Below are 72,089 nucleotides of genomic sequence, written 5' to 3'. Positions count from 1 at the left end.
AAGGCAAAACACCTAAATTGATAAGAGAAATAATAGGTTTGTAGGAAAAAAAATATTGTTATAAGCCTTAAACTATACTAATGACGAAGCTTGTATGGCAAGCAAAATGGTTCAAAATAAGGTATAGCATTGTGTGGTTAAATCTATATTTTAGATATTCGGTGAGTAGTAAGCACAATAACAATTAGTTAAATGAGATATGATCTTCGCACTTAGCTGGACAATTTAAGCAATCGTCTCAGGACCTGAAAAAATCAGGTGACTCAACGGGATGACGTTGGTGTTTGAATTTAAATGAGATATGATCTTCGCTAAGTGCTAAGTGCGAAGATCATATCTCATTTAATTTCAAACACCGCACTGCATAAAAACATTCATATAACAATTAGTGCCAGCAAACAATGAGGCAGCACCAGCATAACAAAATAAAATGAGAACAGTTGACAAAAATTTTGTTCAATATGCTACACAATGATAGTTTTGAAAATTAAAATATTTGTTGACATTTCGTATTACAAGATCCTGTTTAAAGTCACTAGCTCTCTGCAAATGAAAAGCTTGGCTTTGTCAAAACTGTCATTGAATTGTGCTTGCCGCAAAAAACGTATAGATTAAAATGTATTGTCTTGACTGATACAATATCAAAGAAGGACCAGGCCTACTTCATTAAAATTAACAGTTATTGCCACTAGTCTCTTGTGACTCCGCGGTTACGAAAAAGATCACGAAGTAGCTATTGAATTATTGTTGATAACTGGCATGTTTATGATCGTAAAGGAAAGTCCTTTGTTCGTGCTTGTTTTGAATGACGTTTTAAAATTCTTGCAGTAATCATCGCCAAAGTCAACTCAGTCAAGAAAGGAAAAATCACAGTATTTTGTCGGATTCATACATCACATGGTTGTTTGAGAAGGAAAAATGTTGGTGTCTACGTGTTTATAATTTGTTTTGTTGTCATTATAGTTCGTGACTCGTCAATGTGATATTAGGCTATTAATAGATATTATGAGTATATTATTATTCAAAACAAAACCTCCTATGCCGATCAAAAATAAGCAGCATGTATCCAGCGAGCTATTGCTATCGGTAAAACCACACTAAACTATAATGATAATAGAAGCCCTAACTAAATTGCCGAAAGTCCTGTTTACGAAAGCTTTATGACATTTGCATCAGTATGAGGTGGTTATAAGGCAAAACACCTAAATTGATAAGAGAAATAATAGGTTTGTAGGAAAAAAAATATTGTTATAAGCCTTAAACTATACTAATGACGAAGCTTGTATGGCAAGGAAAATGGTTCAAAATAAGGTATAGCATTGTGTGGTTAAAACTATATTTTAGATATTCGGTGAGTTGTAAGCACAATAACAATTAGTGCCAGCAAACAATGAGGCAGCACCAGCATAACAAAATAAAATGAGAACAGTTGACAAAAATTTTGTTCAATATGCTACACAATGATAGTTTTGAAAATTAAAATATTTGTTGACATTTCGTATTACAAGATCCTGTTTAAAGTCACTAACTCTCTGCAAATGCTTGGCTTTTGTCAAAACTGTCATTGAATTGTGCTTGCCGCAACAAACGTATAGATTAAAATGTATTGTCTTGACTGTTACAATATCAAAGAAGGACCAGGCCTACTTAATTAAAATTAACAGTTATTGCCACTAGTCCCTTGTGACTCCGTGGTTACGAAAAAAGATCACGAAGTAGCTATAGAATTATTGTTGAGAACTGGCATGTTTATGATGGTCAAGGTAAGTCCTTTGTTCGTGCTGGTTTTGAATGACGTTTTAAAATTCTTACAGTAATCATCGCCAAAGTCAACTCAGTCAAGAAATGAAAAATCTCAGTATTTTGTCGGGTTCATACATCACATGGTTGTTTGAGAAGGAAAAATGTTGGTGTCTAAGTGTTTATAATTTGTTTTGTTGTCATTATAGTTTGTGACTCGTCAATGTGATATTAGGTTATTAATAGATATTATGAGTATATTATTATTCAAAACAAAACCTCCTATGCCGATCAAAATAAGCAGCATGTATCCAACGAGCTATTGCTATCGGTAAAACCACACTAAACTATAATGATAATAGAAGCCCTAACTAAATTGCCGAAAGTCCTGTTTACGAAAGCTTTATGACATTTGCATCAGTATGAGGTGGTTATAAGGCAAAACACCTAAATTGATAAGATAAATAATAGGTTTGTAGGAAAAAAATAGTTATAAGCCTTAAACTATACTAATGACGAAGCTTGTATGGCAAGGAAAATGGTTCAAAATAAGGTATAGCATTGTGTGGTTAAATATATTTTAGATATTCGGTGAGTAGTAAGCACAATAACAATTAGTTAAATGAGATATGAGCAAGCTGGACAATTTAAGCAATGTTCAGGAAAAAATCAGGTATAACATGACGTTGGTAGATATGATCTTAAGTGCAAGATCATATCATTTAATTCAAACATATAAACATTCATATAACAATTAGTGCCAGCAAACAATGAGGCAGCACCAGCATAACAAAATAAAATGAGAACAGTTGACAAAAATTTTGTTCAATATGCTACACAATGATAGTTTTGAAAATTAAAATATTTGTTGACATTTCGTATTACAAGATCCTGTTTAAAGTCACTAACTCTCTGCAAATGCAAAGCTTGGCTTTGTCAAAACTGTCATTGAATTGTGCTTGCCGCAAAAACGTATAGATTAAAATGTATTGTCTTGACTGTTACAATATCAAAGAAGGACCAGGCCTACTTAATTAAAATTAACAGTTATTGCCACTAGTCTCATGTGACTCCGTGGTTACGAAAAGATCACGAAGTAGCTATAGAATTATTGTTGATAACTGGCATGTTTATGATCGTCAAAGTCCTTTGTTCGTGCTTGTTTTGAATGACGTTTTAAAATTCTTACAGTAATCATCGCCAAAGTCAACTCAGTCAAGAAAGGAAAAATCACAGTATTTTGTCGGATTCATACATCACATGGTTGTTTGAGAAGGAAAAATGTTGGTGTCTACGTGTTTATAATTTGTTTTGTTGTCATTATAGTTTGTGACTCGTCAATGTGATATTAGGTTATTAATAGATATTATGAGTATACTATTATTCAAAACAAAACCTCCTATGCCGATCAAAAATAAGCAGCATGTATCCAACGAGCTATTGCTATCGGTAAAACCACACTAAACTTTAATGATAGTAGAAGCCCTAACTAAATTGCCGAAAGTCCTGTTTACGAAAGCTTTACGACATTTTTATCAGTATGAGGTCGTTATAAGGCAAAACACTTAAATTGATAAGATAAATAGTAGGTTTGTATGAAAATGAAATAGAGTTATAAGCCTTGAACTATACTAATGACGAAGCTTGTATGGCAAGGAAAATGGTTCAAAATAAGGTATAGCATTTTATGATTAAAACTATATTTTAGATAATCGGTGAGTTGTAAGCAGAATAACAATTAGTGCCAGCAAACAATTAGGCAGCACCAGAATAACAAAATAAAATGAGAACAGTTGACAAAAATTTTGTTCAATATGCTACACAATAATACTATTTTGAAAATTAAAATATTTGTTGACATTTCGTTTTACAATATTCTGTTTAAAGTCACTAACTCTCTCCAAATGCAAATCTTGGCTTTCGTCAAAACTGTCATTGAATTGTGCTAGCCGCAACAAACGTATAGATTAATATGTATTGTCTTATCTCTTACAATATTAAAGAAGAACCAGGCTAAATAAATTAAAACTAAGTGTTATTGCCACTAGTCTCATGTGACTCCGTAGTGACTAAAAAAGATCACGAAGTAGCTATAGAATTATTGTTGATAGCTGGCATGTTTATGATCGTCAAGGTAAGTGCTTTGTTCGTGCTGGTTTTGAATGACGTTTTAAAATTCTTACAGTAATCATCGCCAAAGTCAACTCAGTCAAGAAATGAAAAATCTTAGTATTTTGTCGGGTTCATACATAATATGGTTGTTTGAAAAGGAAAAATGTTGGTGTCTAAGTGTTTATAATTTGTTTTGTTGTCTTTATAGTTTGTGACTCGTCAATGTGATATTAGGTTATTAATAGATATTATGAGAATACTATTATTTAAAACAAACCTCCTATGCCGATCAAATATAAGCAGCATGTATCCAACGAGCTAATGCTATCGGTAAAACCACACTAAACTATAATGATAATTGAAGTTCCAACTATATTGTCGAAAGTCCTGTTTGCGAAAGCTTTACGACATTTGCATCATTATGAGGTCATGAGGCCAAACACTTAAAGTGATGAGATTATAAGCCTTAAACTATACTTATGACCAAGCTTGTTTAGCAAGGAAATTGGTTCAAATTAAGGAATAGCATTGTGTGGTTAAGCAGTCAAGAGAAGTTATTTATGGTTTGGAAGATGGTTAATTAAACCTTTTAGAAACTATCAATTATACAGTTGGAATACAGCATGCTTTCCTATAAGTCAGATGCACTTTAGCATTGTTTTTGAAAATACCGTCTTGATTGAATATCAAAATACTAAGTATTGATTAAAAATTATGGTTTATAACCTTTGAAATCCAACCCTGACTTATTTTATTTTAAAACAGTCAGCTTTAGGTAACGAAAATTTTAAACTTGAAAATGGATCATTTTGCTGCCACTTCATTGCCATTCTCTGAAGACAATGTTTTGCAACATCGACGTCGAAGCGACGCACCTATGTTTGATATTCTTTATTTGGAAGCAATTATATTTTGTTTTTAATTAATATTTTGCGTTGCCCGTGTTATAGCCATTATAGGAAGGTACGAACAGTACCGTGGGCCAAATTTTAATTTACAATTTGAACTTTCAAAGTGTAAAGGCATTTTGGAATCGATTAATGCATGAATAATTTAAAATTGACAAGTACGCTGCATTATTCAAAGGAATACAACATACGGTTGACTATTGCACGCCAAGCATAACAAAAGTGTATCCAGAATTCCAACCACTAGTCGAGAATCTTAAGTGACATATGAGAAAAGCAAGTATGTTTGAGAAAATCGATCATACGTCGAGATTTCTTACTGGCAAACTGGACAGCGGTTGCAAAACGTATATTATAAATACTTCGTGTAACGGATACGTTAGAATAATATTTAACTTGAGAGTTTTTTAATGAATTCGAAGACTTTATATGAAAAAATTGCCCAAGCATTATTGAATAAAGATACAATAGTTGCAGAACATTGCAAGAGTAAACTAGAAGACTTTTTTTCCATAGTTCTGGCGATTTCGGGGCGGTGAATGAGAGTGAAAATACTGCTGAACTTGATAATAATAGTTGACCAACTGCTCACGAACATATAGAATGATCATATACCTGCACTGTTACACCAACAACAAAGCTAACACTGTTCTACAATATTTTAAGAGTGGAGTCCAAACATTTAGTCTCCCATCTCGTGTAAGAGGGGATCAAGGACTTCAAAATGTCGACGTGGCACGTTTTATGGTTAATCAAAAGGGTACAAACAGAGGGAGTTTTATAACTGGCAGGAGCGTACACAATCAACGAATTGAGTGATTGTGGGCTGAAGTTAATAGAGTGTTGTCACCAGGGGCGGATCTAGAGTATGTCAAATCCGTCGCGCGACTAATGTTTGAAATTCAAAATTTACCTATTCATATTAATTAAAAATTCATTAAGTATTTTTACTTTATTATCGCATTTGCTTCGTGATAAAAATCCGGCTTTATTTATTTTTTAAAACTAATTACTAATCCAAATATTATTAAATATAAAATTACAAATATAGCTAATACTGAACCATAATTGACTAATTATAGAATATGACCGTAACGAGATCACGTTGTGTTCATACCAAGTTGCGCACTGGCCACGAACTTTGACTGTATGATGAAATACAACATTTCCACAAGTTTTTTGCCGTAATTTTTATAAGATTTTCAAATCCTCCATTTTTTACAGCTTATTTATCAGAACTGGGTGCAAAAAAATCAAATTTGTACTTCACCTTTTAGTTTATAAGACTGTATTTGAAGCTTGCCTTAGAAACACTTGCTTACATTTTTAATAAGTTGAAGAATTGTGGCAAATTTGGTTGATATCTGAGCTTCGTATAAACTTTATAGGTCAAACAAATTATTATTTGGTCATGACATACATTATTTTTTTTTGTCAAAACTAGGTATTTATGGGAGCCTATGGGAAACGTTAATTTCGTTTGTGAAGGAATTTCCTTTACACGAAAGTGGATACAAGGAGCTTTAGAAAGTGGTTTAAAAGCTGCATATCAAGTTTATGAACGACATATGGACAGAAACGGTCACCATGTTTAAATAGACACAAGAATGTGACAATTCCTTCAATACTATTCTATTTTTTTCAAATATATGCATAAACTTTTAAACCACTTTAATAATTGTTCCTCTGGTAGGAATAAATTACTTTTGACTTTAACCTCTCGCGAGAACTTAAGCCATCATGGTATCACCTACTTCCAACGAATGGAGAGAAAAAGAATTATTACAAATAGACCTACTTACGCTTGTTTAATTCTGAAGCTTAGGCCATTTAGTAGCTATCGCTAAAATAAATTTTTTTGTTTTAACGATGAGAAATGTACTCTGCGTGTGCAATTCCTTTTTTTATAATCATATTAGATGTAATGTGTCATATGATGGAAATAGCGTTAATTATTTATCATAAATATATGAAATACTTTTGTTAAGCGATGGTCATAAGGGATGGTTGAAATACATTTGCAATTAATTTTTAACACCAACAGCCCGTTTTTTTCTTCATGAAGTCAAACAACATGCTAGTACAATTTTTTTTTAATTGAAACTGGTCTAGGGTAAGATTATCTTTAAATCACGATCTCCTGCTTCTTTTCCCATTTTTTTTGAGAGGGAGAGGGGGGGTTGTAACATAGATAGTTGATCACAACCCATATTTCAACCAGACGTATTGAACTTGTAATACAAGTAGAGCTTCCATATCGTAAGTATTAAGGAGAAACGCATGGAGGTAAAGCTATATCCATGCATGCAATAACATAATTAGTGAGAAAATATTTACCGTTTTTTTCTGTTATAGTTTAAACACAAAGACCGAATTCGAAATCGATGTGACACGAATTTAATTAATAAAAGGAAAGTTGATTTATGCCTTTTAGCCTTATTATACTCAGCTGTTTATTTGTATCTAACAATCTAACAATCTAACAATCTCTATTCTCATAAATGTAGAGGCCAGTACCTGAGTTATTATACAACATTTCTTTCAACATCGAATGTTGAATCACGTTTTAAATATTTGTTAGCTAAGTATGTTAACTTGAAACATATAATGTGCTAAGCATTTATGAATTTTAAATCCGTTTAGCAAAGTTCAGTTATGAAATTATACGATTTTATGATATAAAATAAATACAATGAGTTAATAAAACTGTATTCAATTTACAAAGATACCAGGCAGAAAAGTAAAGTTCTGCAAAAAGGTGGAAGGACAACTTTTGATACAAGAGACTGACTCGGTTCTCAAACGTACGTTTAAATATCAACTTTTTTCATCATTACTTCATGGCAAACATCGTTCAATCAAGAAAAACGAGTTTGCGTAATTCCATCAGTAAAGTTACAATCTTTTTCAATTAAGTAATGTTAACAATGTAGCATCATTACATCAACAGCAGATAAATATGACATGTATTTCAAGTAAAGCTATGCCATTAAATGTATAAGCCCTTAACTGATTTCATACGAAAATGAAAGCAGCAAAATATAACATGATAATATCCTTTTCAACCAGGGATGTATTGCTATCGCTAATTGGAGGGGCTTTTATTCATAAATACATGTTCTAAAACCGTAGATAACAATACATTTCAAAAGATATTTATACAGCAAATCATGAATATAAGAATAAGAGCACCCCAATGAGCGATAGCAAAACATCCTGTTTTCAATCAATTGGAATTTACTGTTATATATAAAATACAGAACAGAAGCTGAATCATTTAAGACACTGGCTACTTGCATGAGAAGTGCAAACATGGTATATATATATAATTTTTATGCACATTATCGTTATATGCATTATCTTTTAATATATGTCTTTTAAATATTAGCTATCATGAAAAGTTATGACTGCATTTTAACCCGTAATATAAAAATCAAACATGTTGTGTATATAGTTTAAGACCAGTGACGTTTAAGCTGTAGGCTATCAACCTATAAACATGCAGCAATTGCACAGCACGACACTATAACGACGATTATGCCTACATTTATTCCGCCGATGATCTCACCTATTTCTGTACAAATTAGAACAAAAAATTAAATTTTGAAAAAGTTTAAAATAAACAGCGAGGTGTGGGACTCTTATTGCATTGATGAGAAGATAGTTAAATGTCGTTTATTATGTATATATTTGCAAATTATTTGTAAATCAGTTGAAGGACTTAATCGATTCTGCAACAACGTAGGTAGATTGAAGAATTTGGAGGGTTAAGATGCATTGTATATTTTATATAACAGACAAAATTTTTCAATTTATGTCAATTATTTGTCAACGATATGTCATTATACATAGGGTTTTCGATTAGGAATAAGCCTCTAAATCTCAAGAGCATTTATTAACTTACTTGTCGCTGTACTGCATTCCTTTTTTTTTCATTAATTGTACATGTTTGTTCTATAATAGCAAGTTGTTATGCCTCTTAAATTCAGCAATTAGAAAGCAGGCTAATTTCTATACAAAGGATTATTCTTTGCTCTGCTCTTTAACTTATTCAATTGCTTTATTTTGTTATACGAATAAACTCTTGCTAGCAAACGACTATTATAATTGAATTAATTGAAGTACACACTAGCTCTGTTTTTTTATTCTTGTGCGGCAGAAGTAGTTAAAGTCGACCGTTTTTTCTCCCATGTAAAGATAATTCCAAACGCATCCCCCCTCTTTGACTTATCTGAGGTAAACTTTATAAAAATGTAAATATTAATATTAGAGCCCAACAAATAATTTTAAACATAGTCATAAACAATTTTGTTATAATTTATGGAATTGCATAATAAAATTTACAAAATAATTCATCTGTGATCACGGAAGATTGATAATTCAGATGGGCCCCATTCATATATTCACATGTTATAATCGATGATCACAAATGATCATAACATGAACCAGTAAATCAAAAATGCATATATAATTATTCAGCTCACCCACCCACCCCAACTCTCCCCAATTATCGATAACGAAAATTCCCTGCTGACTTAAAGAAAGTTAATGGGCGTTGTACATTGAATATAGAGAACAAACTTTTTTAATACAAACATGTTTCGGCAAACTTACGTGTATAAATAAATAGTGATAAGTTACTTACAGGTAATTGACATTTGTATAGGGTTACAATTATTTTCAGCTAATTAGCATATAGATGTTGGACGATATAAAAACGGAAGAAAAAATCAGCATAAAATTATATTTACAAACCTGGAAGAGGCAAGGTCAGATCCTCAAATCTGGCAAACATTGTGGAATGAGATCGTAAAAAAGTGCAATGATAATGGCATATTATTAAAACCCGAGTACAGCATTAAAAAAAGATCTGTTTCAGGGCGCCTTGCATACAGTGTGATTACAACTACCATGGGAAGTCGAAATACCGTCTCAGACTCAGATGAGCATCGAGTGCATTTCTTCATTGCTGTTATCGATACTATGCTTGGTAAACTACATCGAGGATCTTCCACTTCAACATGTGGCATCATAAAATGAGTTAGTTCACTTTCGCCCAAAAATAATTTATTTTATCAAGATGATGCGTTGCAGGAATTGTCAGCTTATTATAGGGTGTTGATGAAGATCTTTAAATGTGAGCTTCACCAAGCAAGAAAACTCCTTGCCAGAAAAGGAGCTCGAGGCATCATTGTTACATCGCTAATAGAATTAGCACAAGTCCTATTATCTTACAAGGAAGCATTCTTTGAACTATACAAACTGGTTTGTATAGCACTTACGCTTTCTGTCTATTCTGCTTGGTGCGAAAGACGTTTTTCTTGCTTGAAAATGTAGAAAAATTATTTAAGAAATTGAACCGTTATAAAAAAAATTTAACCAAAAAAAATTTGCTTGCAACTAGCGTAGAGCAAATTATGTCATATGCCCCTCCAGAAAAATTGTGCTTTAGCTTGTGCCCCTCCCTACTTACAATTTTCTTGTGACGCCACTGTTAAAAGATGTGTATACTGAATTATGCATGTGCAGTGATATGATAATGGCTAGTAAATAAAGTTTACTTTTGTAATTGATACGTATAGTGTAAAATTGTGTTTAAAGTAAAGTACAATGCTGAATTTATTAAGTTGTCACTTGTGAAGTCATGACAAAAATGCTCAGCGCAAATGAAAAAATATGAAAGTATATGTTAAGTATCTGTTAAGTATATGTTAAGTATATGAAAGTATATGAAAGTATATGAAAATATATGAAAGTATGTGTAAGTTTCATTTTTCGTTTGCTGTTTTTTTCCAGAACTCCATTTCTTTGAAAAAAAGTTGCATAATTATTCGCATGAAATAGCTACAGAGAACGCAGTCCGTGTGTTTAAGGGCTGTTTACATGAGCCCGGTTAGCCGTGATTCAGAAAAGCGTTAAATGATTTTGGCAGATGGAAACGATTTAACTCATCATCAGATAAATCTTCTAGAGCGATTTCAGAATATTCTGATTTATAAATTACGCAAAACCTTTAAAATGATAACATCTAATTTGGCGTTATTTGGCCTCCTTATCAATCCAGAAAAAACAAAATTTCTTTTGCTTGGCACGCGACAACTTATAAACAGACTGCCGGCGCAGCCATCCCTGTCCTTCCTGGGTAGAATCCTGACTCCTGTGAGCTCAGCAAAAGACTTAGGTTTGACGTTGGATTCTCATCTATCGTATGATGATCACATCTCTAAGGTAGCGTCTTCATGTCTGTCCAAGTTAATGCAAATAAACCGTGTAAGACAAAGTTTTGACCAAACCACACTTCTGAAAATCATGTCTGCCTTAGTTTTCAGCAAAATGTTTTATTGCTCGTCCGTGTGGTCGAATACCACCAACAAAAATATAACAAAACTTCAACTGCTGCAGAACTTTGCCTGTAAAATTGTTACGGGCACCAGGAAATATGGCCATGTTTCGCCACTCTTGCGCCAATTAAACTGGAAGCCTGTTCAACAGTGTCTAGACTATCGGGAATTAGTCTTGACATACAAGTGCGTAAATAACCTTGCCCCCGAATATCTCTGCAAAAAGTTCCATAAGAGTCCTCACGATCGGGCCTCCCGTAATAGAGACCTATTTCAAATTCCGAGGTTCAAAACATCAACGGGCCAACGCACATTTTCATATAGGGCAGTCAAATTGTGGAACAATTTAGACAAAGATGTGAAAAATTCCAAGTCTCTTGATTCTTTTAAGAAAGCTTTAAAAGATCTTTTGTAGTTCCATCTTGTAATGTTACTTTTATCTTTAAAATCCTTTTAATAATAATCTTTTTTACATACATTTATAAGACAAATATGTATATGTATTCAATTTCGTAAATAGCTACTTAAAAGCCCTATAGGGAGTACCTATTGTTAGTCATTAAAGTTCATTAAAGTTCATTTGAGAAGTACAACACGAATGACTAGTAGCGCCTAACAAACAATTGTAATTTTTACGATGATGTTTTGCCCCCATTTAATGCCTCGAAGTCATTTCACGCCTCACCGAATTCCAGTTAGCCAGGATTTTGCAAACAACCCCTAATTCTGCTATGCAAACTTTTCAGCTTTCTCTGACTGTTAAAACAAAAGATTTCTTAAAAAACAAATAATGATATTTCTCTGAAATTTAAATAACATGACCAAATTTTGCCGATAGGTAAACTACAAGAAGAAATGAACGTATTATTGTTTCAGAGGCCGCCATGTTTTCTTATTTTCTATTTTTTCAGATGGGCAAAGAATTTCCAAGCAGCGTATTTCCTTTCTAAAAAGATGTACTTACATTATACAGTATAAGTATTCACAAGGACACCACAGATTTAAATGTTGTAATGAATCTTAAGTTTCTTCAAATTTAGTTGAAGTGTGTATTAGCCATGGTGAATGAAAATAAAAATCTTGGTAATTCTATAAAAGAACTGTTGAAAATTACAATTAAACAGCTCGTTGCAATTCGCAGACTTCTTATCAGGTATAATTAAAAATAAAAATCGACTAATATTTCTCGTCAGTGTTATAGGTATAAGTATGACTCACACATTGTAAAAACAATACAGATTTGTAAGGAAATAAATTATGATGTCATCTAAAATTTACATTGAGGGCTGGCTTTGCTAATGTTTGTAATGACGGCAAGAAAAAATGATATCACCAAAGCACAACCGAGGAGGCGATATATAAAGCAAGGATGAGTAAAGACATAATACTTTATTCAGCAAAACACAGGATTAGTTAACAATGGGCGGATATAGGGTACGTTAAATCAGTCACGCAACTGTCGTTTACAGTTCAAAAATTACATGTTCAAAGTGATTTCAAACTCATCGATAAAAGCAAATTTGTTATTATTAAATTCTTGAATATATAATCACTCGGATCAGTTTTCACAATTCAGCTTTATGGCAGAAAATTCTAATATCTCATTGGTTACCAGAACAATGTATTTTGACTGATCTGGAAAGATATTAACTGACAGACTGATAAGCGGTGGATGGATTGACTAGTTTGATGGATTAGGAAGTCCAAAAACGATCAGATGAATCATTTTATTGGTAAATAGACAGGTTAGTGAACGATTTTGACTTATCTGGAATGGTGTTGACTTAAGCCTGTTTTTCACTAGCCATGTATCGTAACGTATCGTAGCAAAATGTAATATGGCGCATGCGTGCTTGTGCCTATTGACCATAAAATTCATAAGCACGCATGCGCCATATTACGCATTGCTACGATATGTTATACGTGGCTAGTAGAAAACAGGCTTTGTTTAGAATAGACATGTTTCGGCGTCTCATGATGCCATCTTCAGAACATCAAGTACATAAGTAATACAAAGATTATATAACAGTAATATGATACATATATTATAACAATAATAAGGTAATGAGATGAATTAATGTCAATATCTTTACAAAAGCCTTTCATAATGTTCGTAAGTCTGCGCTGTGTGTGTCGTGAGTAATGTCCGATGTATGGTAGTTTGAAGTATAGAGTTCTTATTTTGGAACATTTATTTGTGTTGGTCGTCACGGTCGTGTCAGGAGTTTCGGTGTCCAGTTTGAGGTTATTGCCTTGTTTGTTGTCGAGATATCGTTTTACGGTTCGGTTAATAAAATGTAGTGGGAAAGAGTTTCGTAAAAGAGTGGTGTGATGTTTTTTATGTCTCTTTAAAAGCAATTGTTCGTATTGCCCAGTTTGTATTCTCTGTCGATTAGTGTGCGTATAAGTCCGCTTTTGTATGAAAGCGGTGCAAAACTAAAATAGTTCATCACAAGTCGTTTAAAATAGACGACAAATTTCTTTATAGCAAACATGTTTCGGCATACTATATGCCATCTTCAGTGCGAATTGAATAAATATAGTAGAGAAAGGTTTCCTTAGCTGATAAAATTTCATAGCCTCAGTCGCATTAGTAAAAACACGAAAAATATCGTCAACGTGACTGCGGTAAAATAGTGGTTTAGTGTCGTTGTAATTGTTTAGCCAGTTTCGTTCATGTGAGCCCATGAAAATGTTAGCAAGTTTGGAAGCTAAGGGAGAACCTATCGCAACACTGTCCGTCTGGTCATAAAATTTTCCATTGACTAAAAAATGCGTCTTTGCTGTCGCTATCAAAAACAGTTGCGCGATGTCCGTCCTGTTTATAGTGATACTGGGGTTGTGGTATTGCGTCAATTCCTAGGTTGATGTTTACAGTCGGTGGTATATTTGTGAATAGGCTTTCAAAGGAGATAAAGAATTTGTGACAAGAGGTGGATGAGTTGAAAGATGAGAAGTCATCGAGGAAAGTGAAACAAACTTTAGTGGAGTGGCCGTCTGGTGCGAGTGGTGTTGGTAGAGAACTAAGATACTTAGCTAAATTATACTTGTATGCGTTGCACTGTTAATTTCAAGGAGTTATTTCAACTCCGAATAGGGAATTAACATAACTCCTTTTGGTGGACTAAAAAATTAAGAGTTATATCAACCTCTTAAATGGAGTTAAATAACCACAGGTAATGATTAAATGCTGATTTTACTCCACATGAAGCAATTTTAACTTCGCCAAGAGAGTTAAACTAACCCTTATCAGAGTATAATAAATGGAGTTATTTTAACCCATAACATTTTACTCCGGTTGTAATTATGACTCCTAACTGTAATTGTTTTAACTCCTTATGATATAATTGCTATAAATTGTTAAAATTGATACAATTGCTATAAATATAAGGAGACTTATGAAATAATATATTAATAAACAAATAACCCTTTCATATTATTCAATCAACCATATCGTTAGCCCACGGCAGTTGAAGCGGATGACATAATTTATTCTTTGGATATTACAGTCAACAGGGCGGAATGAGAACTCAACCTTCATTAATTCAAATCATTCGAGGGAATAATACTGGAAATACAAAATACACTCACAACCAAGCTGAACGTAGATTGATGGATTGATACTTTTCCCTTCAGGAGAGAAAATATCTTGTTGGAACCATCAGCTCTGGAACAGGTTCTAGAACAATATCCTGCTCTAAGATTGGTGTCAGAAGTGAGTCATATTTCTACAATTGTGCTTATGACTATGAACCGGCTTGGCCTCATTTTTTAGGTACTTGTTTAATAAATTTTATTTCATGCTAACTTTAGATTATGTCTTTTTTCCTTAGTTCATTATTTTTTCTGATCATTTCGTTAAAAGCAGAATTTGGTCGAGTTATGCGTGATCAAAGTATTATCAGAAAAATGGTTGACTCGTTCAAAGAACAATGGAAATCCAAGCTTTTTAAGTTGGCTTCCAACAGGCCTTCAGTCAAACCACATCTTACTGACATGGAAGAAAGCATTTTGGATAATCCAAAAGAGGCAGTCAGGTACAATACATCATTTTATAGATTTCATTTATAATTTTGGATTGTGTTTGCTGTTGATTTTAGCTTTCTTTTAGCAGAGGAGGATTCGAATGTAAATTCTTCTGCATTAAAAGCCAGCACAAGTTATAACTGTTTTAATTCTTTCTTTAATTCAGAAATTGAGGAGAGTGTACCAGTAATACATCTTCCACTTTTGATAAAAGAATGTACTACAAAATATTCAGGCTTACTTCATACTTGCTCTGTAAATATTATGGTGAAGGATTTATTTGTCCGTCATAGCCATTTGATTGCTCTCTCTCTAATTGAACAGTGCATTTTTATATGTCCTTTTATATTTTTTTCAGATAATTTTTTTGGTTTTGCCATACAGAGGGATAAATCAATTGATGATGTTATAATGAAGTCTTTGACTCCAAAGCTGGTCAGCGTAGAGACAACGGTCTGTCTGTCTCTTTTATTCACTGCTGAAGAGGGGAAAATTCTTTCAAAGCTTAATATCTCCATTTTGCCAATGCAAGCTTTGGAATTTTAGTGGGTTGTTATTATATATTTAATATTGCATATCCCACCTCAGCAGGGAATTTATTTCTTTTTTTAAAGGCTGCACTAATAGAAAAGTCAGCAGAAGCTAAGAAACGAGCTGTTGTGCATAAGTTCTTTCAAGATTTAAAGTAATTCGTAGAGCACCCATAAATTTACAGAAAGATGGTAAATTATATAGTTATATTGACGTTCTAGATATAATTATTGTGCATATCTTTTCTATCTTATTTAAAACTGTATTTCTTGTTGTTATTATATTTTTCATTTAAAAAATTGTAATTCGTGTGTTTTGTCAAATTGTTCTAACTACAGGGTTTCGTAATTTCTACATAACAAAACAACTCCGTAACAAGAGAAGAGTTATTTTAACTCCACTTTAAGAGTTACGTTTAACTCTAGAAAAAGTTATTTTAACTCCACTTTTGGGCTTACTCCAAAAATGGACTTAAAATTTTGGAGTACAATTTAACTCCAAAAACAGAATCATTCTGTACCTTTTTATTGTACTCCACTTTTGGAGTTAAAATGATTCCTTGAAATTAACAGTGTGATTGATGAAACTATCGGTCGTTCATCTGGTGCTCGTTTCTTGTATAGTTTCGGTAAGCCATAGAAGCGTTAGAGTTGAGAACCTCTGGGACGATTTCATTATAGACTTTGTTGTTAATCGAGCCTTTCTTTAGAAGCTTTCTAAACAGTCATTGCACTTTTGCTTCACGTGATAGTGTGAGGTAGACTTTTCTGTATTGTTAATAATTTTAAGACAGAAGATACGATAGATTTGACAATCCAGGACCACAACGCCGTTGCCTTTTTCCGGTTTGAGAATGATAATATTTGGATTGTTGCGAATGTTTTTAAGGATGCGATGTTTTTTGAAGTCAGCTGGTGTCGGGTGATAAGATGAGATGTACGAGTGAGCGATGTGTGCCCTGCCAGCTCTGTTTTGAGATGCGTGTAGTTTTCTTGACTGCGAATGTTATGTTTTATAGTTTGGTGGATTTTTTCGAATGTTGCCAGAATTTCCGTTGAGTTGAGTCGAAGTGGTTTAATGCTGAACCCAGTCCAAGTTCATTTCCTTATTATTGTTATAATTTATGTATCATGTAAACTTTGCATAAACTTTTATATAAACTTTGTATTACATAGGCATTATTCACTTATACTGAAGATGGCATCATGAGACGCCGAAAGATGTATTTAAGTCAGCTGTTTTTTAAGTCAGCTGGTATTGGGTGATAAGATGAGATGTACGAGTGAGCGATGTGTGTCCTGTCAGCTCTGTTTTGAGATGCGTGTAGTTTCCTTGATTGCGAATGTTGTGTTTGATAGTTTGGTGGATTTTTACCAATGTTGCCAGAATGTCCGTTGAGTTGAGTCGTAGTGGTTTAATGCTGAAGCCAAGTCCAAGTTCATAGAGTCCTTAAGTGTGACGTCACGTTACAATGGCGCTAAAAAATGCAGTTCGAAACAAAATATCTTATGCAAGCGCTTTGGCCAGGCTTCCTTTGTTTTGAATGTCTAAAGTTTTAATTATCCAGTGTAATCCAACAAAAGAAAGTAAAAAAAAACAGGAAAGGTTAAAGGGTCATCCAAGGGATCAACTTTTCTTTAAGAAGTGTAAAGGACGTGGGTCAAACGGGCAAAATGGTTTATTGTTTTGCTCCTACATGTGTCCATTCGTCGGAGGGCAACACTTGCAAGTTCTTCGCTTTTCCAAGCGCTACAAAGCAGAACGACGAGTACAAGAGATGGATTCGACTCATAAGATATGAACTGATATTTAAAAAGAATTCCTTAATTGGTGAGAATTTGATGAATTACGTGATTTTAAGTGAGATTTACGGACTCTATTCAGGTGAAGAGTTGACATCAGGACATGAGGAAGAATCATCGAATACTGAATTATAGAAGCTTCAGCTAGTTGTCTTTTTAACGGCCGCTTTGTATTTTCCGTCGCCAAAACTTTAAATCTGAGTGCTTCACCGCGTTTTTGGAATTTAGATACATTTAAAACCAATGTAGTTCTGCTATGTAACGTGGTTGATCGATCCACGGAATGTTTCGCGTCGCTTCGCGATTTTGCCTTCGTTGGTTGTGGAACGGCTATGTTGTTGACAACAGATTCACTAAATCGGGTGTTTTTTTATTAACAGAAGAGAAGATCGAGAGCACAGCAAGTACTCAAGAGTATGTAGCTGCCATTTTAGGAATGGTCTGAAAGCCAATGGTCCTGAAGTGTTTGAACGCAATAATGGACTCCGTCGATTTCGACGATGAGGGTTCCGCGAAGCGGAACATCCTGGTTACTGAAATTACAGTGAAGGCAGCTGACCAGACTGCAATAACTCGTACCCTTCACGCAACCACAACGCTGATATCAGCGTGACACAGTGTGACAAGGCTGCAACATTGCAGATACAGGTACAGTCTATCCGAGGACATAGTTTCCTCTACCAAATTTCCCTCACATGGCTTTGGTCAACCCGGGCTAGGTTTACAGACACATTGCCAGATGTGCCACGAGCTGGGATTGAACCCGCGCCGTCTGGCTTACAGCTCATGCCATTAACCATTCAGCCACTCGCCCCATTTAAACGCAATAAGCATAAGTTATTTACTGAACAAAGGGGTCCACCGCCGAAGAAAATGCAGAAAACTGAATCAAAGGTAGAATCTCTTTCACAGATGACAGAATTTGCCCGAAAAAATGAACAGCCATTAGTAGCTGACACAGAAGAGAACCTGCAAACAACACAGGAGATTATCCTGGAAGCAGAGCTTGACTTTGCCAACAGGGAGCTAAAGGAACTTAACCAAACAGTCCAGTATAAGAGGAGCAAGTACACTGTGTCTGCGCTTGAGGGAGATGTAATACGAATGGAGACAGTTCTTCCAACCAAAGAAGTCTTTAATATTGTTGAAAAGCATGATCTTAGATTTAAAGATAGCGTGAACTATTTTGCTGGATGGAAGGTAGAATCCATCAATTTTGAGGATCAAATTTTTATCACTTTAATGAAAGTACGACAGAACTACATTGCACTGCCTTTACCCTTGATAGGTCGTACTCCCTGAGAAAACGTTTAATAAGTGAAGGAGTGATCCTCTTTGCCTTTAGGACAGAGCCTAAATTACTGGCTGTAAGGCGGCCCCTTCTTGCCAAAAACCAGGCCGGGTTGGCGCGCTGGCCAGCAGTTAATTCGCTAACCTTTAAAATGTCCGTTTCTTGTAATCTGGAAAGGAGAACCAAACAGTCCAGGTGCTGCTGACGCCCACTGGCTTGAAGAAACTAGTCAGAGAAAATAATTTCTTCTATGGTTGGAAAAGGAAGCTGGTTAGCAATAGGTGGCTCAAGACTGATTAGCCAGCAGAGCCCCGTAAACCGCCCATATTCCTTCAGGTCTTCGTAGAACGCGAAACGGTCAGCTTGTGTAGGCCTTCTCGACAGAGCAGTATACCTTTTAGGCGGAGGGAACATCTCTGTGACCGCTTGAGTTGAAAGCGATGTATTTGACCTTCATTTCCGCCACTGGCATTTGACGTCGGTTCGGCTCGGTTTGTGAATACCGTGAATAAAGAGGGCTGCTGCGTGACTGCATTTAAACACGCCTCTTGGACATTCACACTCGGTTGATTTTACTTCATGTTCTTCATCCAAATAAATCGTCAAGATTAATGGCATTTAGTTTGGCAAATAGAAACGTTCTTTTCGGCAAGATGCTACTCGTAAAAGATCGATGATGCAAAGAATAACAACTCACTGTCACTTTATAAACCTTTCGTTTCACGCTTGCGTGTACATCTCCTCGTAAAACACCCTGCTGGTAAGTAAATGCTTCAATGTGATCTGACTTAAAGTGGTGTTCCCCCTTTTTTATAGATTTCTTTTCTTCTGAGAAGAAAGAAAAAAGCGAAGCGATGGATAATGTCGCCATTTTGAATCGAATGGGCGCTTGTTTGGAACTGAGATTTTTAGCAACATGGAAACGAGACGTCACCGCTTATGGACTCTATTTCCTTATTATTGTTATAATTTGTGTATTATATAAGCTTTGTATAAACTTTTACATAAACTTTGTATTACATAGGTATTATTCACTTATAGCGAAGATGGCATCATGAGACGCCGAAACATGTCTATTCTAAAAAAACTCGTCGTCTATATTAAATGCACAATAGCAAAAGTGCTTCTACGAAATTATGAAAACAGGCTTTATAAGAGCTAACTTGTCCTGCTACCGATTTTTGGAAAATCTTTTACAGATTTAAATTTCGTAAATACTGATATAAACTACAATTTCTCCAGCGAAAGAAAATTTATGAATGAATTATGATTGTTTTCGCGAAGACAATCTGTCAATTATGAGATTAAAATTTCTGCAATTGCTAATAGAAAGCAAATCATCCTTGTGTAGAAATATCGATTATTGGGCCATATTGATAAATACATAATATTGGTGTTCAATTCATTTGAAATGCATTATTTAAATAAACGGATCAGAACATAAGACCTTCGAAAGATACGACCTTTAAAATCATACAAACGTATTGCACATAAATCAAATAATATATTTACCATTTACTGTGCTATTTACATAAATCGATTGAATAAAAAACTTAAACAGATTTCTGGGCCGCCAATGGTGAACCATTCATGCATTAACCAATCTTATTTACATATCAATGTTTTGAAGTTGTATGTCAATACGCTGAATATTGGCGACCTTTGTGGCAATATTTTGAACAGTTAAAGATTTATGATGCGAATAACATTGATGTTTGAGCTCAGTAAGTAAAACTACTTTTATTTATGTCCATTAGACTTAAATAAGGCTTTTATTCTAAAAAATGTGTGCCTATAAAATACAGCATGTTTTACCACCACAAAATACAGCGCAAATTATATGGACACAATCTGGCTCGATCTTGCCTCAATTTTTGAAAGGCTTTATAAATCTCGAGAATAATATGTGATTACTTACGTTAAAGAAACAAATTGGAAAAATATATGAGAACTTTATTTCTTTACTTGCATCTAAGCTTGAGGTATTCACGTCTGCGGTGCTCAGAATAAAGCTGGGTATCCATATGATCGTCAACGTGTTGCAACAATGTCGTGAATGTAATGACAGTTTCGTAAATGTCTTGAAAATAGAATATAACTCTATCTTTGCGACTCTGCAACAACATTTCCGAATCATAAGTCACAACCATGTGCAAACCAGACTTCAGATTAACAGCTAAATTTTCATTTTTATGAGATCAGCAACATGGCCGAATTGCAAATCATAATTATCTTGGAGGAAAATTAATTTTATTGTTTAGAAGCGTCCAACTGAAATATATGAACATTTAGCCTGACATATAGCTACAGTATATCAATTTTCAAAATGAATAGATAAGAAGTTTATATCTAGTTCATGGAGGTTACACCTCTGATTCATTAAATGATTTTACCAGCTGATAGGTAGCAATTGACATGTAAACAGTTTGTGATGCTTTATTGCATTTTAATTAAATAAAGCAATCCTTTCTTTTGACATTGTGCCAGTATTAAACAATGGCGACAATAAAAACAATCAAAACTTTACTGTTCATTTTACTTTGGGTAATTCAAATTTACTTAAAATAGTTTATTTCAATCAAATTTTTCCTTTGTAAAGTCAAACAAAAAAAAGCAAAATAAAACAACTTTTTTATGTTCAGGTGCCGATTTACATAGGATTTTGAATACTGTCCACAAATTTTAGGATATTCACACATGCCATATGTTGATTAAAATTGATTAAGTCAAGCAACGTATATTATGTAGGTCCATACAGTCCTGCTGACATTAGTGGCTTATTGAAATCCACTTTAGTTGTAAGCTTTTATCAATAAAAATGGTGACAACATACTCAAGTGGGTGCATACTGATATCCAATACACCCTTTACATACAAACATAATAAACAGTAAGCTGATATAGATGGCCAATAACATGAATATCTTTTTAAAAAAGAAAAAAAGTGTGTTTTGTAAGAATTAAATATGGCTCGTACACCAATCCATGAAATTATAACACTTTACCTCTACTGCACAATCATTGCACTCCAAGTAGCCAGCATGTAGTCATAACTTATGTAGTATTTATAAAAATAGAGTATTATATAGAGCTATGTTTGATTTTTGAATTGAGTTTATTGTAGAAATATTTAGTGCAATGTACAAAAGTCTGAAAGCTTATGCTCATCGATGTTCATATTTGTAAATTATTTCTTAAGATGTTTTTCTATCTTCTAAATGACAACTGAGGTTGGTACACAGTTTAGGTTAAAATGAAAGTTACATATTTTATTAATAAATCAGTAAATGGAGTATTTCTTTACCCCACATTTTTATATCTGCTGTGCAGCATGCAAGGTCATTATTTGAGGTTTAATACCACATAATATTTGATAAATAAAGGATAATTCTGAATATATGTAACAAAACCCTACTTCACTTCCATTACCTTGACCCAACACTTTGGTTAATAGAGCATATTGCATTGAAGAGGTTTAAACAATAATGCTATTGCTACAACACATTAATCCAAAAACTTATTATTTATTTGTAGATAAGCATACGCTAATGCTTAATGGTATGTAGCAAAGCCATTTATGCAAATACAAGCCTAAACTTGATATATTTACAAACACCCTATAATTAATTTCTCCTTTTACAAGTTAAAGTTTGTTTAAGTAAAAGTTTGTTTAGAACGGCTAGAAGGAGCAAGAAGGAGAGGGACGATATTTTGGGTGCTCCCGGCGTGCAGAACCACGATGGGGAGTTGAAGGTGTTATTGGAAGACAGGTTAGAAGTGTGGAGGGCGTACTGTGACCGTTTGATGAATGTAGAGAATGAGTGGAATGGAGAAATTGAAGCGGATGAAGTTTTGGGGCCGTGGGAAACAGTGACTGTTGATGAGGTGGCGGCGGCTCTGCGCAAGATGAAGAAAGGAAAGGCGACGGGACCGAGTGAAGTGGGTAGCGAAATGTTGGACAATGAACTATGCGTGAGAGAGTTGTGTAATGTAGCGAACGAGGTTTTGAGGGGCTCAAAGATGCCGAGTACATGGAGAAAGAGTCTAGTGGTCCCGCTGTACAAAGGAAAATGAGCAGCGACGGTATGTGGGAATTACAGGACTATTAAGCTGATGGAGCATGCGTTGAAGATAGTAGAGAGAGTGTTTGAAAGAAGGTTAAGGGAAGTTGTTCGGATGGGGGAAGAGCAGTATGGATTCATACCGGGGAGAGGAACGACGGATGCGTGTTTTGTGTTGAGGCAGCTGCAGGAGAAATTTTTGGAGAAGGACAGAGAATTGTATATGGTGTTTGTAGATTTGGAGAAGGCGTTTGATAAAGTTCCGAGAAATGTGATCCAGTACCCTCTGCGTAAGAAAGGTGTGACAGAGAATATGGTTCGGGCAGTTATGGAGACTTATGAAGGTGTAGAGGCGGTGGTTACGGAGGAAGGTGTTTGATCTGGTGTTTTTGAGGTAAAAGTTGGTGTTCATCAAGGTTCAGTCTTGTCGCCGTTACTGTTTGCTTGTGTGATGGATGTACTGACAGAGGAAGTGAGAAGAAAAGAAGAATGCTGGTGTTTGTTGTATGCAGATGACATTGTCTTGGTGGCGGAGTCGAAGCAGAAAGTCATGGAATGGTACCGAGAATGGAAAACGGCAATAGAAGTCAAGGGACTGAAAGTGAATGAGGCAAAGACGAAGGGCATGAGATGCTCGAGGCAGGTGGAGGTGAAGGACAGTGATAAATGGCCATGTGGTGTGTGGGAAAAGAGTCGGAGGGAATTGATAATGTGGGAAATGCAGTAAGTGGGTTCATGGAAGATGTTCAGGTGTCCGTGGTGCATTGACAAGAGTAACTGATTTTGAGTGCGGACGTGTCGAAGTGGTGGGCGAGTCGCGATTGAACGGTTTGAACTGGGTGACGTGAGTTTGGAAGGTGTATCGGAGTTTAAATATCTGGGCGATGTGTTAAATGATGGTGGAGGGTGCGAGCAAGCGGTGAGGAACAGAGTTCAAGCAGCGTGGTGGAGTTTTAGAGAGTTGTCGGGAATGTTGTGCGGAAAGTCGACTTCGTTGAAGCAGAAGGGAGAATTGTACAAGGCATGTGTTAGAAGTGTTTTGGGATATGGAGCAGAGTGTTGGGCGCCGAAAGCAGAGGAGCTGAGAAGATTGGCGTCGACGGAAAGGAGAATGCTTAGGATGATGTGTGGTGTAACGTTGATGGATAGGATTCGAAGTGAAGAGATTAGAGAAAGAGTTGGTGTTGAGTGTATCGAGAATTGGGTAAGGCGCCAGCGTTTGAGGTGGTTTGTGCATGTGGAAAGGACGGAAGAAAGTGCTGAAATTCGTAGAACGTTGCATATGAATGTTGATGGAGTCCGCAAACGAGGTAGACCGAGAAGGAGATGGATGGATGCTGTGAACAGTGATATGAAGGCAATGGGTATAACGAGAGATATGGCGAGAGATAGAGACGTTTGGCGTAGAAAAGTTCATGGACCGGTCAACCCCCCTGGCGGGGATTAATACTGGCCGGTATACAAATGTTGTTTGTTTGTTGTTGTTGTTTTACAAGTTAAAGCCAAGCTGAAGATCAAAGTAGGTTAATAAGAGTTTGATTATTTCAACTTTATTCAAAAAAGTTGAAGGCACGGGTTTGCTTGAACATTAATTAAACATATGGACAAAAAAAGAAAATCAGGGGAGCTCATCAGCAAAATCACTGCCAGTGAAGTGAATTATCAAACCATAAAACTAAAGTATGGTTGCAAAAACTGTTTACAGAAAGAAGAAAAGCACTTTAGCCAATCAAATGATGTTTTGATAGATTCGTAATGATCAAGCCATTCCCTATTACAGACTCATTGCTAAACTGCTTGATGTAGAATGGCAACCTCATGACATGAACATTTTTATTTTTGTATCATTATGTAACAATGATCTAGCCTGCAATTATCTCAACAATTATATGAACTATGTATAAACATATATTTATAACTGTAGAACACTGACGAATGACGTATAAATATTAAGCAGTAAATTACTATAATGCCTAATGTGCCTATAATCACAGAATAGATATCTTAACAGAAGGTCCACTTGTGTCGGAAACTCTGATGTACGTTTCTCCCACTTTTCTGAAGAAAATTATAAGCAGACACACCTTTCAGCAAGATACTTCCTCTAGCTCGCAATAGAAAATATAGATGTTTTTGCAAATATATCTATATAAGTTACAAATATATCAATATAATTTACAAAAAATTTTTTACAAATTTTGCAATGCGTTTAGAACCTTACCTTCTTTGCAAGATGATAACTCTTTGTAAAAATTTCGGCTATGTTAATCGATTAGTATTTTGCTGTTCTAGTATCCTGATCGTATAAAATCAAAATCAGATTGGTTTAGGAATTTTACCATAGGCAAATGCCTTAGTTGCCTACCCCTAGATCCGCCACTCATGCTCATGTAATTTGCAAAATTGATTCTTGACTGCGGTCATATATCGTAAAATACCGCCCATTTCTGCAGCCAATCAGAATGCAGGGAAGCATTCACCTTGCTGATGATTTGTAAAAAATTTCTGAGAAAGAAGTGTGTAAGTATTTTGCATTTGTGAAAGTACAATCATTTTCATCATGATAATTAAGGTAAAATTGAAAATAGAAAGTTAAACCGTGACTCCTTTTTCCAGTTTATTTATTTCCACGATTGAAGCTTTTAACTTGCAACGAGAATCTCATTAATGCCTACGTATGAATGAGCGACGTTTAAATGCTAATCTTTTCCCCCTTGTTTCTCTTACGACTTGTATATCTACATGTTTTTTGTTTCGTTTAGTTTTTGCGTTTTACAAAACTTGCTGCATGTTTTATAAAACTTGTACATCTTTACATTTTGTCGAAAGAGTTACGTGATTACTTCAGAAATAAAAGATGTTTGCTTTGTTTGCACAGGCTAATGCAATATGAGGTGACCTTTGGAACCGAAGGTCGAGGTTTGCACATGCTCGAAAGTTCTCACAAAGGTCTCTCATAAATGTACACTCATATCCCGCTTCTATAAAGCATGTTTTGATTTGTGCATCTTTTTCTTAATGAAAAATTTTTGGAAAGTAATTTTTTAGTATGTGTGATTTTTTTATGATTAAGTTTCAGATAAAGTTGTTTGAAATAGCATAAAAAGTGACGGATAAATGCCGTTAAAAAATGGGAACAGTATTGTATACAAATCAGTTGCATAACCTTTAAATGCTAAGAGTGTTTTGATCTTGAATCAAAATTGTATTTACATGTGATGGTGAAATACATACTTGCGACTCCAGTTTTATATTAAACTCAACTGTACAACGTAGCAAGTTGACAATGTACTCAGTAAACGTTTGGGGTTTTTTTTTTTGTCTTTTTATTTTTATGTCTTTGAAAATACAGGTCGAAAGGAGTATTTATTAAAAGAGTATTGCTTAGACGCCCGAGAACATTGTATTTTTGTTAAAATTACATCGTAAATCAAATTTACGTTCGTTCATCATTAGCAAGTTTTAACACAATGATAAGGTATTTTTAAAGAACACGACATAGTGTTTTTAGTGAGGGTTTTTGGTTGAAATTGTTATAAATGTCTCCTAGAAACCAAAGTTTTTTTTGAATTGTCATATATTACATTGTTGACTTGTATATGATTTATTTTACTTTCATTGCACTAATTAAAACTTCTTATACTCTGCATTCAATAGGTATAAAATGGCGTCACAATATCTTTTAAGTCATAAAAGATTTTGGGAAAATGATGAACCTATAAAACTTCCCGGAAACAATCCAATTCCAATACAGCACAATGACTGCATAAAAACATTTCTGAAATGTATTCAAGATGAAGGTTTGCAGAAAGCTTACAATCGTTACGGATACAAGCCTCAGGAATCAAATCTTTCAAGGTCGGTTGTCAGTACTGTACATGAAGATGAAACTATAGTTGACGTCATCGTTGTGGGTGCAGGAATGGCAGGTCTATCTGCAGCGTACGAGTTGAAAAAAGCTTGGCTTTCTGTGAAAATTCTTGAGCAAACAGAGCGCTATGGAGGAAGAGTCTATACGTATGGTAAAGAAAGTGGTCTTGCATCTGGTTTATATGCAGAAGGTGTGAGTTCATTAGCCAAGGTTGTTTGCATGCTTATATTGAATATCGTTTTATTTAAATGATTTATTGAGATTCGTTGAATTAACTCTTGAAAAGCCCACTTTTTGACGTTTATAATACTGCTAAATATGCCATTTAAGTACAAAGTGTCATGTAAATTAACACCATTAATGGTTTTGAAAACTTTGCTCAATATTATTGTGATTGCATTTGTGGCAGTTGGGTTTCGTAGAAGAAAGTTCGGAGTGAACTGAGGCACGCGAAAGCTCAAATAAAATAGAAAAAATTTTCAGCCAAAATAAAACAAAACGACAACGCCGTCTTAATGTTGAAGAGAACTGCGTTGAGGACGCCGTCGTGTTCTCAACTTATTTTGGTTTAACATTTTTAGAATGGGGTGCTGAGCAATAGGTTGAAGTTAAAAATGACTTATTATAATTTCATAAATTAAACACAATTTCCTTTTTGTCTTAGGTAATTTAGCAATCAAAACTTTTCACATGAGATTTAACATCAAATGTACACAATTTTTCGACAGTTACATTTTCTTGTGAAGTTATAGCTACCCGTAACAAGAAGGTATTTTCCTATAGTTCTCTGTTTTTGCATGTCTGTAAATATGGGAAAAACGGAAACGTTTTGGTTCGAAGGTAGAAACTAGTATGCGCTATAAATACTTCATAAGAATCTTAAAGCAAAAAAAAAAAATTAAAAATATTTGCCTCAGAAATTTATTTTCATCTAAAACAAATTAAACAATTATTGTATTATTTAATGAAACAGAGACTTTGTCGTGGTGACAAACTTAAAGATGGATTTTAAAATAGCAAATACCATGGTGAATGGTGATGATAACAATGTAATAGTTCTTAAAAGAACCTTTTTAACAAACACTAACCCAACAATTCAAAGGAACCGTTATTTACAGCTAGAAAGAGACACTATGCATTTCGGCAGACTACTCGTCAGGTGTCAACGTCTGCTAAATGAGAACCTCCAAATCATGCTATATTTATAATGTTACAGAAGGTCAATGACATCCCTATTTTTAGAGATGACACTTAAAACAGAGACAGGTTAAACACGTAATCCTTTTGTCGGCAAAGGACAGGATTAGTCAATTTAATTAACACCGACTCCATGACGCGTAGCTGGAATAACGAGCGACATTTTTTAATAATTATAAAGTTTTCGTCAGAATAAGCATTGGCACAGCGAGTGTTGCTTAACATCTTTGGAAAACATCTTTTAAGAAACACTCGCTGTGTCCTTTGCCGACAAAACGATTACGTGTTTAATCTGTCTCTGTTTTAAGTGTCATCTCTAAAAATAGGGATGATATTGACCTTCTGTAACATTATAAATATAGCATGATTTGGAGGCTCTCATTTTGCAGACGTTAACACTTGACGAGTAGTCTGCCGAAATGCATAGTGTCTCTTTCTAGCTGTAAATAACGGTTCCTTTGAATTGTTGGGTTAGTGTTTGTTAAAAAGGTTAGTGTTTTGTTAAAACAGTTCTTTTAAGAACTTTTACATTGTTATTATCACCACTCACCATGGTATTTGCTATTTTGAAATCCATCTTTAATAGTGTATTATTGCTAGTACACTTCTGTTGACGTAAAAAATTAAAAAAAAACTCACGAGAAAGATGGTGCCCGGAATTGGTGACCTGCTCAGTGTTTCATGTTTATAGCTATAACAAAATTTTTGAGATGCTTTTATTAGTCCTCACCATTTTTATAATTGTTTGAGTTCTATATTTGTTTTTAAAAATAATAAATCATATTTATAATACAAAAGTGTGATGAGTACCATGTCATAAAACATATGTGCAACCGTTTACTTTTGTATTGACTATAAAAAAAGGAAAACCAAGATGGCATCTCATATGATCTTAAATTGAGTATTCAAGCTTTGATAAAGTCAATTAAGTTGAATTATGCTTACTATTGAAATCAAGAGTTTAATTTGATAAAAGTGTCATGTAACCTTACTATTATAAATGCCCTTTAATAATTTGTGCGAGAGATGAATTGCTTTTTCTTTCTTTTTTAGCAGGGGCTATGCGAATTCCTTGTGATGCCGATGGTCAATATGAGGGGCAACATTATTTGACAAATGGATACATCAAGAACTTCAATCTACCAATAAAAAGTTTTCCAAACTACGATGAAAATGCCGTTTCTTGTATCTATGGGTTTTGAGAAAAAACTAAAAGTAAATTTTTCAAAAGTAGACACTACAAAAAGTTTGTAATAAAGTTCTATATGTTTTGCGAAGTAAGAGGATATACGTGAAGCGGCTAGGAACAGAAAAATTTCTCTTAAGATACCCTCATCAAATTAGCCAATTTCTAATTCGTTTTTTAGCTTTGGTATCTTCGCAAAATACACTCAAGCCATTAATATTTTTTGTAAAATTTGTAACCTGTTTGCACCAATTGATACGCAATTAACAGTTATGACGATAAACTTAACTTCTAAATACTGTTAATAGAGCTGTATATTTAACTTCACCATCATTGAATTTGATAGATTGTACTACGACTTTTTTTAGTTTGGTGTGAGACACATTTCATCAAAATTTGGCCAAATTGGAAAGATGGTATAAAGGAAGAGTTAAAAGGAGATATAACTGATATTTGTAAGTTTAATGAGACTTTTTTCCCCCAGTTTTTATAAGTCAGCCATCAAAATTAAGAGACTATTTACATGGCAAGTTGATAACTGTTTGATTTGATTGTGTTGGACGATGATCACGATTAAAAATAAACTTGTTTGTTTTCCTTTTGAAGATAAATATTACCAAGAAACAACAGATGTCGTCACTGGCCAGCTTTACACTTGGTTATCGAATTCCAAGAGCGTGGTTGATCAAGTCTATGCTTGGGATCGATGGATTAAAATTTGGAGTCGGTTCACGGTGGAAAGTTTTCTTGAAAGTAATATTAATGCGATTAAAGCTAAAGTGTCTGTTGAAGACCAGAAAGACTTAGATTTAGTCAAACTTGAAAACCTTTTGCCATGGTCTAACGATGCCGTTCGTGGTTTTTCTGTATTTTGCTATGTGCCCGAAATTGAACAGTCCCTTGACCACTTTCTTTCTTTTAAACAGGGAAAGTGGTCATCTGGTAAGATGCATTCCTTGAAAGGTGGTATGCATAACTTGCCCAAAGCGTTTTTACGGGTATCAAGAAAAATATCCACTGAAAGATGTCGTAGAGGTGTCATGTTTTTCTGTCAATAATGCAACATTTTGTATAAGGCAAAGGTGAGTTTAGGAAATTAAAATTATTTTGTTATTTGCAAGTTCACTTGAAACCAAATTTGAAAATCATAATGTTTTTCCCTAATATTTGTTTCGTTTTTAAGGAATGCTTTTCTCCTGAAACCTGCTATGTACTTTTCGATAGTTATTTTTTGGCTTGCTAATGTTTTGCAAAAATTGCTAGCAACAACTGAATTGTACAAAGTGCATTTTTTGATATTTATTCCACTTTAGAAGGATTTTTCTGTGTAAACACCATTTTCACAAACAAGCATAATATTATGACGTGATTTTTAAGCATGTTTGTGCGTGTCTCTAGCGACATCACTGAATCGAATTAATCAATCCTACAACGTTCTTGAACTAATGGCTAGCAATTGTAAAATGTTTCAGGAAAACTTTGAACTATGAATAGAAAATACTATCCTCTTACATAAACTAGAGTGTGTTCTCTTCTTGTTCAAGAAATGAATAATCGCAATTGTACATGTGTTTTGTTGTTGTGTAGGCAGTAATTATTACCACGCCGATAAACATTTTGCGTCAAATAAGGTTCAAATCACAGCTTGATGATATCAAATCCCAGTTGGCAATAATAAAAAGCGTCCAGGCAATGGGAAATGTTTTTAATCAGCATTCAACAAAAATCTTTCTTCAAACCAAAGAAAGATTCTGGGAAAATGAAGGAATTAAAGGTGGTTTTTCAAAGACAAACCTTCCCGTAGGCCAGATTCATTACGTCACCCCGGAGGACTGCAAAACGAAAGAGGGGCTTTTAATGATTTACACGTGGACGAAGGAGGCTCTGCTTTTTGGGTCGATGAAAGAAAAAGTGGTGAAACGGAAAGTAGTTGAACAACTCGAAGAAATTCATCCAGCCTTCAAAGAAGATATGGTGACAACCTTTATTGTTCATGCTTGGAATAATCTGCCATCTTATCAAGGAGCGTATGGAGAAGTGAAAACATCTCATTACGAAAGTACAAGGTGCGAAAACTTCGGGGTGAACTGTAATTTTTCAGAAACGTACTTGTAGATAAGCAAGACCCCAACAACTTATTTCTTTTTAAATTAAAAAAGAACTACTTAGAAATAGTAGTCTCTACTGTTTTGAGAAAAGAACTGCGGTACTTTTTAGTGTAAAATAAAGAACAACGAGACTAGATAATATTTGTTTTGACTACAAACCTCAGCTATATGTTGAAGCACAATAATGCGACTCGATTTTGCCATAATTTTTTTAATGTTTTTTTTTGAAATGGTTGAAATTCCCGGTTTTATCACATCTAAATAATTGAATAATACGTGAATAGTAGGGGGCTAATTCATTTTTGTCTTCAAGTTGCTATTTTCCTGTTTTTACAATTTCTTCAAGAGCCATTCTTTTTCTAATGCTTTAGGAAAACGAAAGACATTTACTTTTAGTTTTCATTTTTTCCTCCATAAAAATGCAAATAAAAAATTTTTTGTTTTATTAACCTCTGCAAAACCAATATTAAATTCTGGTATAAGCAAAAGATTAAACATCTCATTAACGCTTAGCTGCACATTCCCCGTATAAAAGCAAGCTTTTGCAAAAATAGCAGGACCGCAGCTTTGATGGTTCACCGTGCAATGTCAACGCACAATGTAGTTTTCAAACGTTGCTGCTTCGTTGAGCTCGTTTGAAACTTCGTTTTAAACTTCTACATTTATATCTACATTTACATCTACATGGACGATCTACATTTACAAACATGTAACGATACTCCCGGGTTCAAACCATTTACTTTAGATCAAACTTCATTACTTTACACTTTGTGTTGTATTTATATTTTACAGTTTGTTTACCCGTCGTTTTACCTCGCAGATACAAGGAAGTTTTGCAAGTCATATTGTTTTTAATGTACGCTTTGGGTTAAATTGATGCTCTGATTTTCAAAGTAAACACTGCAGTCGTATTATAACTAGGACTACAATGTCACACTCTCCAGAACACAAAAATTCAATTTTAAAATTGGTTTTTTAGAGATTGGCGCAACAAAACAAGAAAAACGAAAAGAAAATTATAATTTTATTTTCATTTTCTTAACGTACAAAAAACAAATGGCCCTTTGTAACGCAATTTGACAACACTTGTTGTGTTTTTTTAAGAATTTCCTCTTATATTTGTAAAAGTGTTTGAGAAATATGGGAAATTTCATCTTTATATATGGTAGACTTCTATCAAACTACTTTTTACCTAACATACATAATATTTCTTTACCCAATTAGGCATTTATGGGAGCCCATGGGTAACGTTCATTTCGCTGGTGAAAGAATTTCTTTTACCCGTATGTGGATACAAGGTGCTTTAGAAAGTGGTTTAAAAGCTGCATTTCAAGTTTATGAACGACATATGGAAAGAACCTGGAACCATATATTGTGAGGTTTTTCTGTAATTGAGATTAAAGTTTGTGTCCACTATTTATGAAAACCTTTATAGTCTAACTTTTAGTTTCATGTACTTGGCCACTGACGTACTGATTTATAACATTTTCAACACACTTTTCTTTTTCTGTGTTCGCATTTCAAGTAATTTGTCTTTTCAAAATTAAATCATTTTTTAAAAGATTTTATAATTTTTGTTATTTTATTTGAAAACGTTTCAGTTTTTTCAACGATTAATTTTTTAGTTAAATTTGATAAACATTGGAATCATGGAAGAAACCTCTTAACAATATATGGAGGAGAACTTTATATAGATACACTTCATTGAAAAAGGATTAAATTATATTAAAGTTAGTTAAATATCCAAGTAAATGAAGTAAATTAAAAAAATAAATATGTTTTACTTTACCGGAATTTTCTTCGAAAGAACTTTTTTTTGTGAAAAATTGTCGAGACCTTTCTAAGAGTCAGCACTAGTTACATGAAGTACTTGATTTTTTACATCCAAAAACAAATGACACTAAATTTTGGTCTGCTTGGACTTTTTCCTCATAATATTTTCAAGCATTGTAAGTTTGTAAAATTAAAAATACTTAGCGTCACATAAAAAGTGTGAAAATCCAAAGATTTTGTCATTTATAGTTTAATACTTTCTGTCAGTCTAAAATATAAATGTGTGTAGATAATACATAAAAAAAACCAAAAAACAGACTGTTTTGCCCATACATAGAGTATATTACTTAGAGCTAATCGTGCTTCGATTTGAAAAAGGCAATTTAATCACAAGGATTTCAATACGTGATAATTCACATTTTAAGAGGTTAAATAGCCTGGACGATCTACATGATTCCATAAATGATTTTTCTTTGAGAAATTAGTTGTATATTCAGTAATGCAATAGTAGAGTAGCTATTGAGTTATTCTATATAATTTTGAGTCTTTATTCGCTTTTACAGTAAGTTTGAGTCGCTAACCTTAGGCAAAGGTAGCCTCCCAGCCCACAAAAAGTAAACCATTTTTATATTTTTCATCACACATGGATACAGTTATTATTGATAAAATTTACATTTCGCTGAGAAATTAATGTCTGTTAAGACATACATGCATCATACATTTTTTAAGCAGTCAGTGGATCTGGCTTGGATAAATAAATAACAACTCGCACTGCTGTTTTTAAATTCAAAATAATTTTTGAACAATGTAAATACTTTTCCGCCAGTGTCTTCAAGTCTCTTCCGCTATGTGTTTAAACACATTGCAATACTTTAATAAGAAGCCGCCACATTCTCTATTGCTCCTTGTACTATCCCTCGTCAATAACATTCCTCACAATATTCCAATTGTATATACCTAGGGATTGAAGAGTACACTTTGAATCTTTTGCAAATCTCTTGTGGTGATTGCCTCCTCTTCACTTTCGAAATCAGATGCCTCGTCCTTAAGGAAAGACGCTGGTAGTTAATTTTACATATCTTCAGTAACATCATGAAGAGTTCCAACTACCATATACCACGTGAGCCAACGAGCTTACAAACTGTATATGTGATTCATTGATATTTCCACGAATCCTCATGCAAAACTCTCGAGCGTACGCTAGGTGCTTCTACTACGTTCAATTTCATCAAGCTTTCTTCAACCTGGCGTCTTTCTTTTTCCTCTGTCTTGCTTGATTTCGTTTCACTGTTGGAGGTTATATTTTCAAGTATCTGTTCTACCTCAATCCATTACAGTATCTGTCATAAGTATTGGAGCATTGTTTATAGGCAAAATATACAGATACAAAGTTATAGAGAAAATAAAAACATATCTAACATTGTCATGAATATTATGAGTGCCGTAACAATGTGTTGAGGAATTTGATAGGCATTCGTCAAAACAACTTAAGAAGACAAAGAGCATGCCAAGTATACATTGAAAATTTGCCAAGCGCATATACAAGCACCAATTTCAGAGCTCTCTCGGTCACAAATTAATTGAGATAAATCATCTGCGCATGCGCAGTCTGTTTGAGCATGAGCATTCGAATTTATTAGCTGCCCAACTTCACGGTCATGGTAACGGCCAATTGCATCTACTAGAACTGATTTTGAAGTAAATAGCATGCTTAGCAACAATTTAATAGAGAAATCATCTGGTCATGCGCTCGAGCATGCGCAGTCCAATGGAATAATTGTTCATAGTCATGGCAACGACTAACTTTATGTACTTGCACTACATTTGTGGCAATTAGCTCACTTAATCGCAAATTATCAAAGAAATCATCTGGGTATGCGCAGTAGTGACCTTTAATAATACCACAACTTTTTTAAGCCTTTGAAATTAGGTATATATATATAAATATAAAACTTCATATAGTAGATGTCAACTAGCAGTGGAAGCTGGGTGCGATATAGTATGCAGTGTCTTAGGGGCCCAGACTTCGGTCGCGACTGCACTCTCCCTGCGCACCCGGAGTAAAGCCTATCGCAGGTGATCTCGGGGTCTGATGGACGGAAGCTAGCTACGTATTGGCATCCCCAAGTAGGATAGCGTGGACGGGCCGAAATCTCCATTCGAAACGTTAACATGCGGCGTTGTAGTGCCTTAGGCTTAAGAAGGTATCAGGAAGCATGGACAAAAAGGGGGTTTTTTGCTTTTGAATTATATCTTTTTGTTTGTCTCATAAGAGAAACTAGAACATCCAAGGATACTGCAAAGGTTAAAAGAACTTCTGCCTCTTTGACTATAAGTTTTTTAGATGTCTTTTACAATGTAACTTTCTCATAACTCTCTTGTGACAAACGAGAAACTTGTTATAAATTATAACTATCTCATCATGAACAAAAGCATCCGTGGGCTTCATGAAAAAAAGGGACTATCTACTTTTTTATAATAGTTTTTACAAAGATAACATTTAACAAGCAAAGCAATTTGTATCGCTTAAATTTAACTTCGCTTTCCACCCTTAATGTTATAAAATTTTGATTCATTTTGGATAGTAAATTTCTTTTTACCTTACAATATTTGCATAGTTCAATCTAGAAAGGAAATTCTCTCTCGAGCAATTTAGCAATTTAACACTTTTCGGATGCAAAGGAATTCTTTTGATCGCATACAGACAGCCGTCCAATATATTACGTATCAAAGCGTATATAAAACATTTCAAAAATTAAATCACAAACAAATTTTCTTTCACATGACTAAATTACCGTCTATTTAAACGGTGTATGTAATAAAAAGTTACCTTTGCAACTGAAGCAAACCCTCCTTTTTCCAAGTATTTGCAACACCTTAAATTCATTCCGAACTCTTGAATTTCTCGCAGCGCAGCCGTAAGGAATAAGCATCAAATCAGGATACTCATATCCAACATCACAGCCATTTTGATTTCTCCCTTGATCTTTTTCAGCGTCAAGCTTATCTGAAGTGATGTTATTGCTTAAACTGTTCCACATGAGACTTGGAGAGATAAAAGTATATCGAAGTAGCTGCTGTGCTGAGCAATGGTTACAGTTCTTCGGATATAGACATCAATACAAAGTATATGGCATTCAAAGACAGTAGTTATAACTTCTTCGTCAATTTTAATGCTTGTGGTTCTTCATGATGTTCATTTTTTCTAGTGAAAGCTTGCAGTGGAAGTTTTCAAGCATGGCTATTATTATATTAACAAATGCATACTCCAAGAAGGATAACTTTTTTTATGACACTGCCATTCAATGAAAGAGAAAGCCAAAAAGAGCCTTTCAATTCATCATAAGACCAAACTCTTTTCTTTTCCATTAGTTGATTTTTAAATAAAACACCTAAAAAATATAACAATAGAAAACAAAAAGTGTCGAAATACGTTTACTTGAATCATTCCTTATTCGTAAAAATTAGAGAAAAATAACAAATAGTAACTCTTTATAGATATATATGCAAATTGTTCACACTTTTTTCATGTTTACTTACACATACATACAGTTAGCACATTCAATATTGGAAATTTTCAAACTGTAAATGAGCGTGAACTAATCCTCCTACAAAAAAAATTTTGTTGCCTGTCCTGAGCCAAGGCGGGAATTTTCTAATTTCCTTTTGCTGAAAATTTCCGAGATGTTGTAGTAATAGCAGAAGTTACATGAAGTATTGAATGCAAAAAAATGGCGGTGTTGTTACATTGACATTATGATACTAAATTTTGGTCGGTTTGGTGGCGTATTTTCAACAGCTGTAGGTTTGTGAAATTAATATTATTGAAAGTTACATAAATTGGGAATAAATTCAAAGTTTTCAATTATAGTTGATTAAAGCCGTTAGTATAAATAATATGTCTCGACGAAATCAAGCATGTTTTTCACATAGTTCAGCTTAAATTAAATAGAGCCAATCACACTTCATACTAGTAAAGGCAGTTTGAATCTTAATTGGAGAATCGATATTAATTTACACTAAGAAACAAGTTAAAAACATGCGGTGTGGAAATGAAATCTTTACTTGCAAGTAACCTATGGGTACTTAATTATTAACCAATGCATGCTCATTTTGGCTGGATCTCAGAATAACAGTGATATATTTGAATATCTGAATCTGAATCTCAGAATAACAGTGAATATTTTTTGTATCAGATCACCAATATAAATAAATTTCAAGTCAAGAATTGCAATATTTGCTGGAACTTTTATTTTGTCGTTTGGAAGCATATAAACTTTGTCACAGCTGTCACTATATAGTAAACACAGTCATATCTTGCGATGGTCAGAATACATAACTGAACACACATTCTATTTTCAAATACTTTGAGCATATCCTGTTGGGAGTTTTGTTGTGTTAAATATTCTTCACAAATTTCCAACCAACAGCGTTGCTAAAAAAGTCTTATAAATTTAAAATGAGCTTCTTTAATATGTTTTGACCTACCCCACATCAACTGCTGATAATATATAGCTGCAGTATGCCAGAATCAACCTGCAAAATGACAAGATTGGAAATTCATCATTTACTGCTGTAAATTATTTTCAAGTGAAAGAAAAATTATGAACAGTTCTGAAGAACTAAATTTATCAGAGGAAGGGTGCTCTTTTGACGAGACTGAAGCCATGAAATTGTAAGAAATACGCGACAGCATTGTTTGGCATTATCCTATATATTCACAATGTTTCACCGAAATGACTCATATATGAATGATCACAAGTGTTACAAGTAACAACTGCTATTTTAATATACATTTGAAATAGACTTACACACACTCATACCTCGCTATGCGTGACAAGCTCTGAAAGTTAAGAAAATGAGTCTACTGCAATAGCTTATAATTTATAAATTATTGTAATTTTCGACACAGTAACGAAAACATTATTTATAGCATTATGTGTAGTTGTATACTAAATTCTATTACTCTACTGCTACAGGAATAATATCATTCTAAAACAGTAATGACAGCCTTTCAAATTAAACTAGCAATAATATTTTCATTATGAACATAATAGCTCTACATATGAATTCTAAAAAGTCCATCACGATAGTAAATCAGAAATAATAAATGAAGGTTTTTTATTAATGACGTTAACTTAAGACACATTGGCGCCAATCCTGCGATAGTTGGATGAGGACCATATTCATATATTCTGTGATGCCAGGCTGACTTCTTTTGAAAGTGATATTGTTTTGAAAAGAAATTAGGCCAGGCATAGCAGAATATATGAATATGCTGCCCCATCCCCTAATAAACACAGGATTGACGCCAATGTTAAAACATCTTCAGATTAAATTATAGAAATTTTTGCATGAGGCTTTAAATATAAGTATATATTTACAAGGTGTTAAATTACATATGAGGAGAGTAGAAAGTTCAGATGACGGAATAAAATAAAAAGGAGAGTATATTAAAGGAGGTGAAGAGGGATTGAGTTACCTTGGGTGTTAAGAGAGGGCTTAAGCTTAGATATGAGAAGGCTTTCAAGAATCATAATGTCATAATTGTATTAGGAAGAAGACAGAATTGAGAAGTCATTAAAATCGGCAGAGTGAGATGTGTTTCTTATATGGGAAAGAATTGTGGGCGGTGGTGGACAAGAGGAAGGTTTCACTGTTAAGCGATATTTGTGTTCCGATATTTTAATGTTCAAATGACGTGTGGTTTGACCTACATACGATGAGGAACAGCATCGACACTTAAATGAGAATACAACACCAGATCTCAGTAAATATTTGTCGGTTTTTTGCGCCCGTGCAACTCAATGCAGCTATCAGCAGCTCTTCGCGTAAGTTTTAATCTAAGTTATTCCATTCGAAAAATAAACAGAAAAAATGAATGCTGGCATGGACATGGGAAAATATTTAGACAAGAAGAGTTATCGCTCCATGAAGAACGTGATTTTAATAATTAAATTGTACTTCTTGAAAATACATTGAGTTTTCGTCAATCATGTTCTTATTAAATTATCCATTTTCGAAAGCAGAAGGGGGCTTAACTCCCAGATCTTGTGTAACGGGGCTTTTTTCTCCCCCTCCCCTTACTCCACCAATTGCCCTACCTTTATCCCACTTCTACACTACAGCATTTGTTTTAAACTTTGCAGCTTTCATAAAAGAATAGCGTGCTTAATAAAACATTTCAGAGCAGCAAATGTAGAGCAACAGAATGTACATTGCAACTTATTCTTGGATGAATTTTGAAGTCAAAACACCTTCAAGTTGAAATCAAACCAAGCACAACTTTTATATATGCAAAAATTATAATGAATAAATATTTTCCAAATTTAATAATTTCAAGTTAAAATGCACACAACATAAGAGGGCACGAAGTCGTAATTTTTTTCTTTGAAGGCCGCAGTAATTTTGTTGACGCGAGGCAGTGATTTTCCAACAAGTTCATTGACGACAATTTGCGCTTAGCCTTGCAGCGCTCAAAATTTTTGAAATAAACGAAACCAACATGTTTTATGTGTATTTCTTTTTTGAAGTTTATTCTTCTTTGTTTATAAATGGTACTTTGTTGCACTAATTACTTAAGGAAATTTAGACGCAGAAACACCTTACCATCACTTTCTATTTGAACAATTAAATAATAAATTTTTTCGTCGTGAAATGTGACCGGGGCGAATTTCACAAGGAAAGCCTAAAAATCTTGTCGTGTACTTTTGATATTCACTTTATTCAGTCTAAAAAGTACAGCAATCCATTGAATTTGGAGGGAGGGTGGGGGTGGGAGGATCCAAAGCCAGACGTAGTAGATTAATCACTTCTTTTCTGTAGAAACTTTTGTTTACCTTGAGAGTTAGTATAAGTATGAGATTAATTGATGCATTGTTGGCAATACATTTTTGTTGAAGTATTAACTTTGCCATGTATTTCTTAATTGAATAAACGCGGAGATCCCAGCTGGGCAGTTATTTTATAGCAAAATCATGGTCACATTGTAACATATGTAATACCAAATAAGAATTGGTTGAAGCTCAAACCAAACGTAAAATGCCCCGCAAAGATTTTTTACTACATTCTGTTGGTTTTATGGCGGGAGAAATCTAAGTTTGCGTACCAGAGACTTAATGGATTGTTTTTCGGCTTAATGACTTTAGCTCAGATTTGTTTTCCACAGGCTAATAATAACCCAAGTATAGACCGATCAGCGCACTCATTTTATTGTGGTTATTCGATAATTGAAAATGACGATCATTTAACGAAAAACTAAATTTTGTCCCGTATGTATACTTCCAATATGCATAAAGTAATAAGTATCCTTGCACTCATTAGTCATTAAAACTCTTTATTTTGTCCAATCAAGAAGTACACCATGGCGTCAGAATATCTTAAAACTCGTAAAAGATTTTGGGAAAATGACAATTCTTTAAAACGTCCTGAAAATAATCAAGTTCCAATTCAGCTAAGTGAATTAATCAAAACGTTTCTGAAATGTATCCAAGAGGAAGGTTTGCAAACAGCTTACAATCGTTACAGATATAATCCACGTGAAACACAACTTCCAAGATCTGTTATCAATGCTACTGAAGATGAAAAAATCAGTGACGTCATTATTGTTGGTGCAGGAATGGCAGGTTTAAGTGCAGCGTATGAATTGAAAAGAGCTGGTCTTTCTGTGACAGTTTTAGAGCAAACGGACCGTTATGGGGGAAGAATTTTTACGTATGGTAAAGAAAGTGGTCTTGCGTCTGGTTTGTTTGCAGAAGGTATGGATAAACTTGTTCCGTAGTGGGTGTTTGCTTAAATTTATAATCATTTCATGTCGTCCATAATTTTATAAACAATCCGACAATTTATTACAACTTTAATTTGGCAAGAATCTTAATCCACCCAATTCATAACTGTTTATAATTCCGTTTTGTCATTAGATGTTTAGCTACATCATTTTTAACTATCAAAACAACTATCCTAAATGTTGTAGTCGAAAATACAAAACATGTATACAGCAATTTGGTCTTTTAAGTGAAATTTGGGACAACAAAGTTCAAAGACTTTGTTTTGAATTTTCGGTTCATCTATACATTTTGCATACGAAAGGACTTGAGGTAAAGGAGTTTTTTTATGACCCAAATATCTTGGTGTGGCTATTTAGCTACTTGGGATTTGTAGAAGTGCGTTTATTTTTGGTCACTGTTCTGCTGTGCAATGAAGTAGTTTTCTATGATTCTTCTTCCAGATGTATTTGTGTCTCTTTGCAAAATAGAGTGGTATTGCTTCTTTTCTAAAATTGTATTCATTTCTGCAGTCAGCCGATTTTCCTTCCCCAAGATTACCCCAAAAACCACAATATCGTTACAGAATGTCCCAAATGCTAAACTACGTATAGGCACGACAAATAACTCATATGAACGAGACAAATGAAATTTTGATTGATCAGACCATAGTTTTTTCCATTGCTGAACTGCCCCATTTTTATGCTTTCGTGACAACAACCTTTTTTTTCATTTCAAGGTTAGGACTTGTGCCATCAACACGCCAAAAAATAACTGTTACTTTCATTGATATTTTGCTCTTATCATTTGTTTCATACACAAATTCTCTACAATGTCTCAAACACAAAGACTCTAGTGACATGGTCAGTCTTTCATCTAGTAATGATGAAGTATACAAAAGCATGCATGAGCAGGTTACGCAACCAACACATACGCCAAAATATGTTAACCATTAAAAACTTTAAAATTTAAATACTTTGATATTCTAGTTGATGAATCTCCTCAGAAAATTAAGAAAAATTTTAGCATCGAATCTTACAGTTTTGAAAAAAATGAACTGTTCTATTTTTTTAGTGGGGGCTATGCGATTTCCAGGTGATGCTAATGATCAATCAGACAGACCGCATTTTTTGGCGGACGGTTACATCAAAAGTTTCAATCTGTCCATAAAACCTTTTCCTAACTTTGACAAAAATGTCATTACCTGCATCTATGGGTTTCACGAGAAATCTGAAGGTGAAGTGTATAAAACAAATGAATTATTGCAACAATTCATTTGCATGCATGGCAAAAAAAAAGAAAAAAAAGGAGAGTTAGGTCACCAAAAAAATCATTACATGTTTGTAAATGATGATCGTCCAGGTTAATAATTCAGTGTCGGGTAATAAATTAACCACTTGACGTTCGGCGTGTTTTCACATTGCAGTTTGGGCTGAGAAGCATTTTGACAACATTTGGCCGAACTGGAAAGAGGCCATGAATAATGCCTTAAAAGACGATGTTTTGGATGTTGGTAAGTGTAACGAGACCTTAATTTCTTCAATTTTATTAAAAATCTATTTTTCCCGAAAATCGCCATATTGTTTTTTATTCTTGCAAGAATTTTTCTGAAAATGAGAAATCTTGGAGGCATTTTCTATAAATTGAGAGCAATGACATTTAATCATGATTAATCGAAATTATTATAGGTCAAATAATGCCATATAATAAACTTTTTAGTAACCTCGCTTTCTCGGTCTTTGCTTAGAAATATCAGACCCCTGTCTTTTTGTACAAATTTCGCCCTGCGGATTCGGTTTGTACATAAAGACCTCGGTCGGATAATTCTCCGTAAAGACCTCGCCCTCGGCTATTAGCTAAGGACTTAGTAAACTTCCTCCATTTTTTTGCAGAAAAATATTATGATGAAACAATCGGTGCTGTTACAGACCAGCTTTACACTTGGTTGTCGAAATGAGAAGGTGTTCATGATCAAGTGAATGCATGGGGACGTTGGATTAAAATCTGGAGTCAGTTTACGTTGGAAAGCTTTGTTGAAAGTAATATCGAGGTAATCAAAGCTAAAGTACCTGTTGAAGATCAAGCAGACTTGGATTTAGTTAAACTTGGAAATCTTTTGCCATGGTCGAATGATGCTGTTCGTGGTTATTCTGTATTTTGCTATACGGAGCAGCTTGATCAGTCACTGGGATCCTATCTTGATTTTGAACTGGGAAAATGGTATTCTCATGAAATGCATTGCTTGAAAGGAGGTATGCATAGTTTGCCGAAAGCGTTTTTCAACGATGAAGGATTGAGTACGGATGACATAGAATACAACAAACATGTTTTCGAAATAAATTACTGGTATCAAGATGAGTATCCTCTGAAAGATCTCGTTGAGGTGTCGTGTTATTCAAGTAACGTAGCGTTAAATGTGTATAATGCGAAGGTACGAGAGATTAGTAAATTGAACATCGAGTATGAATAGTTTAAGGATAGTTGATACTTCTATTTTGTTGGTCTTTTTCACTTTTTTCAAAAATGTATGGCTGGTTTCTGTGCAATATTTCTTTTCAAATAGCTACAATTTTGTATATAATAGTTATAAGGCCTCAATTGTGACAAAAATTTCCTTACTACTGGTATGAGGGCAGTTTGCCTTTGCTTTTTGTTCGCATCCTATGCGATTACATTATCCGTATAGCTCTACAGGGTTTGTACACTGCTTTTACTAGTTGTTTGTCGTCTAAGGAAAAATCAATAGATTTTAAATTGCATTGTCTCTGAAGTACTTCAGTTTACAGCTTTTAAATTATCTCTATAGCTCTTTGAACCCCGAACCGTATCTCAACATTGTTCAATGCGTTTGAGCAGCATTCTTTACTATTTTAGAACATGCGCACTGTGAAGTGCATATGCTGAATAAGGGCGTCGGGAGGAAAAAAGTTGAATTTTTAGCTGGTCACTGAAACGTATGTTTTCCCAGGATTTTAAAGCTCGACAAGTTGAGTGCGTTGGCACACCTTACTTAAAATCACGCAACAAACAAAAAAAGAGTTGAGTGTTGCGTGTAGCTTAATTCACGGCACATGCATTAGCTTTTAGAATATAATTTCAACGCGAACCCGGTCTTCTCAGGGAATTAGTGTGGTCTGTAGGTCGTTCCCATTGAGACATCTTTAAGTGCCTGTTTTCTGAAATCTTACCATCTCCCAGGTCTCCTGAAACTTTACCAAAAGTAATTGTTTGATTTGATGTTGCACTAAGAACTGAATTTTCATACCTGAAGAATGTATTTGACGTAACGTGACACTATACCGACCTAAAATTTAGTACCTGGCAAGATAAAATCGTAACCATTGGTTGCCACATAATGAGAAGTCTCCCCAAACGTATTGTGTCATTTACATTATAGCTATCTAACTGATTGTAGTTTTCAGCAATAGTTAGAACTGGTTATACTTGTCAATCACCATGACAATTTTCAAAGGAATTTTTAACTCAATGATTTTCACTTTCATTGACATGGATAGTCTGTAAAAATTACATATATCGTTTTATATACACCTAAGAGAGTGCACTTTCCTGGTTTTTAAGAATAAAAGCTAAGCAAACCCTTTGAAAACTGTTTGATTTTTGTTTAGTCAGTAATTGTTGCAACCCCAATAAATACTTTGCGTCAAATAAGTTTCAAACCAAAGCTTCATAATGATAAATCCCAGTTGGCGATGAGAAAATGTGTTCAAGCTATGGAAGATGTTTCTATAATTTCGTAAAAGCACTATTGCCAATACACATTTAATATACACGACAACTTTTTTGAAAATAAACATGTTTCGACATCTCATGATGCCATCTTCAGTATGAATGAAATAATAGGTGATACAGGGTTTATATAAAAGTAATATGATACATAAATTAGAACAGTAAAAAGGAAATAAGATAATATAATGAGGAGCGTCCGAGCGTATTATAAACTAAATATTGTATTGAATAACAGACAAAAACTCTCACATCTACCGACACCTTCTTAAATCACACTCATGCAAAACCAACTATTCACCCTCTTGTTTCAAAATCATCGACACTGCCGACACCTCATTCACCCTTAAAATCAAAGAAGCACTCCATATTAGCAAAACTAACCCTGACCTCAATGTTCAAGTTTTTAAATTCAATACAATATTTAGTTTATAATACGCTCGGACGCTCCTCATTATATTATCTTATTTCCTTTTTATTGTTCTAATTTATGTATCATATTACTTTTATATAAACCCTGTATCACCTATTATTTCATTCATACTGAAGATGGCATCATGAGATGTCGAAACATGTTTATTTTCAAAAAAGTTGTCGTGTATATTAAATGTGAAGATGTTTCTATTGTGCAATCAACAAAAATTTATATTCCGACCAAGCAGAGATTCTGGGAAAATGAAGGAATCAAAGGTGGTGTTTCTAAGACAAGCCTTCCCATAGGTCAGATTCATTATGTCACTCCGGAAGATCTCAATACAAAAGAAGGACTTGTTTTGATCTACACATGGAAAAATGAAGGTCTGCTTTTTGGATCTATGAAAGAAGAGCAAGTGAAACAAAAGGTGATGAAACAACTCGCAGAAATCCATCCGGCATTCAAAGAAGACATGGTGACAACGTGTATTGTTCATGCTTGGTATAACCAGCCATCTTATCAAGGAGCGTATGGAGCAATGAAAGCTGCTCAAAACAAAAATATAAGGTGTGCATGATATGTGGTAACGCATAATTCTTTAATTGAAGTGACAGGTTAAGAAACGAGATTATTTTTTATAAGATAATACTGTAAAAATGCTCGTCGCGTTTTTTTCAATGTTTTTCTCAAAATCTCTGTAAAATTGTTGTTTTTTTATATACTTAGAAATAACGTTAAATACAACTTATAACATTTTATGGACAATTTTCGTTTATCTATGGTAGCTTCTTCAATTTTTACTCAAACTTTTATTCTCAAAAATAAAAACTTACAATTTAAAAAGAAACATTGGTATATATTATATTTTTTTCAAAATTAAGTATTTATGGGAGCCTATGGGAAACGTTCATTTTTCTGGTGAAGGTATTCCTTTTACCCCGAAGTGGATACAAGGTGCTTTGGAAAGTGGTTTAAAATCTGCATTTCAAGTTTATGAACGACTTAGGGAAAGAACTTTTTACCAAAATTTGTGAACTTTTTTTTGCTTCTGTAACGTCACCCTTTATGTAAATTCATTTTTGTAACATAAAGATATATTTGACGTAGACTTAATCCGCCACTGCTTCCGTAACCTCACCCTTTATGTAAATTCATTTTTCTAACGTGAAGATATATTTCACGTAGTCTTAATCCGCAACTGCTTCCGTAACCTCACCCTTTATGTAAATTCATTTTTGTAACATGAAGATATATTTGACTTAGTCTTAATCCGCCCTTGCTTCCGTAAACTCACCCTTAATGTAAATTCATTTTTATAACATGAAGATATATTTCACGTAGTCTTAATCCGCCACTGCTTCTGCAACCTCACCCTTTATGTAAATTAATTTTTGTAACATGAAGATATATTTCACGTAGTCTTAATCCGCAACTGCTTCTGCAACCTCAAACTTTATGTAAATTTATTTTTGTAACATGAAGATATATTTGACGTAGTCTCAATCCGCCACTGCTTCCGTAACCTCACCCTTTATGTAAATTCATTATTACAACATAAAGATATATTTGATGTAGCCTTAATCCGCCACTGCCTCCGTAACCTCACCCTTTATGTAAATTCATTTTTATAACATGAACATATATTTGACGTAGTCTTAATCCGCCACTGCTTCCGTAATCTCAAGTCCTCAACTTTTATGTAAATTCATTTTTGTAACATGAAGATATATTTGACGTAGTCTTAATCCGCCACTGCTTCCGTAATCTCAAGTCCTCAACCTTTATGTAAATTCATTTTTGTAACATGAAGATATATTTGACGTAGTCTTAATCCGCAACTGCTCCCGTAACCTCGCCCTTTATTTAAATTTATTTGTATAACATGAAGATATATTTGACGTAGTCTTAATCCGCCACTACTTCCGTAATCTCAAGTCCTCAACTTTTATGTAAATTCATTTTTGTAACATGAAGATATATTTGACGTAGTCTTAATCCGCCACTGCTTCCGTAATCTCAAGTCCTCAACCTTTATGTAAATTCATTTTTGTAACATGAAGATATATTTGACGTAGTCTTAATCCGCAACTGCACCCGTAACCCCGCCCTTTATGTAAATTTCTTTTTATAACATGAAGGTATATTTGACGTAGTTTTAATCCGCAACTGCTCCTGTAACCCCGCCCTTTATGTAAATTTATTTTTATAACATGAAGATATATTTGACATAGTCTTAATCCGAAACTGCTCCCGTAACCTCGCCCTTTACGTAAATTTATTATCATAACATGAAGATATATTTGACGTAGTCTTAATCCGAAACTGCTCCCGTAACCTCGCCCTATATGTAAATTTATTATCATAACATGAAGATATATTTGAAGTAGTCTTAACCCAAAACTGCTCCCGTAACCTCACCCTTTATGTAAATTTATTATCATAACATGAAGATATATTTGACGTAGTCTTAATCCGAAACTGCTCCCGTAACCTCGCCCTTTATGTAAATTTATTATCATAACATGAAGATATATTTGACGTAGTCTTAATCCGCAACTGCTCCCGTATTCTCGCCCTTTATGTAAATTCATTTTTGTAACATGAAGATATATTTGACGTAGTTTCAATCCGCCACTGCTTCCGTAACCTCACCCTTTATGTAAATTCATTATTACAACATAATGATATATTTGAGGTAGTCTTAATTCTCCACTGCTTAAGTAACCTCACCCTTTATGTAAATTCATTTTTGTAACATGAAGATATATTTGACGTAGTCTTAATCCACAACTGCTCCCGTAACCTCACCCTTTATGTAAATTCACTTTTGTAACATGAAGATATATTTGACGTAGTCTTAATCCGCAACTGCTCCCGTATTCTCGCCCTTTATGTAAATTCATTTTTATAACATGAAGATATATTTGACGAGAAGTGATTCTTACACAGTGGTTTATAAGAGTACATACCGTTAATTTAGTCTGTCTTACATCTTAAAAAAGAAGTAGTTTCGTTTAACATTATAACCAAATATATTTCAACGAACTAAGTGCACATTAGCACATCAGAAAAATATTTTGCTTTAAATATATACGCTTCAGTTTTGTTTAATAAAATTTAAGTTGTTAAACTTTCCTCAAAATATAGCAATAAAATCAAAAAAAAGCTCCTTTTAGAGTTTTTAGCAGCATTAGTTTAAAATTTTTCATAAGTCTTCAACCTAAATTAAAGTTAGTTTAAAAGTCTCCGTTTTCCATGGTTAACAAGATATCTTTAATATGTTAAAGACATCAATTACTACTCAATCACCAGGACATGTTTCAAATATTCTGACAATATTATAATTATTTGAGCAACATTGATGTGTTTTTACATTATATTGCTTCCTTCCACAACACTGTAATGATGTTTCTTGGCATGAACCTTGTAATTTGACTAAAAACATACTATGTGGGATTTTTTGAAATTGACTGGGGGTGGCATTTTTTTGAATGTATAAAATTATGTGTTCCACTCTTTGCAACTGGAAAACTGCTTATGTTTAAAACATATCAGGTAAATGAAGTTGTTCCAAAAAAGGAACACCCAGACGAATAATTAGTGTTCGTTTTAATTTATTATTTTATATCTCTTTCACCATTTCCACGAAAAGATGTTGAGTGCCCAAAAAATGTATTCAAATACGTCTTTTCTCAAGAATACAAGCGAACAAAATGTGCATCAGATGCCATTAAGTTATTTTTTTGAGGGAGCTAATAGCCGACCACATGTGTGTACTTATGTATTTGAATGAGACAAAACTACAAAAAAATATGTTCAGCAGTTGTTATCAAGGGTGGATTTAGGGTATGTCAAAAGAGTCATGTGACATGCGTATATTCCTAAAAAAATAGTTAATCTATTTTGAGTACAAAGGTCACCAAAATGATGAGTAATTACGTATTTTTTTTTACAAAGTCCGAGTTGCATTTTAGTTTTATCTGAAGTTATTATTTGAAACGCATTTTTGTTTACGGAGGTAGCGGTTAAGCGCACAAATCTCGCTCCATCTGATGACTATACCCATTTATTTGATTGGCCAAAGCGTATTTCTATTATACTTGCCTCTTCTCGCGACTTATTTTTTGTAAATTACCGGGGGGCTGTGTACTACTTTGATACTATATTTTCTATTAGTCAATGATGCCTTGACTAGCACGCACTGTTCACGACCGGGTGCAGTCGTCAATTTGAAAGTCAGGCGTATTGTATTCTATTAGCAAATTTTGTTTTGTATTTGGTGGACTATAATTTTGTAGAATAGTCGGACTATTCTAAAAATTTACTAAGTTGTAAAGGAAGCGTTTCTACGGCTTTAAGGTATTTAGATTTCAGTTGTGATTCAATTTGAAATAAGTATGTTTGAATTTAAATATAGATCATTGAAATATTGTACTTGTTGATTAGATCCTGGCAGTCTTTGAAGGTTAAGCCTTAAAAATAATTTTTGGCCTGAGGGGCTGATTACATGAGCTCGAGTACATGGGATTCAGCAAAGCGATAAATGATTTTGGCAAATGGAAAAGATTAAATACTTATCATCAGATAAATCATCTTGAGCATTTTTACAATATTCTGACTTTACAAAAACGCTAAGCATTTAAAATGAAAACAATTAATTTGGCCTAATTTGAGAATTAACCGTTTCAACAAACTGCTTTAATTTTTTGCTTGAAGTTTTGGCTCTATTTAATGCCTCGAATCATGTAAATAACCTCTGACAACTGATCGTGACTAAAACACCACACGAGTACATACGAGTAACATACGAGTACATACGAGTAACATACAAGTACATACGAGTAACATACGAGTAACATACAAGTACATACGAGTAACATACGAGTACATACGAGTGACATACGACTATTTTCTGGTCAACAAATGAGAAACAACACAATTTCTTCAATACATTGATATTTGCGTTTATTTTTCCTTGTATTTGTGTGGACTTTGGGGCAACCATTTGATGGATTTAAATGCTGAAAAGGTATTTTACTTTCATACTACATTCATTTGTATGTTTTAGTTGAATTTGTTATAGATATTTTGTCGATGCGATTTGCCAGTATTTGAGCGCTTTTTGACACACTTTCACCTAGGAAATACATATTTAAGAAAGAGATTATACATTCATTTTGACTCTGAAGATGACTACCGGTAAGGTTGTCGAAACGTCAGTCATCAACAACAAAAACAGTCCTTCTCAGGACTATACCAATCTGGACGATCTACATTTACAAACATATAAAGTCCATTAAAATGAACCCATTTTTAAACTAAAAGTTATATAATTAATTCTTATCCACTATCCAGTTTCACTCCATGTAGCATAATGAGCATTAAATTGCAAATCAAGGAAACCTTTTTATCATGATCAATAATTTATTTAAGTCTTTAAGATACTGATTTTGCAGTTAAAAGACTGAATTATATCAGCTAGAACTTTAAAGACATTAAAAGTAAGCTGAAATTGTACGCATAATATGATATATATACGTAACACAGTGCAACTCTCATTTAATTCAAATATATATAATGTACATCTATTTCATATAGCACGTTTTGAAAGCATTATTTATACGTTGTTTATTTAATCGCTTTCATAAATATGTATTTCCTAGGTGAAAGTGTGTCAAAAAGCGCTCAAATACTGGCAAATCGCATCGACAAAATATCTATAACAAATTCAACTAAAACATACAAATGAATGTAGTATGAAAGTAAAATACCTTTTCAGCATTTAAATCCATCAAATGGTTGCCCCAAAGTCCACACAAATACAAGGAAAAATAAACGCAAATATCAATGTATTGAAGAAATTGTGTTGTTTCGCATTTGTTGGCCAGAAAATAGTCGTATGTTACTCGTATGTTACTCGTATGTACTTGTATGTTACTCGTATGTACTCGTATGTTACTCGTATGTACTCGTGTGGTGTTTTAGTCACGATCCTGACAACTTCCAACTTTTTCTTCGCTTATATTCATTGTTTTGGTAAGCTATCTGTCTATGATTTTGCAAAGTGGAAGTTACATGCTTTGCATGGGGTATAAAGCAAAGCTGTTTGCTGCTACAAGTTGCAGTCTTAAGAACATTGATAGAAGAAGGAGTAAGAAAACATCTCTACAATTGTGGTTACATTTTGCAAAGTTGAACAAAGCTAACGTGAAAATTTGCAGGTAATTTTTTTATTCGATTCATACATGCTTTATCTCTTGTGGGCTTATGTCATCGTAAATCTAGCCACATAAGTTTTCTTGAATACATTCTTGAAAGTAAAACTCCATGGCCAAAATATGTCTTGATTTGTTACGTTCCTATATTTATAAATCTTGATTGAAATCCGTTCATAGTTATCAAGTAACGACGAGACAAATATTTACAAAACTACATAGATCGTTTATCGCTCTCTGCTGAAGTTGATCGAATTGAGCACGCATTAAGCTAATTTTCTCCAATTTATCGAAATCAATACACTCAGAATGATGAAAGCCATGCAATTATTTAACGACGTTCCACAGTTATTTTAAATCTTCATCATAAAAATGAGTTTGGCGAATCTCATTGTTGAACGCACGCCCTGTAAGGTGGCACTATACCAATCATCTTCTTTTTACTTGTATCAGAACAAAAACATTTTCAAACAGACTTAAATTTGCATTAGCAGAATTTCAAACAATAAAGTGAAATCTGCATGTATTACATAAACCAAAGTTAGTACATATAAAGATCATGCCATTCTATGTTTTTTATTGCATGTTATAAAATAAGATTCAAACTATTTTTCTTATATGAGTTTCTAAACGTCCTGTAATAATAAATTGCTTGTGTGACATTTTATTTGGCATTAAGTACATTCATCTTTGTGAAAATGGTTTACACATTTTCATTCTTAAGTTTTTTACTTTTCGATTGCTTTACTTTGTTAGTAAATAGCTCAAGTTTAGTGCTCACTATTAATAAAATACCACATACTTATTGTTTTTATACTACGCAAATTAAAAGAAATGTTTTTGTTCATTTTTCTCGCATCTGGAACTTATAACTAATGAATGTCACAGTGAACACTTGTAACCAAACAGTAGATTTAAAGGTAGCTCAGTATGAAATGCTAACTTTTGTTTAAAAGTGAAATTTTAAGCATGGTATTCACTTGAGACATAAGCCTAAGGACAAGCAAAGACAAAAGAAAATAAAAAATGCAATGAAGCGGCCAACACAATCATCAACTTATAAGCATAAGCAGAAGTACTGGATCCTGACACAACCTTAATTAAGGTGAAGCAAAAGTATATTGTTAAGAAAATCCCTTTTCTTTTGCTTCCTCTAACCTCTGGAGCATATGCTTTGCTTTGGTTTCTTGCTTGTGCTTATGTTGCAGTGAAAACTAGGCTTCAAAGTTAAAGATTTTTAACACGAACTTAAAACAAGTACTTTGTGAAGATTTTTGCACCAGAATGAGGCCGAAGGAAAGGAAATTTAAAGTTTATTTATATCATTAGGAGATATCAATTCAACATTCAAGTCCTAACATGAATTTGGCAACTACAATTTCCATGATAGCTCTTGCATTTGTATGTGGAATAACATTAGTGGAAAGTACACTACCATTTTGGATTAGAGCCACTACACCGAATCCTACTTTACCGCCGATCAGTAATAAGCAGTTTCATGACAGCAAGTTAAAGTTATGAAATTGTCTTGTGCTAAATATACTGTTGTAGTGTACCAGCCGGTTACTTTTGCATAGAATAAATTAAACTTTTTGCCATGATCATAAATAACGCCATAGAATTTAAACGGTTTTCAGTACAGTGGGAAACTGCGCTATTCAACTATTAAATTTCAGAATTCAAACAAATTCCTCCAATTAATGTGACAGCAGATAAAATTGTAAAGAAATTCTTTTGTCTGCCATCTTCTATCCTAAATAAACGAAGAATTTATCTTCAAGACACTGCTGTTGTAATGGATTCATCTGGTTCCATTGGAGATTGTGAGTACAAGAAAGGAAAACAGGCAATGAACAATATGATGAATATAAAATTACCTTCCAACTACGATGGTAACTGGGCTGGTGTTCAGTACTCCAATTACGCAAAAATTATGTTCAATTTCTTTCCTGCTTCACAAGCTGCCACAAAATCTGATTTATTCAGCTATGAGAGAGGGATGACAAACACTGCTGACGGCTTAACAAAAGCAAAAAATTTATTTGATGATTCTACGAAAGGTGAGACGACAAAAAATAGTTACATAAACAATGAAGTTGAAAAATTATAATAGTCATTACTAACTGGTTTATCAACAAAACGCTGCTTACAAATATTTCTCTATTTCTTTCATGCTAGTTAAAAGCTGAAATTTAAAATTTTGATAGTTATATAAATCTAAATAAATTCCTTATTCTAAACATGTACGTTACTAATTTAAAATTCTAAAAAAGCACTTTTTCAGATTTTACTTCTTTAATAACAAGCGTAAGAGTAATAACAATGAAAACGCTGCAGGTTTGTAGGGACTTTGCTAACTATAGTTTCATTACAAGAGGAATGACTTTGAATTCGTCTAAGATATTTGAAATGTGGAGATCATTGTTGAATTTCTGATTCATTGGCTTTTCCCTCAATAATATTGCGTTACAATAAGATCATTAAATCTAGCATCAGTATTTTCAAAATCGCAATACTAATATTAAGTAAACAACAACATTTTCTTCTATAATCTGCATAGAACATCTATCTCTCAAACTATCAAACCAACGTATTCACTTCATTTTCGCGTAGAAGCCGTCGTGTTGCACGTCAAATGGTGTTCCTTCTGACAGATGGAAAGTCAAACGTAGATAAAAGCCAAACAGTACCAAATGCGAAGAAACTGAGAGATGACGGTGTGGAAATCCATGTTATCGGTATTGGAGCATTTACCAGTGGAATTGAAGAAATTGTTCAGATTGTTTCATTTCCACCAGAAGATTATCTTTTTAGAGTTAAGGATTATGGAGACGAGATTGGTGTTGTGAAACTTGTGATCAAAGTAATTAACCCAGGTCAATATGCAGTCGTAAAGAAAATTCCTCCTCCCTGTTGAAAATTGACTCTTTTTACTTGTGTTCTTGCATTGAGGAAAATAAAGTTTTTCTGCAGTTGATGTATTACTTCTATGATGACATGGAAATTGTTTGACTGAAATGTTTGAAAGATCAATTGTTTCATTAATCCGCAGATGATGTGGAATTTTTAGTCAACGTTATGTTTTAAAAGGCATAGTACTTTTCTGACTTACGAAATACATATTCAGTATAGGCAATCACTTTTCATAATGATTTAATGGTATTTAGTAAAAGGAGTAAGAAATATCCCATTGTAAACGTGTGCTTATCACGAAAATATGTGGCTGATCATGTCATCAAGTGCAGTAGAGAAGTACTTGACAGAGTCATGGTGATGATTTTGTCGATTCTTAATGGAGGGATGATTAGTAAAGAAAGATTTGTAGCTACCTGGTAGCTACTTGGAAAATTTTAGTGGAATGCAAAGGGCTTTTAAAAAAGGCTTTTGAAAATATTTTATTGTAAAACTTAATGGCAACATCTCAAAAATGGCACCCTGAGTTGAACAAACGGAACTTACAAAATCTGGCCAATCACGAATACGGAACTTTTGCTCACTTTTAAACTGCATATATAAATTGCTGAGTTCATGCAAAGCTTTTGTAGCTAGGTATCACATACCTTTATTAAAACCTATGGTACATATCCATGCTTTCACACTTTGCTGGTTGATTTATTTTGTGGCAGTTGTTGTTTGAGGCTGAACTCGTGTTGCTTCCGATAAGTTTATTTATAACATTAAATGAAAACTTCTGCATTGCAAGAAACTACAAAAACTACAAGCAAGCATATGCTGATACACGTGATTTACATAAAAGACGCTTCATGGTTGGTTGATAATAATCTATCATGAGATTAAGTTCACAATGATAGGGTGACATTATTACACAATTTACTACACTTTCCTTATTTCATTATAAAGACGTGGCTTGGTAAGCACTTTACATTACACTTATACCTATGAAAGTGTCATTTTGGCTACATAGAAAATGTTGAAAATGATCTAATTTAACTTTGCTTGTTGTCTTGTGAATATATTTACTAAGTTATCTTCGTTGGCAGTTAATTAAGTACATTCTTCCACGCTACCTGCACTTTCTTCTAATAAAATGGTTTTTAATTTCTGTGTGTTTAGACATTGTTTTTTTTTGAAAATCTGGGTTCTTTGCTGATATTTTTGCTCACTGGTTGTGTGCTTTGATTTTCGCGCCACTGTTGTTTCCCAATATGTTTAAATCACTGCACCAAAGATAAAGATGTACACTCTATTTTACATGCAGAAAGTAAAACCATTTGCTTTTTCCTATTCTTTGATGATATCAGAGATCCTTCTTCTGATATTGGAAAACCATTTCTATCACTGCCTAATCTAAATGTTTACTCGTTGTCTTGTGAAATATTTGGTAAGTTATCTTTGCTTTCAGAATAACTTAAGCTTTTTAAGCTGCGCTGTATTTCGCCTCTATTGATAAGGTATTTTCATCTTCATGTGTGTTTAGACTTTTTTTGAAAAGTTGCGCCCTTTAAATTGCTAATTTTATTGGTCCCTGGTAATTTGCATTTTTTTGCACTTCTGTTTTCTTCCACTATGCCTAACTTGCAACATAATTGTTTTATAAAATTTACACTCAGCTTCACAAATAGAAAGTAAAACCATTTAAATCTTTCAACAAGGCTCCATCTATAAACATAAAGCATACGTAAAGGTCTACGAGTGATTGCCTTAATCTTTTCCCGGTCTAGTAATTATTTAATGTTTCATTCCAGTTTCTGCCGCTTTGTTTGAGACCATACAGGGCCTTACTCTGTATTTAATTTGTCAACGAACTTTTCTCCGATCTTAGCCCTATAATTTAAATAACCCTTAACTTACTCAAAATAAACATCACTGTCAACTGAATATGCCCACCACAGAATAGATATCTTCACAGAATGTCGACTCGTGTCGGAATCTTTAGTGTTCGTGTTCCTAACTTTTATGAAGCAATTTCAAAGAAGACACGCCTTCCAGCAAGATACTTCCGCTAGATCGCATTATAAAATATAGATGTTTTTACAAATATATTGATTTGCACTACAAAAGCTTGGAACCTTATTTTATTCGAAAGATGATAACTCTTTGTAAAAAGTGATAACTCATGGTAATCACAAAGACTGACTCAGTTGATCAGCCTCTAAATAAGAATTTACTACGTTATTTAATCTATAACATTAATTAACTGCACGCTTACTGGTATTAGCAGTTATGCTATGCTGGATGGCTCTATTTTCGTGGTTCCTGAGTGATATACTAGGTAAGCTGGACTCCTCTTATCACATTCCGCAAAAATGCCTCTTTTACCTCTTGGCTCCCGCTTTCTGGGATTCTGTTTGTGTTATCAAAAACACACTGAACCAAACCATGCATTTTAGTAAGAATAGACTTGAATCTCGTTAGATCCTCACTTGCAATTATTTCAAACCTATTATTGCTACACCTGTTTCAATATATGCAGATGCCATTACTGCTCAAGTTTACAACAACTTTGGAAATTTTGATTCTACTGGTAACCATCTGGCCATATTGAATAAATTTAACCAATCTCTCTTATCCGTCCCATTTTGGTAAGGCGAATAATTCTCAATGAACAATTTTTCCTGCTTGATTAGACTGTTACTTAAAATAAATTTGAACTCATATCCTACAAAATCTCTTCAATATTCACTTTTGATAAATTTCAGTTTTCCTTTGGTTGCAATTTCAGCAAGAAATTCAATAAACATCTCTTGACATTATATATTCGAACAAAAGAATATTTAGCTACATAAAACCACAGTTGTTAATTATCTCATTTCACAACTAAATCTGGGCTAGAACTCAAAATGTCAAAACAAAACCGCAATGAAATGAAAAACATTGACAAAATACAAAAATTACGAAATAATCCGATAGGACCTTCACAAATCAGCTCAAAAATTAAACGAAACTCATTTTAATACATTACATTCACTTGATTCTTTTCCTATTTAATCTTGGTGATCAGTAATCAATAGAGGTTTAAAAAGGCTTTAAACTTGAAGAAATCTTTTCTTAATGTTAAGACATAAGAAATGTAGATCTAGGTGCCAAATGATGCGTAAATATTTTCAAATAATACCTGTCCCAGTAACTTGTTGCACAAAGATCAAAGTGATTTGATGTCATGGAACATTCCACAAAAACAAAAAAAATTTTCTGTGATGTGTTTCAGGGTAAATTACACACAATAAAAGTTCTCTTTAGTTTGAAACAGAGTTGAAACATTTGACATTTTAGTGCTTTTATCTCAGGTAACTTAAATATTAGGTTATGGTATTTTGAAAATGAGGTATAGAATACTTGATTACAAAAACATTTATTTATTGTTTTTCTCGAAAATCTCATTTTGAGCTTCTACGAATTTTTCATCATCAACAAAACTTGACAAAAAGAAGCAAACATAATTTTAAGTACTCTCCCTCGATGTAAGAGAGAATGAAAAAAATTAGAAAGAGAGTTATCACAAATCGACGCAACTTACCTTGTAACTTAATGTATTTTTAGTACGTTCATCAAAAACATTATGGCGAAACAAATTTTGCGCTTTAATCCATTTGACTATTAGTTTAGCCTGTGTTCAGGCATATACCATCTAACTCAGTATAGGCAAGATAACACTTTCAGGAAGTTATGTAGCTATGTGTGTAACACACCGTCGTTGACGCTAGGTCGTTAGTACTCAGCGACATGTTTGCCAGGCTACCAAGCGCAGTCGTTATAAAACATTATACTAAAATACCCGGAACGCAACCTAAAGCTAATAATTGAAGCCAAAAGCCCAAATCTTACACCAAATACGCGAGATTTTACCCCAGACACGGGTGATTAGTGTTTTGAGACTCTCGCCCGAAGTAATAATTGATTGACTTCACAAGCGTGTCTGGGGTAAAATCACGGCTTCAAAAAATTATTAGGGTTTTGCATAACAAGTAGCACTCCATGTATTTTAGTTAAGTGTTATAACACCATCTGCAATCATGTCGCTATGTCGTTATGTCATTGAGGGGTAAGGACGTAACGACGAAGATCACAAAGGTTTGATCAAATTATAAATGTCCTTCCTTAAAAAAAAGGGTAAAAAAATCGTTAAATGAAATGAAAATGTCTCATGTTTTGATCTAGGATAGTAAATGTACTCTATTTTAAACAGATTCTGTGAAAACCATTGACGTTTTAGCATTTCGTAAATAATTTCTCTAATAAAGCAAGGATGTTTTTACAAATGAAGTAATTCATACACAAACTAATAAATAAAAGATGTTTACTGCATATGTTTGCACAGGCTTATGCAAACCGAAGAGACCTTTGGGAGAGCTCGAGAGCAGATCAGTGCAAGCCTGCGACCGAAGGTCGAGGGTTGCACATGCTCCTGAGATATTACCCCAGACACACTTGCATAAGCCAGTGCAAACACGAAAAACCTTTTTTATTTTTTTTATAAAATAACAATAATGCGAAAGGAAAATCCGTTATAATATACTTTTAACGTGTAGTCATGATTAATTTGCAAAAGCTCTTTGATTCCTTGATTGATTTGATTGGTTGAGCTCAGATCGTTTTTCTCAGACTAATGCAAACACAGGTCTAGACTAATCAGCGCACGCGTTTCATTGTGTTTATTTTATTATATGAATTAATGAGCAAACGATACTTTAACGTTACATAACAGTATATTTTCTGAATTACCAAAACTTTCTGGGAGATACCGTACTGATTTGGTTATGATTCTTTACTGATATATGTCATGAGAAAGATTAACACTTCATTTCAGCTGTAGTCTGCACTAAGAAAAATTTCAAAAGAAGGAAATGTTTTCACTAATAATTGATATTTTGCGTTCATTGTACAATCATAAACATTGCAATTGACGAAATGGTACTTTATGCTGTGCTTGATGTTTGATAAATCATAAATGATTAGAAACATAATAATTCATGAATGCAATATCTGACGTCATTTTCTAAAATCGTCATCCATTTTGAGTGAGACAAATTGATTCTTCATTTTTATTTCGATATCATATTCCAGACATTTCTGAATTCTACAATGCATCAAATTATTGGTAAATCAATATACAGGATTAAGAAGTCCCAACGGAAAAACTGAATGTCAAGATTTGCAAAAGATTGGTTTTTTCAAAAGTTCTTTTAATTACAAAGTATGTCGAGATTTGCCTCTCCTTTGGAAACACATCTAAAAAAGATTTCATTAATTTTATTTTAATGCAATCAGGGTCGTCTCTAGTTGGTGGGCAGTACAAGCGGCATGGTAGGTAGCAATCACCAGCATTGTCTTGTAGAATCCACGCAATTACTTAATGTAACTTTAAAAGAAATTCTTACGGCTTGATTTGCTATTTGTCAAAATAATGTAATTCAATAAATCATTTGATTGTCAATAATATTTTATTCTTAGCAGAAATAAAACTTCATCATTTTACTTTTTTTATAGATTATGTTAATATGTACATTTACTTTATATGATAATATGGTTGATTACAACTTGTTTACACGTAGTTTTGTATTACAGATACATTTCAACAATGGATAAAAATGTCAAACACACAGCATTTTCTACATAAGCTTTCAAATTTTCCACGATACAGTTTACGAAAGGCATCTTCGATTAGATTTAGGTTTCTAGTGTATTTCTTTGACATGATTCCCCATTACTAGGAACTTTCGTCATAGCCTATAAAATTTTAAAAAGTTCAACTCTCAGAAAAGCGATTTCCTGTTTTCAGTATATATAAAGGAATATAGGAAAACACTATCCATGATCTGAACGGAAAATATTTCACAAATTTTGGCCAGTTTTAAATTTTGTCCGTAAATACTACTTGTGTTTGCCAAGTCTTACCATGATTAAATCAAAACAGTTTCATCCATTGTCATAATCATGGTATTGTTCCTTGGTAGAAAAAGAAAGATAAAGAACGTAATTTTGCAATGAAAAGTAAAAGAACAAAACAATACACTACAAAAATTAATGCATCATCTTTCTTCCTGTGTGCAAGGGTTAGTACGCATGGAACATAATAATACAAGCAATGTTGAAAGACAATACCAAGTCTGGTAAAGAATCATTTCCAATTGGATAGTATGATTCAATAATGCAGGATGTAACAGATACCAATGAGAACATACACATCATTCATGAATACATAAAACTGTGTGCATTATTCTTAGCTTTTTCCACAGCTGCTATATTATGGCTGTGCTATCCACATACTGAAAGAGAAGTATCAGACAAACACATAGCAAATGCATTTTCAAAACATGTAAATGCCCCATCTTTATGTTTTTTATGAATTAATGGATGGTGAGCATAATATTCAGCATTCTAAAAAAACTCAATGGTGGTAAGGCAACACAGATGGAGTGATAAAATTTTATCCCCTACCATTGAAACGGAGCATGCATAGTACACACAGTTCCCATCAGCCAGTGTACTAAACATAAAGAAGTATTTGCAATATTTAAAGAAGAAAGTGATAAATACCATATTTCTTATTTACTTTCAAGCTACATAAAAATGATGAGAGTACTCGGTGTATATTATAAACACATATTTTGATAAATCAGAGAAAAGGTCATGAATAAGGTGTTTTCAGTGGAGCTGGTTGATGACGTTTGTATGATAATCAAAATAGTGTAAAATAGTTGGTAGATTTCCTGCGCAGTCGTGTGTCGAAACTATATAGGCAGTGTGCGAATTAACGGTGTGCAATGTGCAATTTGAATGAAAATATTTGCACATCACTTTTTCAAACGATATGCAAAAAACTTCTTTATTGATTACTACCACATAAGTTGAAAAACGTTTTAAGGCTCAATCTTTACTGATCTTTACTTTATAAACAGGTGCGCTGCACGACATGAAAATCCATGTTGACACAATGTCATCAAATTTTAAAGACGTTGTCACTTTGGGACTGGTAAGTTTGCCAACAGTCAACATACATGGTGCTTATATGCTTATGAAAATAGGAATTTAATACATTATTAATGTCAATTTTTGCATTTGCGTTGTTTTGTAAACCGTTACGTAGTGTTTTTGGCAATTGGCATTATAGCTATTTTGAGTATTTTCAGTAAAATCAGAAAATATGTTGATTGTGATTCTTAAAAGAAGATAAAAGCTTAATTAAGCCAAATTTGAAAATTAAACAAAAGGGAGTTCTGATTTTAAATAAGCCTAACGAGAGAAAACGAAGCTTAAAATATTAAGCCAAATTTGACTCAAAATTATTCAGCCTTACTAGCAACATTGATCAGCCATAATTTTTGCTTCTGCATATTGCTTGTCAAAATCAAGTATTGTTAATAATTAGAAAGCGAAAGTATATTCGGCTATTCTCTTTTAAATTTTGTCTTTCTTGCCGTCTTCGTCGAAAGGTTGTAGCTACCAGCAAAGTTCATACAGTAAAAAAATGGATGGAAACATAAAATGCTGACTCCTTTGAGTACTGGGATGATAGCAACTTTGTGAATTTATTGCGCTGTAAAGTTTGCACAAAAAAGAGGAGAGGATAACATGGGCATAAAATTTCTCTAATACATTATTAACTTGATCAGCAGCTGTAGCGAAAAATACTGTCGTAAATCATATGAATTTGTGCACGTTTAAAAATATTAATCAGCAATTAGCACTATATAATAATTAACGTAACATAAATTGGATTATGCCTCTAAAAAAACACTTTAATCAAAAAAATTGCACATCGTTTTTTCTCAACCTATTCAAACACTGTATATAGGTAGTTTATCATAGCTTTTTGATGTCACATGAAAACATAGTGAAACCATATTTATAAACTAATACAAACAACAATTACTAACACATACTTCATAACATCAATAATCGTAAATAATGTTACTTTTTCGGTGGACAACTTCCTTTGTAAGGTTAATGGTTAGGTTTCTTAGATATATCATAGTATGAAAACATTGTAAAACACCAAATTAATCAATTCATCGAGCATTATTCAATTTTTTCCCAGACCAAGAAATGCACATTATAGTTAGCTAGAATCATGAATATGTTATCATCATGTATCCTAGCCTAAAATAATAAAAGACTCATAAATATTTTACCATCAAATAATTAAGAAAAAGAACCTTTGATTTTGATCGTTCTCTCTAACTCTTAGGAAACTGTAGTTTTCAAAATTTGCACAGCTGCACTGTAATTCGTTTACAATCCCCTACACGATTTCGTCCCTCAGAAACAGCTTTTCGCATTGTTCTCAAAACAGTATTAATTCACTAGTGATGTCCTTCGAGTTATAATTCTCAAAAAGGTCGATGAATTTCGATAAAGCAATGGAACCCATGTTTTTAACCGGAATTGTCGAAAATATTCTCCGAATATAAACTTACAACACGCACGGCACGCGATATTCGTCGATATTAGGATTACGTAATTTTTAATTCAGTCGAATTACTATGAAATTGCGCAATAAATATTGCGCAACCTTGGCCAACTGTGATCTGCCACAATCAGGTGATCAAAAATGTGAGTTTTAATTGGTTGGACATTTTTTGGAATTATGTCACTGTGGTCAAAAATGCCGAAATTGCGCAAGAAAACGCTCACTGACCGTGTCAAAAGGTAAGATTTGCGGTCGCCTTTTTAATTGTAACAGCAAAACTGGAATTCGAACAGTAATCGAGTAATCGTTTTGTAGGATAATCGGATTATATTAGACAAATCTAAACGGCGGAATAATACGATGATTTATAAAATCTGTCGCTTCAATTCGAACTATAAGTACGTCAACAAGTGCAGTTTATGTGTTTTTTAATTGGTTTTGGTAAAAATTAGACTCAATAAACTGAATAAACTAAGAGAATATATGTTTCACGTCCGTGTCCAGTGCCACACTGGATACCCCTTGGATCCGCCCCTGTATAATATGTATTTACCCGCTGGGAGGTCCGTATATGGAGAAAATATTTTCACAAGGCCTGCAACTTAATGTTGAGACTAAAATTGGATGCTTTTCGGCAAACTTCGCTTTTTCTGGACAGTAAAATGCACTCTTGCAACGACAACTTTCATCTGAATACACCTTGCTTAGACGTTAAGCAATTTACATTGCTTTCAATTCCCTTTTATAAAATTTGCATTTCGCTTCGTAAACAAATATATTGCGAAAAAATATGTTGAGACTAAAATTGGACTGTTTTCTACAAACTTTGTTTTGTCTGGATAGTAAAATTTACTCTGGCTATGATAAATTTCATCTTAATACATTATGCCTACTCGCTCAACAATTTACATCGCTTTCTATTCAATTTAGTTTGTATAACAGGACTTGTATATTGTTGATGAGCCATTATCTATTGTATACATAAGTCTTTCATGCATTAAATTGAGTTCTACATTCTTCAAGTGTTTTCTGCCCTAAGGTTTTTTGTGCTAAGTCTGACCATGCTCATTTTTCATGATCACCCTAGCTGCTATAATTTAAATTTTATGCTGCCGTTCACCTAGATCTTTATTTAGTACATATATTCCATTTTCACAGGAATAATCGAAATAGGGTTTAATTAGAACATTACAAACCATAAAAAATGTGATTCTTCAGATATACTCTTTTTTATTTTCTTATTTGTGGATGCAAAGCATTATTTTTTGATTTCCTGCAAATTGATTGGCTGCCTCATCTGGCAGCTTTTTAGGATATCTGCCCATGGAGTAAAAGGTTGTTAGTTTTCGCTTCGCAATGTATTTGCTCACGAAGTGAAATGTAAAAACGATGTAAATTGGTCAACAAGTAAGCAAAGCGTATTCAGATAAAAGTTAGCTATCATAGCAAGAGTGAATTTTCGTATTTAGAGAAATATGTGAATGGATTTTTGACAACTTATAAATAAATTTAAGGAATTTTTTGAAAGAACTAAATTTTCCCAATCTTACGGCAGTAAATATCTATTTAACAAGACTCCATCAATCTTTTAGATATCCACCCGAGAAAGAGTTTGCTTATATTTACATGCTTATTATATTACTTAATAAAGTTTGTGATTAATGTAAAAAATGAAGTTATAATAAATTGAGGTAACTAAAAGTCTCAACGCAATCGCTTGGAGGCCTCCGTCCATGAATCAACGATTGGTGACTCTTTGCTCTACTTGAATTGGGCTGAAGTATGGTTTCCATCCATTTATTATTCGGGAAATTACGACTTGCGTTCAAAAATTCCTCAACACAAAATGTTTGCATTTTATTGAAAGTAGTTATGAAAGTAATAATTATGCTTTTCGAAATAGCTCTCTAAAGTAGCTACGACGCGTGCAGAATAGCCAAAACTTTTGGTGATTCTAAGTACTTCATAGAAATGCAATTTGATTGCTTTAATTGAAATATGGACTGTGTCGCATTAGCTAATAAAATCCAAGACATCTATTAATTAGCTATGTACTTAATTTTCATGTGCGTTTCTGTCAAGTGCAACTAAAGCTCACCGCCCTTTTTGGATAACCTTTAACCCTCTCCAGATTCGCTGCTTGTTCAATCCCTTGACAACAAGAAATATTTGATTCTTTGATTTTCTCGCACTTTTGCATTTAAAACAAATTTTGATGTCATTTCAAATGAAACTTGAGCATTGTCAGAAATTTCCAAAGAAATTGCAAAATAATATTAGCAAACCAATTTCTAAAGAATGTTATTCTGTGTGCGTTTTACTTTTGATAATTTTTTTAAACTATGCTCTATTAATTAGCTATATAGTCAATTTTCATGTGCATTTCTGTCAAGTGCTACTAAAGCTCACCCCCCTATTTTGATAACCTTTAACCCTCTCCAGATTCACTGCTTGTACTTGCTGAGGTAGGCAGGGTTGCCAGGCGAATTTGTGATGCGTATGGAGAATATTTTAGAATTCAATAAAATGAGTGTTCAAAAGTGGTAGTTTAAGAAAAATTTTAGAATTTAAGACTCTAGAACTAACAAATAAACAAACTTTGCAACATTCAAAAATAAAATGACAGTGCTAAATTTGTGATCAAAGGTCATCCATGAATTAACTAATTAGAAAGTAACTCAAGAATGAAACTAATTCACGGAAACATATCATTCACTGTTTATGTTAACCTTTCATAGCTAGTTACATGAAAAATGGCACTTGCACTTTTGCACTACATATAATTTTTTGACCATATTTGTTAACTCAAATGACAGAAGACATATTTTAAACAAACAACCTAAGAATATTATAAACTATGACGTGGCCTTCAGTCAAGAAATAAAAGTTGTTTAATGTGTTTGCACAGGCTTGTGCCAGCCCGAGGACACCTTTGGGAGCTAGAACTTAAGAGCTGATCGAAAACTTGAAATCTCTCAAAAACGTCTCTAAGGTTCGCATAAGACAGTGCAAACACAAAATCTTATTTATTTCTTTTATAAAGCAACAATAAAGCGAATTAGACAAATTTAAAACCGACGTTTTAACTTTACCCCTAAAATGCATTTATGATCGATTTGCAATTTGATTAATTTGATTGGTTGAACTCAGATCTGTTTTGCACAGACTAATAAAAACACAGCTATTGACCAATCAGAACAACGTTACACTGCCTTTATTTATAAATTGAATTCTAGTTACGTGAATGCCATTTTTATTTTGGTGTCACATAAAATATTCATTTTAAACAAACTTAAGTCAATTCTAACGCAAAAGAATGCTATTTATTGCTAATGCTATTTTGAATTATTTTCATCACTAAAAACATCCCAAAAACAACTTAGCCATTGAAAGCAATATGATTAGCTTTGGAAAAATTAACACAACATAGGCATATTATTTATCATATCCTGTCGTTGCAAGAGTCAGAAATTTTGAGTTTGTTAGTTCAAAATGCTGGAATAACTTTGCAAACGAAAATGCATCGTTTAATTAAATTATGTAAAATTAAAGCGTATCATCCAAACCAAACAAGCCCGACGGCTTACCGCAATAAATCCTTTGATAATTTTTTTTACAACAAGTGGAACAAATCATATTTGATCCAAACATGTCTTCATTGATATGAATATCTTGATATGAATAGCGGCGGTATTCGGAGATGTTGCATCTAGCCGTAGAATTTAAAAAAATTGTTTAATGAAGCCTTATTCATTGTTCCAGCAAGCAATGTTCATTTTTAAATTTATTGTTTTCTAAGTAAATTAACTCAGAAAAACCAACAGAACAAGACTAAGTACAAGCATGTTGGTTACGCCCAGCTCCAAAACTAGAACATCGATTGGGGGGGGGGATGAATATTCATATATGTTCGAATATTCATAATTTGTGACCTAACATTCTCAGCAGTACAGCGTGACTGACAAAGAAGTTATGTAAGGGGGGTGAATCTGTGTTGAATTATTTCCCAATTATGTACATACAAACCTGAACAATGTACACCAGCATCTTCATCATGTATACAATTATGTGATCCCCATCCTCTATGTGAACAACTCGAAATATCATTTTCATTTCCTACACAACGAACTTCGTCTAACCATATTCTTCCATTGCCATACGGAACATCACCTTCTAGTAAAGCCCTGACAGCATAGTCATAACCAAGTTGTCGACAAACAACTTTAGTATCGTTTAAATCCCAGCCATCATCACAAATTGTTCCCCATTCTCCATTGTAAAATACTTCCACACGACCTCTACCACTAGATCGTTTTGGTCCCTGAAGTCTAACAGATTTGAAATCTGATAAAAAAGAAAATAAATAGATATTGCAAAATACAGAAGTCTTATCTCCGAAATATTCTAAGTTACATGTACAGGTATAAAATATCCTGTTATGTTAGATGCCAATGTAAAATCTTCTTAGGCGAAATTAATGATTTAAATGATTAACAAAAAATTGATAAAAAAAACTTACATAAGTACAATATCAAACATGTTTGGACAATTAGACAGTATTTGACTTTCATGAGTCGAAATAATTTTTTATTTAGACCAGTCCTCATTTCTTTATGTAATATAAATAACTTCTTAACCTTTTAACTTGCGAACTTTCCCCATTGGTTTTCCATTCAATTACTTGATTTTATTGCCAAATGGCAAAACTGCCCCATAACTTGTTGAAACAAGCAAAAAATTAAAAATAAATTGTTCACATAGACTCTTTGTTTACAACGTAAGAATCTTTATGGTATTTCTAAAATAATTGCCTTTTTAATTATTCATAAATACGTTTCCGGGGCTCAATAGATATGGCTTTTGCAAAACTTTAGTTCTTAATAAACTAAATATTTTTAGTTACATGTATAGCAAAAAGTATCCTGTTATGTTAGATTCCATTGTAAAATCTTCTTGGGCAAAACTAATGATTTAAATTAGTAACAAAAAATTGATAAAAAAACTTACATAAGTACAATATCAAAACGTTTTGGACAATTAGACACACTATTTGACTTTCATGAGTCTAAAAAATTTTTATTTAGACCAATCCTCATTTCTTTATGTAATATATATAAGTTTTTAACCCTTTAACATGCGAATTTTCCCCATTGCTTTGCATTCAATCATTCGATTTTATTGCCATATGGCAACACTGCCCCATAACTTGTTGAAACACGAAAAAAGAAAGACTAAATTGTTCACATAGACTCTTTGTTTACAATGTAAGAATCTTTAAATGAAGATATGATCTTCACCCTTTGCTGGAAAATTTAAGCAATCGTCTCAGGACCTGAAAAAATCAGGTGACTCAAAGGGATTCGAACCCATGACCTCTGCGGTGCGGGTGCAGTGCTCTGACCAACTGAGCTATGAAGTCACTCAGTGGTGAGCAGGTCAATATTGTTGGGCTCATGTTTTCTCGTGAAATGAATGTCATATAAATGTTTTTTTTTTATGCAGTGCGGTGTTTGAAATTAATTGAAGATATGATCTTCGCACTTTGCTGGACAATTTAAGCAATCGTCTCAGGACCTGAAAAAATCAGGTGACTCAACGGGATTCGAACCCATGACCTCTGCGGTGCCGGTGCAGTGCTCTGACCAACTGAGCTATGAAGTCACACAGTGGTGAACAGGTCAATATTGTTGGCCTCATGTTTTCTCGTGAAATGAATGTCATATGAATGTTTTTTTATGCAGTACGGTGTTTGAAATTAAATGAAGATATGATCTTTGCACTTTGCTGGACAATTTAAGCAATCGTCTCAGGACCTGAAAAAATCAGGTGACTCAACGGGATTCGAACCCATGACCTCTGCGGTAACGGTGCAGTGCTCTGACCAACTGAGCTATGAAGTCACACAGTAGTGAGCAGGTCAATATTGTTGGGCTCATGTTTTCTCGTGAAATGAATGTCATATGAATGTTTTTTTTATGCAGTGCGGTGTTTGAAATTAAATCATATCATAAATGAAGATCATATCGTCATTTAATTTCAAACACTGCACTGCATAAAAAAACATTCGTAAGAATCTTTATCGTATTTTTAAAATAACTGCCTTTTTAATTATTCATAAATACGTTTCCGGGGCTCTGTAGATATGGCTTTTGCAAAACTTTAACGGTCAGTAAAAAACGAATTTAAAAATGAATTTTTAAGATAGACAGCACGCCATTACAAGACATAAGGTTACACCGTAGTCTAAATTGAGAGATACTCCTTTTAAATATGCAAAAAACAATTTTATTGGAGCTTCATAAGCTACAGCCTATAATTTCAAAAAGCTATAATGAATGTAAACAATCGTAACAAATCTGATAATATAAGGATTATCATATTCCTCCAGGAAAAATTTGGTCAATGGTCTGCCCTTTTTCTCTGGTATTATCTTATCTTTTTATGGGCATCCATAAAATAGGTTATGTTTAATTTTATCCTCGTGGAACAAATTGTCTTATTTAGTTATCTTACGTCTGAAGCTGTGTTTATTCTTTAGGCATTTGTCAATATCTGTTTCAGTATTGTAAAATCGAAATAAATGTTTAAATTCATCATTGAGGTTCCCCAAATAATTCAGTTTATCATCTTTCTATATAAAGGTAAAAAATGTACATAAAAACCTGAACATTGTACACCAGCATCTTCATAATGTTGACAATTATGGGTTCCCCATCCTCTATGTGAACAACTCGAAACATTATCTTCATTTCCTACACAACGAACATCATCTAACCATATTCTTCCACTGCCAGAAGGAACCCGACCTCCTTGGAAAGCCCTGACAGCATGGTCATAACCAAGTTGTCGACAAACAACTTTAGCATCGTTTGAATTCCTGCTATCATCACAAATTGTTCCCCATTCTTCATTGTAAAATAATTCCACACGACCTCTACCACTAGAACTTTTTGGTCCTCGAAGTCTAACAGAGTTGAAAACTGATAAAAAAAAGAAAAGAAATAGATATTGCAAAACACAGAAGTCTCAACTCCGAAATATTCTAAGTTACATGTATACATATAAAATATCCTGTTATGTTAAAAGCCTTTGTAAAATCTTCTTAGGTGACATTAATGATTTAAATGAGTAACAAAAAATTGACAAATAAATTACATAAGTACAAATTCAAAAATCTTTGAACAATTAGACAGTATTTGACTTTCATTTGTATAAAAAAATTTTATTTAGACCAGTCCTCATTTTTTATGTAATTTTAATAACTTCTTAACCCTTTAACTCGCAAATTTTCTCATTCGTTTTCCATTCAATCATTTGATTTTATTGCCATATGGAAACACTGCCCCATAACCTCTTGAAACAAGCAAAAATAAACAATAAATTGTTCACATAGACTCTTCGTTTACAACGTAAGAATCGTAATTGTATTTTGAAAATAAATGTTTTTTTAATTATTCATAAATACGTTTCTGGCGCTCTGTAGATATGCCTTTTGCAAAACTTTAAAGGTCAGTAAAAAGCAAATTCAAAAATGAATTTTTAACATGGACAGCACGCAATTACAAGACATAAGGTTACGCTGTAGTCTAAATTTAGAGATGCTCCTTTTAAATGTGCAAAAAACAATTTTATTGGAGCTTCATAAGCTAAAGCCTACAGCTGAAAAAAAGCTATGATGAATATAAACAATCGTAATAAAACTGATAATATAAGGATTATCACATTCCTCCACAGAAAATTTGCTCAATGGGCTGCCCTTTCTCTCTGGTATTATCTAATCTTTTTATGGGCATCCATAAAATAGGTTATGTTTAATTTTATCCTCATGGAACAAGTTGTCTTTATTTAGTTATTTGACATCCGAAGCTGTGTATATTTTTCTAAGAAATTGGCAATATCTGTTTCAGTATTCTAAAATCATATTAAATGTTTAAATTCATCATTGAGGATCCCCAAATAATTCTGTTTATTATCTTTGTATAAAAAGATAAATAATGTACATGCAAACCTGAACATTGTACACCAGCATCTTCATCATGTCTACAGTTATGTGATCCCCATCCTCTATGTGAACAACTCGAAATAAAATTTTCATTTCCTACACAGAGAACTCGTTGTAACCATATTCGTCCACTGCCATAAGGAACATTACCTCGTAGTAAAGCCCTGCCAGCATAGTGATAACCAAGTTGTCGACAAACAACTTTAGCATCGTATATATCCCAACCCTCATCACAAATTGTTCCCCATTCTCCATTGTAAAATACTTCCACACGACCTATGCCAAAAGAACTTTCTGGTCCCTGAAGTCTAACAGAGTTGAAAACTGATAAAAAAAGAAAATAAATAGATATCTTGAAACGCAAAAGTCTCAACTCCGAAATATTTCTTAGTGACATGTATACATATAAAGTATCCTGTTATGTTAGATTCAATTGTAAAATCTTCTTGGGCAAAACTAATGATTTAAATTAGTAACAAAAAATTGATAAAAAAACTTACATAAGTACAATATCAGAACGTTTTCGACAATTAGACACACTATTTGACTTTCATGAGTCTAAAAAATTTTCATTTAGACCAGTCCTCATTTCTTTATGTAATATATATAAGTTTTTAACCCTTTAACATGCGAATTTTCCCCATTGGTTTTGCATTCAATTATTGGATTTTATTGTCATATGGCAACACTGCCCCATAACTTGTTGAAACAAGCAAAAAGAAAGAATAAGTTGCTCACATAAACTCTTTGTTTACAACGTGGGAATCTTAATCTTGTTTTTAAAGTAATTTTAAAGTCTTTTTAATTATTCAGAATTACGTTTCTGGTGTTCTCTAGGCATGGCTTTTGCTAAACCTTAACGGTTAGAAAAAACAAATTTAAAAATGAATTCTTAAGATAGAGAGCACGTCGTTACAATTCATAAGCTATAGCCTACAGCTTCAAAAAGCTATAATGAATGTAAAGAATCGTAACACAACTTATAATACAAGGATTATCACATTCCTCCACGGGAAATTTGGTCAACGGACTGCCCTTCTTCTCTGGTATTATCAAATTTTTTTTAGGCAATCATAAAATAGGTTATGTTTAATTATGTCCTCGTGGAACGAGTTGTGTTTATTTGGTTAATATAGGTCTGAGGCTGTGTATATACTTAAGGCATTTGTCAATATCTGTTTAAGTATTATTTAATTATATTAAATCTTAAATTCATCATTGAGGATCCCCCAAATAATTCAGTTAATTACCTTTGTATAAAAAGGTAAATAATGCACATACAAACCTGAACATTGTACACCAGCATCTTCATCATGTGTACAGTTATGTGAACCCCATCCTCTATGTGAACAACTCGAAATATTATTTTCATTTCCTACACAACGAACTTCGTCTAACCATATTCTTCCACTGCCATGTAGAACATTACCTCCTTGAAAAGACCTGACAGCATAGTCATAACCAAGTTGTCGGCAAACAACTTTAGCATCGTTTTTATCCCAGCCCTCATCACAAATTGTTCCCCATTCTCCATTGTAAAATACTTCCACACGACCTCTGCCAATAGAACGTTTTGGTCCCCGAAGTCTAACAGAGTTGAAATCTGATAATAAAAGAAAAGAAATAGATTTTG

The 72,089-nt window shown here is 33.5% G+C and overlaps 4 protein-coding genes, 1 long non-coding RNA gene, 1 other non-coding gene and 1 pseudogene across 6 annotated transcripts in view; 4 read left to right on the top strand and 3 right to left on the bottom strand.

The window, feature by feature from the left end:
• LOC124455100 overlaps positions 1 to 4,202 on the bottom strand; it is a 9,307-nt gene extending 5,105 nt beyond the window's left edge. Inside the window, exon 1 of the mRNA XM_047005836.1 lies at positions 4,130 to 4,202. The gene's annotated coding sequence lies outside the window, so the exon portion shown is untranslated. The remainder of the gene's footprint in view (positions 1 to 4,129) is intronic.
• A 13,128-nt stretch (positions 4,203 to 17,330) lies between these two features.
• LOC124454200 lies at positions 17,331 to 18,717 on the top strand (the record flags this gene model as incomplete). The annotated part of the gene is made up of 3 exons (XM_047005005.1): positions 17,331 to 17,450; positions 17,838 to 17,947; positions 18,380 to 18,717. Coding segments are annotated over exons 1-3 (567 nt in total), but the record flags the coding sequence as incomplete, so codon positions are not given.
• Positions 18,718 to 18,730: 13 nt separating this feature from the next.
• On the bottom strand, positions 18,731 to 19,632 carry LOC124455099 (annotated as a pseudogene).
• Positions 19,633 to 20,427: 795 nt separating this feature from the next.
• Positions 20,428 to 29,081, top strand: LOC124454199 (L-amino-acid oxidase-like). Its single transcript, XM_047005004.1, has 3 exons — positions 20,428 to 20,475; positions 26,469 to 26,872; positions 28,933 to 29,081. Exons 2-3 carry the CDS (start codon positions 26,476 to 26,478, stop codon positions 29,079 to 29,081), a joined length of 546 nt encoding a protein of 181 aa, XP_046860960.1. The 5' UTR covers positions 20,428 to 20,475; positions 26,469 to 26,475.
• A 358-nt stretch (positions 29,082 to 29,439) lies between these two features.
• LOC124454407 lies at positions 29,440 to 32,741 on the top strand. Its single transcript, XR_006951442.1, has 4 exons — positions 29,440 to 29,520; positions 29,672 to 30,147; positions 30,653 to 31,131; positions 32,398 to 32,741. It is a non-coding gene; the product is annotated as an uncharacterized LOC124454407 (long non-coding RNA).
• Positions 32,742 to 36,679: 3,938 nt separating this feature from the next.
• LOC124454776 (L-amino-acid oxidase-like) lies at positions 36,680 to 43,468 on the top strand. Its single transcript, XM_047005528.1, has 5 exons — positions 36,680 to 36,751; positions 40,301 to 40,703; positions 41,784 to 41,945; positions 42,136 to 42,222; positions 42,602 to 43,468. Exons 2-5 carry the CDS (start codon positions 40,310 to 40,312, stop codon positions 42,664 to 42,666), a joined length of 708 nt encoding a protein of 235 aa, XP_046861484.1. The 5' UTR covers positions 36,680 to 36,751; positions 40,301 to 40,309; the 3' UTR covers positions 42,667 to 43,468.
• A 24,812-nt stretch (positions 43,469 to 68,280) lies between these two features.
• Positions 68,281 to 68,355, bottom strand: Trnan-guu. The gene has a single exon. It is a non-coding gene; the product is annotated as a tRNA-Asn (tRNA).
• Between the last annotated feature and the right edge of the window lie 3,734 nt (positions 68,356 to 72,089).

Source organism: Xenia sp. Carnegie-2017, unplaced genomic scaffold (assembly GCF_021976095.1).
Source record: "Xenia sp. Carnegie-2017 unplaced genomic scaffold, XeniaSp_v1 HiC_scaffold_3, whole genome shotgun sequence".
Lineage (NCBI taxonomy): Eukaryota > Metazoa > Cnidaria > Anthozoa > Malacalcyonacea > Xeniidae > Xenia > Xenia sp. Carnegie-2017.
The sequence above is the reverse complement of the archived record's forward strand: the minus strand, read 5'-3'. Positions and strand labels throughout refer to the sequence as shown.

What these genes read in the sequence shown, in the direction of transcription:
- LOC124454199 (XM_047005004.1), top strand. Translation starts at nt 26,476, where the DNA reads ATGGCGTCACAATATCTTTTAAGTCATAAAAGATTTTGGGAAAATGAT. An exon ending in ATCTGGTTTATATGCAGAAG is followed by an intron (nt 26,873 to 28,932) that starts GTGTGAGTTCAT and finishes TTTCTTTTTTAG; the next exon opens with CAGGGGCTATGCGAATTCCT.
- LOC124454776 (XM_047005528.1), top strand. Translation starts at nt 40,310, where the DNA reads ATGGCGTCAGAATATCTTAAAACTCGTAAAAGATTTTGGGAAAATGAC. An exon ending in GTCTGGTTTGTTTGCAGAAG is followed by an intron (nt 40,704 to 41,783) that starts GTATGGATAAAC and finishes CTATTTTTTTAG; the next exon opens with TGGGGGCTATGCGATTTCCA. An exon ending in GTTTCACGAGAAATCTGAAG is followed by an intron (nt 41,946 to 42,135) that starts GTGAAGTGTATA and finishes TTCACATTGCAG; the next exon opens with TTTGGGCTGAGAAGCATTTT.